The sequence below is a fragment of the Struthio camelus genome, chromosome 5 (assembly GCF_040807025.1).
Source record: "Struthio camelus isolate bStrCam1 chromosome 5, bStrCam1.hap1, whole genome shotgun sequence".
NCBI classification, from domain to species: domain Eukaryota; kingdom Metazoa; phylum Chordata; class Aves; order Struthioniformes; family Struthionidae; genus Struthio; species Struthio camelus.
In genome coordinates, this window is record NC_090946.1 from 72,153,876 (window position 1) to 72,224,957 (window position 71,082).

Consider the following 71,082-nt stretch of genomic DNA (forward strand, 5'->3'; position numbering starts at 1 on the left):
CACTGTCCATCACTGCCCAGGTGCGCAGGTCCCAGAGGAGCAGGAACACACTTTCCACCCGGAGTTACATTCACACTAGCGCAGAGCTGAATCCGAGCAGCTGGGAGAATAAGGCAGCATTAGGTTTGGCTAAACATGTGCTGTGTCTGGAAGGAAGTTCCATTCCTCTCCTACAGCAAACCTGTGCACTGAATAGCGTAGTCAGCCTAGCTTTGTGAGGAATATACTGACACTTTGAGAGTGACTCACTGTCCTTTGACAAGCCGATGAAGGCAATGAAGCTTGTGAGCCCAACTGCTGACTTGGCTGGGCTCTTCCATGCCTCTGCAGAGAGGCAAATATCACTCTCCCTCCTGTGCTGGCTGAGAGCTACAAGCCACCTTGCTAAGAGCAGTTTCCACTACTGGGGCAAATCTCTCCAGCACATGTTTTCAGGAAATAAGATGGGAATCCTTCTGGCAAAGAGTCGTGGTCTTCCAAAACTAGAGACTGTTATAGGACAGGCTGCTGTCTGTCTCAAAGGCCCCTGATGCTAGCCACCAGCACAGCGGTGGGGGAGATGCCAGAGGTGTCATTCTAGCCTTTGCTCTGGGGGTCTTCACAGCCTTTTGCATTTTCAGAAGCAAAAGGAAGCTGCACCATGATACAGCACGAGATGTTGTAACACTAAGAGAACAAAGCTCCCATTGACCCTCAGGGAATCTTTGCTAACAGGAAAAGAGTTATAAACAGACCTTCTCACAGCTTCAGCCAGAGCCCCCCCTCTTCAAGCAACAGCTGTTCTTAGAGGCAGGTCATGTGTGGCCAAAAGCACTTGTGCTGCTTAGTTACAGCCCCTGGGGCTGGCTTGGTCTGCAGCTGCTGCTTGATGAGCCATGCAGATGTGCAGCCTTGGCCAAGCCAAGGTGCCAACTGTGATCCTTTCTCTCTGCAGAAGAGTAAGGCAGGCTCTCCTGAATACAGGGCCTTCCCCGTACAGAGGGTTTGTCCTGGAAAAAGTGCAAAAGAGCCTGCCGGAAGATCACCAGGGGCTGTCAGCCTCCTGATGCTGAGGGGTGACTGGCGACCTCAACTCTACTAGGTGGATATTTTTTAGGATACAGCCATGAGGCCAGGTTCCCATATATGTGTCCACACCCTATGCATGCCTGCCTGTGGTACATACACAGCCAGTGCTACCGCCAGCTGCTTCCCTGGAGGGATGGAGCGTTTTTGGAATGTAAAGATATGGGCAACCCACAGGAGGAAAATAAAAATGGCTTGGGCAAGTCCCTACTGATTGAACTGTGTTTCAAGTTTACTCTGTCGAAAAATTTCCTCTTTACAGCACCAGGTGGCCCAGCGCCTCCGTGGGTGTCATAGCGGTGCTGCCCTGCCTATGCTGGCAGAGCCTGGCAGCACTGCTGGGAACCTGGGTCGGCAGAGGAGCATGTCCCTGGTCCTCACTTATGGCCAGAAGGGAGATACCTAGCTCCATCCTTTCTGAGGCTAAAGGTAATTCATCAGTGCTGAAACCTTGGGAGTCCAGCGTTGTGCAAAACTTTTGAGGCTCACATAAACATCTTTACATTTATGAACATGAAAATCAGATGGCATCTGAGTGAAACCAGAGTGCCATTCCCTCAAGGCATCTCCCTCTCATTTCTTCACAGACCAAAGGGGTTGCTCCCCTGGGAAGGGTACAGTTTTCCTACCAAAAGAATCATCCTGTGCTCTGCCTTTGGCTGTAGGACAGCTATGCTTTAACATGCTCTGTAAAGCATGCAAAATCTAAGCTTGCATCACATCTGGCAGCCTTAGCTGTTACCAAACGCTCAGAGAAACCACGTGTTTTCCTCGAATCCCTTCTTTTCCCGTATCCTTCCAGCCATGCCTTAAATAAAAGCCACTGCACTGTGCTGAGCTGGGAGGTGGAAAGCTCTAAACACACAGCTTAACCCCGGAGGGTTTGGCAGTACAGCCGGCAGTGCAGGCCGGGACACATGCTAGCTAGGCAAACGCCAGCTTGGGCTCACCTTCATGGCCTTGCAGCTCTTCTTACCCCCTGAGCCAGCTCTTCTGGAGATAGCCCCTTTCCCTCCCAGAGCTTCCCGTTCCCCAGCCCCAGCTCTGAACACCCTCTCGCTAAGACTTGTCACAGACCTATCCTGTGGCTGCTCCACTGGGTGGCTGGGATCAGGGACGTCTCCCGTAAGCACCCTCTTTGTGGGGTGGGAAGCAGGGAACCACCCCTGGGGCAGAGAACTGCAGAGGACACAGGAGCCACCTCTGTGTTGGATCAGCTGCAAGGGGCTGACTGCAAGTGGGAAGAAGAAAAGCAAATTAGGCAACAGGGATGGTGAAATAAAGACTGCGATCCTCAGGAGCTGGTAAAATGAACTCTGTGGAGGCAGATTTCAGAGACTCGGAAGTAATAGCAGAGACCCCAGGGTAGGTCACTCTAAAGGGAAAGTGGAATTTCGAGGAGCTGGCAGCTCCCCAGGAAATAGTATCAAGAGCATAAAGGAATATCCCAGTGCAGAAGGAGAATGTGGAGCAGGGTGGGAACTCAGCTGAATCATAAATGCCTTAATCCCCTGAAGATTAAGGGGGAATTGCAGGGAAAAACAAAAGTTGTTCAAATTCAAGTAGATTCACATAAAACTGTCACAAGCATCTGATGAGCAACTGAAAAGGCAAAGCACAGATGCAAGCACAAAGCACGGGATGAGAAGCAGCAGAGGAGCACAGCTGTAAGTGCTCGGCAGGTGATGGGAAGGACGGCCAAGAAGAGGGCCTTACGTGCAGCCGTACGTGCAGCCCTTTTCACCCCTGCCTTCGCAAGGAGGATGAACTGTGGCCACTAGCCTGTGAGACTAACCCCTGTGGCAGAGGGCTGGAATAGGACAAACCTCCTTGAAACTGCGGGACCTGGTTGGAGGCTCTTTTGCTCCAGGAGTAACTTCGGCTTAAGCAACCTCCGTTATTCCCCACCACCGCTGCTCCTACCCCCTCCCCAGGCCTCTTCATCCCGAGTGGTGCCATGCTGCGAACCTAATGGGGAACCTATTCTCATTAAACATTTGCTCTGCAAGCAGGTCCTATCCCTGAGCAGACGCTCAGTGTGGCTCGCGAGGCAGCTGCCCAAACAGCTGCATCAGCACAGGGCGGGGGGACAAGCAGGGGACCCACTCACGCCAACTACGCTGCCAAAAAATAAATGAAATAACACAATGTTAACAAACTGTGCGTCAAACTACAGGCTAAACAAACTAGAGGCTTTCGGGGATGGGTTTTGTCAGGCTGCCGTGTCCCAGCACAGTGGGTTTAGAAAACTGGTCAGAACCATCTTGCAAGCCACCCATTGATAGGTTTGAGAGGGATGTGGTTCTCCTAGGAAAGGGCAAGCAGTGCTGATCTTTAAGGAGGAGGGAGGAAAGAAGTCATGGAGTTATTTCTTGTAAAAAAATTGGTAGAAATAAACAGTTTTAAGCATGAGAAAGATAACAAGGCAACAAACCAAGACAGATGTACCCAGAACAAATTTGGTTCAAATAATTTGTTTTCCTTCCATGGCAGGAGTTTCCCCTCACTGTGAGCAGAACAGCTGCAGATGTTTTGAATCTTGACCTCAGTGAGGTTTTTGATACTGTCTCAAATATCACTCTTACAGGTGAGCTAGGGAACGTGGTCCTTCCTATTGCCAAGCACAGTCCCTGACAGTGGCAGCAGGCACTACAGTCAGCAGCAGCGAGGATGCGTTTCACTGCTGCCTGCAGCTTGGCACTGACCTGGCAAGTGCCAATACGTCTCTCGTGGTACACAGACCGCTGGCAGGGGTCTGCTGTTGAAAAGCTCCTGAAAGTAGATGCCAAACTAGTTGGTGATTCACAGGCAGAGAGCAAAACTGCACAGAGGCATTGAGCATGGCTCCACAGGAGTCTGTCATGGGCCCGTTATTATCCACTTGTTTCATTAATGATTTGGATGACCCCAAGAGCTTCAGGGACTGCAAGCACGGTGTGGGGGTGGGAGGGGACAAGATTTGATCTTGCAGTTATCTAGGGGAAAAAAGTCAACAGGATGCAATTCATCTAGAAGTTGTTCAGCATACTACAATGACACAGGAATAACCAACAGCAAAAATACAGGGAGGAAATGGCTAGTCCAGTAATAACTCCGCAAAAAATCCGAGCACTCTGCAGTAATAAAGGGTCACATGAACAGACTATGTCAGCCCATTTTTGTGAGAAAGGAAATCTCTTGCTGGGACCTGCAAAAAGGTGCACAACATGTAAAGTAGTAAAACCTGCTCCAGTTGTCATCATCAAAGGTCAGCTGCTGTGTAGTGTCGAGACTTGGCACGCTACCTCCAGAGTGTCGAAAAGACAATAGAAAGCATGACCGGCAGTGCAGAAAATATGACAGCTGAGGAAATATTGAAAGAATCAAGATTGCTTAACTTAGCAAAGACTGGGGAGATGAGATACTGTCCCTCAAACAGGCAAAGAATGCTTCTCAAAAGGAGGGAATTAAACACAGTAGACTGAGACTAAGCTATTTTCTGGGAAGAGAGGTAATAGGGTGGTGTAGGGTGGCATGGCATGGTATTGTATGGCATCTCTGGACATATTTAAGACCAGACTAGACAAATATTTTGCCAGAGAGATCTTAGGTAAGCACTGACACTGCCTTGGGAGAAGGAGAAACATCATTTCTGAAGGTCCCTTCCAAGTCTGCTTTTTGTGACCGACCCTGGTGTTACCCTCTGCCCTTCAGGCAACAGATCACCTCATCCTCAGACTTCAAAGCTACCCAGCACAGCACAGATGAGCAGGGACACCCTGCAGAGGGAGGGACAGACAGCACAGGTCCCAAGACACTACTTCTCTGTGAGACTGCGGGCTGTCCTGAGGACCCAAGGCAAGTCCATGCTGCAGGAGCTACTTGTTCTTCCCATGCCAGAGCCAATCACTCATGCTCCCCTGCTAGGGAGGCCAAACTCCACCTCTCTCTGTACAGAGACTACCTGGCACTTGTGAGGTGGGTGGTTTCCCTGGGCTGAAGAAAGCTGGTCAAGCGTTTAAGATGCCTCGATGCCCTTGAATTTTGGCCTTGCCAGAGCAAGCAGCCCCCTCCAGGCTGCTCCTGCCTCAGCAGTGGGGAAGAGGGACAGACTGACACCCCAGACACACAACCTGTCTCCTCCGCTCCCCTTTCCAACAGCAGCCCTACCACTGCTCGTAGTGCTCCTTTTTCCTTTGCCCAGTTTTCCTCAGCCACATCTTCCCTTCTGGGACAAGCCGGGCCTTGGCAGATTTTTGACAAGTCTGGTGTGCCCAGCTAGAGGCAGTGGCTGGGGCATTGCTGTGCAGGGTGGGTGCAAACTCGGGGATCTGTGGCACCCAAAGGGAAGGTGGCTGATGGCCAGAGCTCTGAGCCCCTGCCAGAGTGTGGCAGTGGGGAAGACGTAGGCCCAAGGAGCCCATTCGAGCACAGCAGGGAGCCCTTCCTCTCTCACAGTGTGGGCTCCCCACACCCCGTGGTCTTCTTCCATGCTCTGGAGCATGGGGGCTCCCGGGGAGCATGGAACAGTCTGAAAACAGGGGACTAAGCACAGCTGAGATACAGAGGAGCAGCTGAGGCATGCAGAAATGGGCTATCACTGGACGGAGGGCGAGCAGAGCGAGCTGTGGACACACGCAGGCACACACATCCTCACTTAGCATTGCTTACAGATACACTGCAGGTGGTTAAAACAAAGCAGCCACATGCTTCACACCAGGCTGCTAGGGCTACTCTCATGATTTTTTTAACCCTCAAGGTCAGCAATCCTGTTTAACTTCATAAAACAGTCAATATGAGCACATACACACATATTTCCAGGATCCCACATGTCAGATCTGCAGCCAAGAGTTGCAATGTTTTTGTTACTACCTTAACAGCGGTCACCTCCGCTCCCGTGACTTCTCTGGCACTGGGGGGGCCTGGCGTCACACCACACAGCTGCCCCAGAGCCGCACTTCCCGCCACCCTGCAGACACCCGGCCTGGCAGCCACCCGCCTCCACCGGGGTTTGGTCCGGGCCTGTCCTGCCCAGGAAGGGAAGTGTGGAGCCCTGCTTCCGCCTGGCATGGATGTCTTCTGAGAAATTCAGCTCTGGTCTGGCTTTGATCCCAACCCCTGGCTGCATGATGGCCGTTTTCCCACAAAGCTCTCAGGAAACTGCTGGCTGATGGCTTCCTTGTATATTGTGAATGCATAAGATTTACTGGCAGCTCTCTGCGTCTCCAGGGTCCTTGTTTTTGAGCAGCCAAAAGAGGAAACGCTGACAGAGTCCCACACCTCGAGCCTCCATTGGAGCAGCAGGTGCCTGGCATTTCGCTCTTCCACTCACCGTCTCCCAAACTCTCCTCTCTCCCCGCGACAAGTATCTCATACACAGAGGCAATTTCCATTGTGTTCACAAAATAATGCCAGCCCAAGTGATTAGCATGCAATCTTGGAGAAAACATCTGAATCACAGCTATTTTTAATTTCAGTCTCATAGCCTGAACTCCACCTGCCTTGGTTTCTGTTTCTTAAAAGTGAATCGAGATGGGGAGCTCCTGACAGGGGTGGTTATTAATGACCATATGGGGCACAGAAGGGAGCAGAAGGCTCCCCACTACAACCCCACTGGCCCAGACAGCTGTGCGATAAAGAAACTTTGACTTAATGCGTGTTTCTCATGGCGATGCCCCTCGTGCCGGACTCCCGCTGAGGGGCGCGCACAGCTGGAGCCCCAAGCGTCCCCAGGAGCCTGCGGCCGCCGAGCTGCTGGGCTGCAGGGAGGCACTGGGCACAGGCGCTCGTGTATGGAGCAGCCTTGGCACCCCAGCACGTTGGGCTGTCTGACAAACCCAAATGGCAGAAATGTGAAGCGGCTCTCATGCATGGATGTGTGGGCTGTGAGAAGGTCCAGGGCTTGTCTCCGGGGAAGGCAAAAGCAAAGCCCTCAGCTGCCTGCTGGAGCAGGGAGCTCGGCTGCACCAGCAGCAAATGCTGTGCACAGGGCATGGGGCTAAGCCGAGGCCAAGAGATAGAGGAGGGTGGTATGAAACATCACAGACCATGTGTTCAGAAAGCCACACGTCCACTGCATGCAGCTCACTACATGGGGTACAGTACATGGACAGCCAGATATGGCCCCCTTCTTTTTGTAGCAGAGAAGAGCAAGGAGGAAATGGGTTGTAGGTCACCTCCTGCTCCCTCCAACCGCAGTACTGCAGGGCCACGGGAGGAAGCACAGTGTTGCAATAGCCGCAAGCTGGCTGAGGCTCTGCCTTGAGTGAACCACTGGCATAGTGAAAATCCCGTCCTTCAAGGGTCACAGCCCTCCTGCAAATACTCCCTGCCCCTGGGCAGGGAGGAGGGGCCCAGCCCTGTGGCAAACAAGGGGCTTTTCCACCTTGCTATTTTAGTCTCTGCTTGCATCCTCCCTTGTGGGAATGAGGCTTTTTCGGCTGCAGATTATCTCTGGCCAACAAAGAGAAAGAATTAAAGCACAACAGCCTGGTTTGAGGAAAATCCAGAGCGAGAGAGGGGTAAATCCCGGCGGCTGCTCTTGTTTATGGCAGGCAAAGGCACGCTGCTCCTGCTGAGCTCCCCTGGCACTGCCTGCTTTGAAGGGGGCATTTTACAGGCACATGCCTGCTCCCCGCTGGGCAAGGGCTGGCCCCAAGGGATGGGGCCAGATGTGGCCTGGCACCAGGCAGTTCAGTGAGCACCCAGTTCCTCTCCTCAGCCACATGGGCAACGCAAAGCTCTCTGCACAGCTCTCAGAGCTCTTCCCATCACCCAGTCCCATGGCAGCGGCCAGGAGGACTTTTGAGCAATACCTGAGGCTGCACAGTTCTGGCGTAGATAGTAGTTCAACCCGCAGGAATTGGAGGCCCAGCACTGACGTTCGCCCCTGCCAGGACCCCCGTCCCACAGGTACCTCTCCAGGAAAAGACTTGCCTCCTCCTGTGCTTTAAACCAGGGGTTTCCTACTTGGAAAGCACAGTGCTGCCCAGCAATGATGGTAACACCTCACATGGAGAGCATTGTATTTAAAATCTGAGAATATCACTTTATTTTAGAGAAATAAGTAAATAAAAGCCATTTTTCTCTCCCTTCACTGCAGCAGCAAAGGATGAGGGCCTGAGCGGTTGGGCCACCAAGCAAGCACCAGCGGTGCAGAGCTCCGTGTGTTTTACCAGATTTTATCCCCATCTAGTGGCTGATTCCAATTTCACATCACAAGCAAATGCTCCATCACTTTGCCGGCTGCGCCAGCGACCTGCCCAGGTGGCAGAGTTTATTTTGAACGGCACGTGGGGCTCTTCCCTTCCCTAGGTGAGGAACGTGCCAGGGCAAGACATGAAATGGCTCCATAGTCTATAGGAGAATGCAATAATTATGAGAGAGGAAATGCATATAAGGGGGAATCACAGCTCAGCTTCAGGCTGCTGGACAGTAAGGCTCTTTGAAGGTCAAGGTTACTGTCCTCAGGGACATGTTGGGGGTATGCCCAGGAGAGCAGACAGTGGTGAGCAGGCCCCGAAGGAAGAGTCAAACAGCACCTTCTGCCAGGGAAATCACTGATACAGCGTTTATGAGGAAAAACAAGGTCTTCTTAACAGCTCAGCCCCGCTGAAAATGCATTATAGGCACGTGGAAGTGCAGTGCCCACGGCCCAAAGTCTTACCTTCACAGATACAACCTGCTTATCTGTAGGCAAGAGGTCTCTTTCTCGCAATTCCTTGTGTGCCGCTGCTCATAAGGGTTGGCAGAGCCTGTCACCCGCGTGTCCCAGCAGCTGACCTCGGTGGCGTCCCAAGTGTCCAGACAATCCCTGGAAGACAGTTCATCCAAACTGAGCTTTACATGAAACTTTCATGATTGCAATAAGGTCTCCAAGTCCATCACCATGCTGGGTGTTGCTCAGGTGAGGGAAGAGAGGAGAGGGCTGAATGGGCCCAGGAAAGGGTTCTGCATCCTTACAGGATACCTGGGGCAGACAAGGGTGCCCTGGGGTGGCCACACAGATGGGTGCTGCCAACTAAGCCAGGCCAGTCCTGCCATTTGTTGCCCGTGTTGCAATGCCAAAGAAAGTGAAATGCAGAGCAGGGGTTGCAGGGCTTTGGGCACTTGCCCTCCAAAAGACCTTGCGTGACTGGTACCCTCTCTGAACTACCCTGATAAGAGCAAACCCTTGAGCACAGGGAGGAACAAGCAGTTACTCTAGTGCAGCCACCTCCTGCTCTATAAATAGTTGGTAGGAAACATGCTGATGGGTGACCCTCAAGGCCACTGACACATGTGGCAGGATTGCAAAACGCAGTTGTGTGCAGTGCTCTCCTGCTCTCCGCCAAGCCTTTCAATAAGAGCTCACCTTTAGGGAAGCCGGCAGCTAGGCAAGCGCCTTTCCAGCGGGAGTGTTTCTAGGCTGCCGTGCTCTAGCGAGGGCTCGTTTGCGACACTGTTAGCCACGTGCCACCCTCAGCATGGCCACAGCACACTGGGCCCAGCAGGCTGGGGAGCTGCCCGGAAAGAAACCCCCAACCCGCTCTGGCAGCAGAGAGCAGCCTCGCTAGCCATCACCTACTCACCAGCGTTTGTTCCCCCCAAAACAAGAAGTGCAACTAGTATCTGGAAATGGAGATTCGAGTGTTTCTCAACACGGGGCAGTCCTGAGGGGATGGAAATGACATCAGTCAGCATAGCACAAGCTGGTTTTGTTGGAAACACAAAAGACCAGCGTGGAGAAGTTAGGAGGATAAAAACCAGTGAAGGAAAACATCTGATACTCATTTGCAAGAAACGACTTTATTTTTTACAAAGCCTTGCAAGGGTCCATGCTATAGCATACCATTGCAGTTGATCTTTGCTGCTTTGGCTCCTTGCAAATACTGCATTCCTAAAATGTTCGGTTTTCCCAACAGCTACTATAAACCCAGCCAAGTTAATTTAATTGCTTGCAACTTGACATCCATTTTGCAGCAGCTCTTCTGGGCAGAGGTCCTTGTGCAGGGTGTGCACACTGAGGTAGAGAAGGACAGATGTGCACGGAGGATTTAGCAGCTGTGCATCCTCTGTAATACCCTGGGCAGCAGCAAACCAACCTCCCGGTGAGGGGAACTGCTCCATCCAGAGCGAGGGAGGCAGCTGGAGAGCTGTCTGGAGACACCGACTGGGAACAGGCTGGAAATCACAACTCCTGACAAACTTTTGGGTGGAAATAGGACAGAGCTCAGCACTGCTATATGCAAAGCTTTACACCCGGGCCAGCACGAGGAGCATGGAAAGGGAGTCCTGTGGGGACAGGCAGCTCTGGGTTTCAGCCGGCTGCTGAAAGCAGACAGGCTTCTGGGTTCACAGTCTCTGATTTGGTTCTCACAAAATGAAAGCTAAATACAGCTTGAATAAAATTGTTCTCAGTTTATTTGTTTCATCTTCAGTAAGTAGACCGCTTGAGAGAAAAGGAGAGTTAGCAGGTGTGGAGCTGATGGGTAGGAGAGAGGAAAGAGGCCCAGAGCCCCAGGAGGGAAGCGGAAGATGTGAACCAACACAGAACTTTAAATTTTTGCTGTTGAGTAAATTTCCCCGCATGGAAGTGGCTTTGGCCCCTGGAGCCGAAGCGATGGAGGCAGTGGGAGCGCACTCACCCTTCAGGGTGCAACCCAAACCCCCCCACCCCGGCCGGCTGCCCTCGCTGCTGCCTTGCTCCAGCCACTGCCTCTGCTTTGGAGCAGAAGAGCTGAGCCGTGAGATCCCAGGCAATTTCACGAGATCATTTGGGGCCGAGTGGGAGCAGCCGGGTGAAGCTTTACATGAGACTTTGGGCCTCATGTCCAAAGGTGCCAGTGGCACTGGGTTTCGTGCTCCCCTCCGTGCTGTCTGCTCCCAGCCCGCAAACACATCCTAATAATTTTTCTCATTACTCTCTTTTGCAGTCTTCTTGCAAAATGGTCCATTATTTGACTGGCAGAAATATCTACGTGCTCAGCGCACCCTAGCTCACACCGAGGTGCACAACCTTTCCTCTTCCTGCAAACCCCGTGTCCCTGTGAGAGGCAGCAAGTGCAGCAGGAGGCTGGTTGGCACGTGCAACCCCAGGGCTCGGTACCTGCAGCTGCTCGCAGCACTACAGTATGAAGCACCCCAAAGACGCCCTAAAAAACACATTACATGATGCACAAAAGCACCCTCTGAGCTGTCGGATGCTGGGCGTGGAAAGCAAACGGCAGCCGATAAGCGGGACTGCAGGGGTCCGAGGCGAGGGAGGAAGGGCTTCCCCTGCACGGCAAGGATGGGGGCACCATCCGACACAGCGGTCACCCCAGGCTGAGCGCTGCCCCGCGCTGAACCCGGAGCAGCGGCTCCCCGGGCCTCCCCTCATTGCGGGGATGCTCAGCCAGCCCCGCAGCTGCCGTCCCCTTTCTGCCCTTTCGCTGCTCATTCGGGCTCCGGGAGGTGCTCCCCGGAGGCTGCGCTGGGCTCTGCCGGGCAGCGATACCCCTGCCATACCCTGTAACAATACAAATAATACAGTTGGAAGAGCCACGGCCCTTCCAGCTGTCCCAGTTCCACTAGATGGCACCAGCAGTGTGTCCTTCCCCTGCCTCGGCTGTCCCCAGGCCTGGCTGTGGGCTGCACTGGGTGCTGTGGGACATGCTGGGAGATGCAGGCCACACTGGGAGTTGCGGGATGCACTGGGAGCTGTGGGCTGCACTGGGAGCAGTGAGACGCACTGGGAGTTGTGGCTGTTGCTGCTTAGCATGCACCCATCCCCGCAGCTGGGTCCGGCCTTGCTTCCCAGCTGGGTCCTGGCAAGGCTCAGGGCTGGAGCTGACAAGGACGTTTCCATGCCCACAGGCTCTTCTGGTCAATATTGCAGGGTGCTTAGTTTCCCAGCATTGTAAGTCTCCTCATGGAAGGAAGGGAGGAAAGGGAATAAAAACCAATTTACTATAAAATATTGCAATTCACAAGCGACTTGCCCTGGGGTCTCATAGTTTTAGGGATTTATTCTCCTCGTGTACATTTTACATCCCACACAAGTTAATTTGTTCCACTTTCTCTGTACTATTACGTCAAGTCTTTCCTCACACCTTGCAGCATAATTCAGGAGGGTTGGTTTTCCCTTGCATTAAGCAGCAAGACCTGAAGGTCACCCTCGGGTGGGATCTTTGGGAGCTCCCTGCTAACACAGTGCCTTCCCTAGGCTCTGCTTCCTGCTCGGACGTGCCTGGAGGGACAGAGCATGCCCCGGGATTGCTCCTCTCTGCGGCCTTGGTCAGACACCTCCAGACAGATGCCCAGGTTTGTGCTTCTAGAGTTTTGGTCTGGTGGACTCATGGCCAGCAAGTCAAAGCCTGAAGCAACCCCAGAGGCAGCGAGCAGATGTTGTGGGCTGACACCACAGCCTACCCCTCCTCTGGTTAGCATGGTTCGATGACCATGTCCTTTCCCAGCCTGTCCCAGAAACCCATGTGCTGTAGAAAAGCAGCATGAAGCTTTATGGTGCTGTGGATCCCTCCCGGGCAGCCTCCTCCCAGGCCACAAGAGGCAGGAGCAGAGGGGGCACAGGGAACGCAGGGGCCAGAGGGGAAATGCCTCTTTCTTAGCCTCGCAGTTGCTTGGCCAAAGACATGTCTACTTTGCTGTAACGATTTTCCCACCTCCAGGGTGCTGCAGACACCGTGTTCCCTGGCACGAAGGGGGTCCAGGCGAGATCGCGGGCGCAGGGGGTGGGTGAGAGGCTCTGTGCCAGGAGCCCCCCAGGCGCAAAGGCAGCAGCAGCCCTCTCCTGCCCACTGCAGAGTCACACAAACCCCATCCAAACCCATTAGCTGTGGCCTGAGATCCAGGCTAGAAAGGAGGAATCTGGGACATTTGGGAAGGTCAGGGCCCACAGTAAAGGGAAGTGTGCTGAGATCCCCCCCCAAACAAGGGAAATTGCATCCCTGACCACCCCACAGAGCCCCGTAGCCCTTGATCCCCGCTGGCACACGCCATCCTCCCTCTTCTCCCCCCTCCTTACCCAGGGAGCAAGCTGGGATCCCCCTCGCACCGGGAGCCACCTCGCCGCCTCCCACGCACCATCTGTTCCCCCAGATGACTTGCAGGCGGTCAAGGCCTGTCCCCTGACGCCATCCACCTCCAAGTGATGCGGCCGTTCTGCCCCCATCCCCATTCCCTGTCCTGGCAAACAGCCGGGGATCCTCCTGCTCTGGAAAACCTCCCACGAGCCACTGGCACTAAACCCCACGGACAAAGCTCCTGACCTGAGGTTTCCTTCCTGAAGTCAAGTCTTTATTTGCCCTTTCCGTGGCTTGATGCTCCACACAGGGTGGAGGAATTTGCAATTTAGAAACACCACCAAAAGCAGATATTTCTGCCACGCACACCCGGAGCAGCAGCAGTGGAGCCGGGAGCTCGGCGTGGGCTGGCTCTGAGCTGCCAGGGTCGCCTGTGGAAAGCCACGCATCCCCGAAGGCTTCCTCGGCTGGCGAGTGGCGTACGCCCTTCCCCGAAAGTGAACATCAAACGGAAGAGAGGCATGTAGCAGTCAGAACACGTTGGGAAGGAATGGTCCAAGTGCTGAGGAATTATCTTTAGAACAACCGTGATCAAAATGTCAGACGGGTTTTTATAACCCTGACCCGCACCCAACCCGGCAGGCTGCGGGCTCACCCACTGGTGCCGGCAGCCGCGGGTCCCCGCACCCCTCCAAGCCCTGGTAAGGGTTTACCTGAGGCAGAAAGGGACAGTTATGAGATACAAAGCTCAGGCTTTTGAAGCGGATTTGCAATCAGGAAGGCCGAGCAGGCTGCCGGCATTTATGGGAACGCTCTTCCTCCCCTTTTCTGATCCGAGCGATGGATTTTGGCGATGCCGAAGCCTCCTGAGGAGCCCAAAGCCCGCAGAGTGCTTCCTGGTGATTAAAAACAGCCCGCTGGCTCCCGGCTCGGGGTGACTCAGGCACGTGCCCAGCATCGCGCCGGAAGTGCAAATAATGGCAATTGTCAACCCGTTCCTGCCCCTGCCCAGCTTTCCCCGGGTCTCAGGACTGGCCGTGCCCACAGCCTGGCGCACTTACAGGTTCTTCACAAATTTTCCCTTTTCTTGTTCAGTAAGAGTCTGTTTAAGCGCCAGGAGATGAGGTGCGGAGAGCACGTCCGAGCAGGGGTGGCTGCTCGGGAAAACCTGAGCGCCGGAGGCAGCAGTGCTTTTCCGCGCCGTTAGCTTGTTTACACAGCAGAGAGGAGCCGAACAGTAACGACTTATATCAGTGCAATTGCAAACCAGGGCCTTGAACCAAATCCAGCTCGGAGGCTGCGACCAAGCCGTAGATAGCTGGGAAGAAAGGTTAGTGTTTTCTCCAGAGGAACTGCCTACTTACATCCGAAAACAGCGCCGGCCTTGCCCGGAGGCTGGGGCCAACAGCACCTTTCACTGCCTCCTTCCCACTGTCCCCGCTCCCGCTCGGGGGGCTCGCGGCCTCAATGCGACATCGGGAGCAGCTCATTTCTGCGCTGCAGGCTGCCCCCGCCGCCGGCCGCTGCCTCTGGGTGTGGGGAGCGAGGCAAGGGGGCAGCTCTCTGCACGGCTCCCGGGCGGGCACCAGGAGTGAGGTGACGGGGCCGGACCCAGGCCAGCGGGGGACACGGAGGTGCAGTCCCTAGTGACATCCGAAGTTGCGTGTGGAACAAGGGAGGGAAACAGTGGGACATCTGGGGGCTTCCCCCTCCACACAGCACTATGCCACATCATCCTGGGAATGACCACCGGGACTCAGCAGTCTCTAGGAAATTTTGCAGGAATGTCTCTCTGCCATGACCTAGTCATGCACCACCCAGCCTCTGCATGGACGACTCGGATTTGGGCCTCACGAGTTTCTTGAAAAAATGTGGGAATTTTGTCTTCTGCGGCTGGCCAGCTTCTTCGTGCCTCTGACTGCACCGGTCCCGGACACTCGCAAGGAGCTGTGATTGCCACGGGGCAGACAGCCCTCGTCTTTCTCACAGCAGACCTGAGTGAAAGGAAGAAAAAATTTGCATAAGTAAATAGCACTAATCAGCACACGTGCAAGAGTCAAGCAGCAGAAATATCCCTCCTACACAGAGCTTCTTGAATGAAGCTGTACCAACATTTCTCTGCGGTAAGGAGTTTGTGGGCTGCTCGGGGTTATGCGGTGCACGGGCTCAGGGCCATCTGCAGCATCCAGGCTACTCTCTGCCCACGCTAGTCAAACCTGCTCACTCCTCATCTGGGAGGTCAGTTGGTGCTGACGCTTACAACAACCAGAGGTAACACTTTTCCGAAGATCTCCCGCCTCTGCATACAGAAGGGACACAGCATCGCACAAAACTGAGCGGGTGGGATGGCAAGAGGAAGGTGACCTTCCCATGAGCATGTGCTATAACTGATTTCACTGTTCGTGCTACCTGGGAGCCTGGTTAAAATTACCGATCTGGGCTGCACAGATGCTTTCGCTGCAGCGGAGACCCAGCCAGGACTTCTGAGACCTGGGAAGCCCGTTTGCCCAAGGGGATTTCAGCAGCTCGGAGGCTAAGTGACTTACGTTCTTTTAAAAACATTTTCCTGAATATTTTTCCTAAAGCAAAGGTGGTGCCATAGGTAATTTCTTTAAAGGAGGGTATGAAAGTGGGTAACTGATAGCCAGTTCATTACATCAGAATCTGTTCTCATTAAGCAGGGAAAGTTTACTTGCTCATTAATTGTTTCTCTAATTGCTTTCTCTCCCTGCTAACAGGGTAACCTGCTGCCTGCTTGTGCCTGGAGGCCCCAGGTCACACCTCTGCGTAACTCATCTCTGATCTGCGAACATGGGGAACTATAAATAAATGGTGACACTGGAGAGCAGAGGAGGAGGAGGAAAGGGACTATGATTTTTAACCTGAGATGCTCAGTCTACTCAGTGTATCCAACAAAAGTTAAGAGGTGGCTGATGTCAGTCTGTAAACATTAACAGAGATATTTTGATAGCAGAGGGCTCTGGCCTAGCAAAGATAAAACAAAATTATCTGGCTATGAACGGGGGCTGGAGAAATTCAGACTAAAAAGAAGCTGCAGATTATTTCAAGTGAGGCAAACAGCTATATGTTCTCCACCAAGAGGTATTTTTAAACCATGAGGCCCTGCTTAGTTTCAAGATCTGCTGCAGCTTAAATTAAAAAAAAAAAAAAAAAGCAATTTGTGAACGTGAAGGAATCACCTGGGAAACTCAATGGACTGACGTAACAGCCTACAAAGGCGCCCCGTGATTCGGAGGCCTACGAATCTGTGAACTGGGCTGTAATATGCCATGGTATGAAGGAGGTAGGAAAAGACCAGCTAGAAGAGATTACAGGTGCCCCAGATGAGCCCTGGCAATTCACACTGAGGCAATTTAAGACATCAGTGTGGTGGTCATCCCTCTTCTCCCTCTTGTGCCTCTGGCTGCTGCTCCCGGACTGGAGGTGGCACGTTTGGCTGTGGGGCCTGCAGCATGGCACAGTCACCTGGCCCCAGTTTAATTAATCCAGCTCTCAGGGACAGGGGCAGCAGCAGGGCAGGCATACCCTGCGCCAGGGACACGAGCAGGGGAACCACCAGGGAGAAACCCCCTGGCTGGAAGCACCCACGCTCATCGAGGAGACCTGGCACATGAGTGCAGAGGCCAACGCACCGGGAGGAAGGAGGAGCATGGAAAGGCCTTGCTGCTGCAGTCCCCAAAAGGGCGAAGAACAGGAAGGATGAGCCCGGTCTGTCCTGTGTTCCTGCTGTTCCCTGCCTGGCACATGTCACCATGCGGTGCCTGCGCTGCCTCCAACGTGGTGCTTCATGATGTGGAAACTTGCAGGCAGAGAGAGCAAATTATAACCAGCGCGTATTGCTATGATGGATTCCGGGAGGTGATGTTGCAGTCATGTCACCCCAGCTCCCTCTCACCAGGAATGCCTGTGCCTCCCTGTGCACGTACATGTGTTGCACACAGGCACACGCGCCCACACACCTACCTTTGCTAACAGCAGAAGCAGCCACAGAGTCCATATGTCCTAGGCTTTACTTCTATATCTCCAAAAAGCAAGTTTGTCTCTGTTTCCCCACAATTATCATGAAATATATTCAAGAGAGCCGCTCTGTCTTCTCGGCTGAGCGAGTCTTTGAGGTCCAGTACAACGCTCAGATGTTCTTTCCTTTCCAAAAGGATCAGACGGTACATCAGTGGAAGAGTGGAAGAAAAAAAGCTTGCTTTCTAGGACCCAGTTTTGCTGGGCCAAACCAAAGTCTGGAAGCTGTCGAACTGCTTTTCGACACCCTTTGGCCACCTAACAACAAGGAGGCTGTATCCAAGGGCTGTGTGTACAGTGTGTGATATAACCAAACTAATGGGCCCCAGTGCACACAGCATCCCAGTAAAGCCATGGAAATCTTCAGCTCTCCAAGTTCTCTCCTAGAAAAAGATCTGCATCTCTCATGCTGGTTTTTGGGAGGACTCTACCTTTAATCGTTTGACAGCATTTTTGGTATCTTTTCTGCCCTCAGATGGAGTTACTTCTTGCTTATCTGGAAGGTTACAAGCTTTTAGCTCTACATAGCATTGCTTTGCTGAGTAGGGCCATGGCTTATTAGTCTGTTTGACAAAGAGGGCAAATGTATCCAAGCCAAACATAGCTTTAAGCATTTGGGAATCTATTGAAATCAAAACTGGTGCATCCACTCAAATCTCCTCTGAGATCTACATCAAAATGACATTTTTCTGAGTATTTCCCTTGCACGTATATATATGCAAAGTAAGAGCATACGAACTGCTACACCGTATCAGATAAACATCTTTTTAGCTCAGTACTGTGTCTTCAGAAGTACCAAATGCTTAGGGAAAGCACATAGGAACTAGGGCAGGCATAACATGATCTTCCTTTGTCTTTTTTTTTTTTGGCTTCTGGTAGTCTGCAGTTTAGTGACTTCCTTAGCTGGAGGTTATATCAGAACTGTCATGTTGAACAGCCACTGAGACAATTATCTACCACAAATGATCTGGTCCCCATTTGAAGCTATTCATGCTTTTGGCCTTCACAACATCCTGTGACAGAGAGGTCTACAGTGTAATCATGTTAACTTGAAAAAATACAGTCACTAGCACAAGACTTCAGAGCAAAGATGGCAGTAATAAACAGCAGATTCTGGAACAAATGTAGCTGGCTAAAATATCATTTTCCTAAATAATAGTTGACTTCCATTTCGGTTAACAGCTTCCTGTGAGAAATAGAAGTGTGTATGTCTTCCTGAATATACCTAGGGTTATATGGAAACACTTATACTGGGAAGAGCTACATTCAAAGGACTGGTGAAGTATTAAAGCCAAGAGCCAAGTGCTTGCAAGTTAAGAAATGCCTAAACTAAGGATGCTCTTGAAAGCTCCATTTGGCCCCCCTGTGCCTGGGCTGTAAAATGCACCAGTGCAGCCTGTAAACTGCCCATTCAGGTAGTATTTTTCCATAGCATCCCTACTTTCTTGACAGATATTTCTTCCATCCTCCACCTTTATGGACGGGACATCTCAATTTCACTGGTTAAAGTCTGGCAAAGCTATAACCATGTAAATCCACATCTGCTAATAGGAAGATTCAGTACATTGAACAGTAAGCATTTTGCCTCACTCAGCTTGGGCCAGCACCGTGCAAAGAGAAAATGTCACAGGACTAATACTGCTATGGGCATTCTGATAGCAAGTAATCATGTAAGAAACTACATAAATCAAATGAGTAAAACATCTTACCTTAGATCAGGGAACTCTCTGAGAATGGGCAGAAGGGCTATTTTCATTCCCTCAGCATCAGAAGTTTGAATAAGTCCTAGAATTGCTTTTGTTATATCCTTGAGGGAATCTATTTTAGGACCCTGGGGATAGAAGAAAAGATGTATTCAGGGTAAGGGAAGCAGAATATAAGGTTAAGAGATGGCACCCTCACTGTGTGGGGTAGCAGCTTTGCAGGACTGTGTGAGCACGTAAAGGAGCATGTTTTCTCTGCAGGGTAAGAGAAAAGAAACTGGAGTGTAATCAGCCTGCTTCCAGTGCTGCTCAGCAGCTACCCTCCGCAGTGCAGCCTTCCTTCCTGTGTTTCTTTTGTAAAGCAGGCCTTTCCCTACACTTCCCCTCTTCTGAAAGGCCATTTTGCTCTTTGAGAAGTGGTTTCCCTTGCCATGCAAGCAACAGCCCCGTGCCTATGTGAAAAAAAGCCCTGCCGGCCAGCACAAGGCAACGTTTCTGCAGCCATGGAAGAAGGCCAGGGACTGACAAATGACCTTGGAGAGAGAGTGGAGGACACAAATCCTGTAGCTGAAAAACAAGGAGAAGCAGGGCTGGACCCTGTAAGAATACGAGTATGGCTGGTAGATGCTGCGTACGATTAGCTCCCTCTCAACTAAAGCACATCACAGGATAAAGGCTCATAAAGCTAGCAAGAAATCCGCAGAATTTTTAACAAGGCTGGAGAAAGAAGAATGTGGATGAACTGCCAAGAGAGAGCTCCAGATCTTGCTCACATTTTCGTTGGTGTGGTAATGCGGTTAAATTGCTAGTCTGAATTATTGATGAAATCACGTCAACAGAGATTCTGTGACAAAGCAAACCCGGAGAACAGGCTGCCAAACTAGGTCGGGAGAAGCCCAGGTTCCCCTGATCTCCACAGGGTGTTAGAAACAGCAGGCTGGTTTCTCAGTACAGCTCATCTCCGCATTGAACATAAATTAAAAATAATAGTAATACTTGAAGACAGCCTTCTCTCTCTTCCTCCGCACTGCAGACACATAGCATGTCTAGCTCTGCACAGTGAGCAAGCTGTACTCTGCTCCCAGTGCGTTAATACTGTAAGACTTCATACTTGGCAAGCTCACAAAGTAAATGTTAATTAATTAGAAGGTGCCAGATTTAGTTAAGCGCTATATAGACAGGAAAGGTCTAAGGTAAATGGTCTGCAATCTAAAGGGACAAACAAGAGTTGTTTTGTCAGCAGTGCTTACTGCCTTTGACATTTACTGCTTTTAGGAAAGAAGCAAGGTGTTTCCAATGTGTTTTGAGGACAGAGTGACAGGAAGAGAGCCTGGACAGAGGGCAGAGCAGGGCAGGGAGCAGGTGCAGCCGGTGCAACAACTGCACAATAAATTCAGTCTGCAGTAGAGTACATATTTTGCATGCGTAACCATGTACCTCATTTGAGGCTGTCCCCTGCAAACTGCTTATGCACGCTCTCCCCAAGGTTTTCAGTGCTCACACATCAAGTAAGTATGAGAACAGAGCAGAGGCACAAGGGCAACGGGACTGACTATATGCAGACTTTCTTCACCAAAGTAGAATGTGGGGTTTTAGTAGATAATAAGATTTCCCGTACATCATTTACATTGTAAAATCAGCTTTCCTTGCACATTTCATCCAAAGCTGACACTGAGCACAGCATTACTGGTAAACTCAAAAGTTAAATATTAGAGAATCCTCCTGCTATTCCTGATGGCCTGATTTCTCAAAGCATCAAGTTGTCTGTGATTGATCACCCTAGGAAAGGTGAGCATTCACCTAAAAGCACTGGGAACTTCCAGCTTTCCACCATGAAACTAGCAGGTGAGTTGTAACAGGTCTGAGAGATTTAGGAGGAGCCTACAAATCACACCTCCCATAGGAGGTCTCGCCTGGGAGAAATAGATTTCTAATCCCAAGCACTTAAATTGACAAGACATGAGAATGACTCAAAATCCACAAAATTATTAAAACCAATAAAGCTAAGGCTTTCTATCTGCTGTGTCATATGAGAGTGTCTTGTTTGACTGTCCAGACAATCTTTGCAATCGCTACTGCGATGCTTAGTTCAGCTTGCTCACAGGGCGCTGTGCCCGGGCGCTCACAGCCTGTATTTGCAAAAGCAGCCCTGCCAGGGGGCCATTGTGTGGCAGCCGAATCTCATGCTGGAGCAGCCACAGGATGGGCTGTTCACATGGCAGTCCTCGCCCTTGGATAACCAAGGAAACCGTACAACAGCGCAGTGCCATCCACACACACCATTTGTGGAATTGCCAATTACATGGGATTATGAATTAAGTAAAGAGGCTTTTCTAAGCTTCCAAAATTGCTTTCACAAATCAGATCTAGAATTTTTCCTCAAGTTTTCTTCACTGGTGTGGGTCTCCTTTCACACTCAATCTATTCCTTTTGCATCACATCCTCAACTATAGTCATGTGTGGTGTTTACCTCCTCATGAAGACTCACTCCTCCACACAAGCATGACCAACCACAATAGCATCAATGTGCTTCCGCCCTTGTGGCAACCATCATAGTGCACAGAAATGGCTCTGACTCACAGCCCAGCTGGGCTCTCTAAGAGGCTGGGATGGTGGCAGCCACCAGCCTGTAGCTGAGGAAGGGCCTGCAGGGACAGTGCAGAGAGAAGCTGGAGAGGCTGATTTGGTTCGTCACCCCAGAAGCTGTCCTGTAGCCAAGAGTCCAACAGAGGCTCAAGGAAAAACACTGGAGGCAACATCAGCTGCTGGAATGGTCCTTCCTCATCCTCACTGCCATGCAAAAGTACAAAAGGCCCTGTCTAGGGGAGCTGACAGCTTTAGAGCTGTCGTCCAAGCTTAGAAGAGTGTACCTTATTCTTATTTCAGTGGCAGGAGTGTGAATCTTGCCTCCTCCATTCACACATTTCACAAATATAAACTAACAGCTTCTGGCAGATTTGAAGGGCTGTCTTCCAGCACATCTGATTTTCATTTCTGTGAAGCTGGATACCACTGTGGTAAGACAACTTAAGTCTTTTCTATTGTTTTCAGGGTCTTTTTCTCTTTTAGCACTGCTCGTAATAACGGAGAGCACAGGCATAACCACACCAAAGACTTACTAAGCACTCTTTAAAGATGGTTTGCAGCATCCTATGATCTTCTTCTATCCTGCTGACAATCCTCCTCCTCTGCCCAGAAGATGATTTCCTGGAAATGGCCAGGAGGGCCTGCACATATTCTGTGATAATGATGGCGTTGACATCCTTGACAAGAACCTGTTCCAGAGCAAAGACGCCCAAATTACCTTCCCTGTAAAGAGCAGGACACTGAATAAGGACCAGGCCATAGCTTTAGGACTCTGGCCAGCATAGGCAGTGGAACTAGGCCCATTCAGATGGGTGTCCCCCTTCTCTGCCCCTTTAAAATGCTTGGTGTAACACACAGAGTACCTCCAAGCCGAATGTGGATGACATAAACATTGATAATAACCGTGGAGACATCCAACCAAAAAAATAGGACCGGTTAGCTGCGCCATGGGTCACTCACTCTCCCGAGCAGCAAAATGAGACTTGGCTTAGCCCCAGAGTAACAACCATGAAGCTTTGGGACAGCTTTGACTACAGACAAAGCAAGATCCAGCCTCCCTGGGACATACCCTCTAGACACCTCCCAGGGCCACCCCTTGGCCACGTGGTTGTGCCTGGGCCTAGAGGGTCATCTGGGCATTTACAAGCCATCCACAATCTCCTGAGAGACCTCAGTGCTGAGACCATGCAGTGCCTGAGGGGGAGGGAGAGAGGGAGCAAGCCTCCCTAAGGGAAGACAGGCCACTGCACAGAAAACACATTTTCACCAGCAATTGAAATCAGACCAGTTTTAGGCTGCAGTCCAAAGGTACAGGCAATCCCCAGCCCTGTCCAAAACAGATAAAGCATGAGACAGACAGTTCTGGTGTAGCACTCCACCACTAAGCTGCTGCTTGCCCCAGCACTAATGTGACATGATGTCCAGTGACAGGCTCCAAACAGCAGCAGAATAGCTCGTAATTTTTCTGTTCCATTACTTTTTCCACATTTCAAATCGTTAATTAAAATCAGCACTGACAAAGTGCTTGCGGACCTATGAGGGTAAGAGAAAGGGAGTCCAGTGTTTAGGGGGACATGTATAGCACAGGTAGCAGCAACACATCCAACCTGAGGTGGAAGCACATTAGAAGCTGAGAGAATTTCCAGTATCATGGTACTGGAGCCAGGGCAGTATCACAGACAGCCCGATGTTCCCCCTCAGTATTTGGGAGATTCGTTCAGTTTCCCTGTTCCTTCATTTCTTAGATTCTCTGCTGAGATTACAGCAAAGGTCCTAGATGTCCAAGTGAAGTAGATATCCAACTCTGTGGAACTTGACTGAGATGATTAGATCTTTACAAGCCCTTTAAATGATAGACAAAATGGTAGTTTGCATTAACGCTGAAATACGGTATAATCCAGAGATTCAAAGACTTGTTTTAGCGATTTCCTGAATACTATCTTGTTTCTTACCTTCTTACTGATTTCTTACCTCATATATGCCTGTATTTTTCTTTCCAAATGCCAAAAAACTTTGCTTTAAGGATTCTAGGATGAGGTCTAAACCACTGTCACATTTTTTGAAGTGATCCTTCAGTGTTCTCTGAGGAAAAGGGACAGACAGAGTCAAATGATGCACATCTGCAGACATCACGCAGGCTGCAGACATCGATTATGGAGCATTTGCTCTTTTTGCTTTCGGAAAGAGATTCCTTCACCAGCTGCAGCCTCCTGTGCTTTTATTCAAAGAATGGTATTGCCAGTGTTTCCTCTGTCATTTTTCCTTTCCTGACTTCACCATATTTGAGTGAACTCGTGCAACGAGCCCTGGGGATGCTCTGGGGCGCTCCCTGAGGGAACGCACAACGTTATACACTATTAGCAGCCCGCAATTCTTTGTTATCTGCACGTGGAGCCCAGGATAGGAAGGTAGGCATCTGGGCTAAACATCTAACATCACAAAGTGTGAAAGGAAGGGAATTTATCCCAAGAGAGGGATAAATCCCTGGTCTACCTTCTCTGAATCCTGACTACCCATCACGGCCTTGGTCTCTGCAAGTTATCACCACCCTGGAAAGATGCCCAGGTGTTGGACAGCAGCAGGTACAAGCTGCTGTTCAGCCCTTGGGGTCTGGCTCTGCAGGGGCAGCACAGGGTGCTCATTTTTAGCACAAGAGCAGACAGTGGAGTTGCGGTTCCAAAAACTGGAAAAGATGAAGCTGTCAAGATGCAGCTTCAGACAAGGTAGAGGGATATATTTGGCCTGAAGATAAAACTATGGTTTTATCCTTTCCATATCAGGACATGAGAATGATGTGGATGCCTGCCCAACAGTATAAAAACATTCAGTGTTAAAATGGGTCTCCCATACCTTGACTTTAGAAGTGATTGTCTGCAGAAGACGTTCTACAATCTCGCCTTCCGTCCTGTCTAGAAATCCTTTTACCTTAACATCCTGATCAGTGCTGGCACTGCACATGTATGTTAGTTTATGCCAGGCAGCTCTGAACAAAAAAAGGAAAGGAAATGGAAAAAAAATATCAACTCAAATCAGGCTATGCTTTCAGATCAAAATATTTCCCACTGCAACCAACATGACTGCCTGGGTACTTGAAGGGACACATGCTCAGGTGCAGGACTAGCACAGGGCCTCAGGGACCCACACTTGCGCACCTATCTTTAGGAGAGTTCACACTAAGGTGCTACCATAAAGACAGGAAAGCGAAAATGCACATAAATGGCTCTTGTACCAAGCACCAGTGGGTTTAGATGAATGAAAATCCTGGCATTTTCATAAATGAGAAAGCATGAAGTGGCCTGCCACAGGGATATGGATATGCAAATAAGTCTCCTGAAAAATGGAGGCTGGTTGAAGCCTCCTATGTGCCTTTGACACCCCATAAATACAAGATGAACAGTTGTATTGCATCAGAACAAGGCTGCAAGTCTGCAGATTCTAGCTAACAAACACGTTCACCAGCGTGAAACCAGACATTTCACTCTCTGGAAAAGCTCAGTGCGCAACTTCATTCCCAGTAAAATTGTAGAGAACTACATAAAAGAGCATCATAAATTCTCAGTCTACGGTCCAGCGTTAGCAACATGCACATACCATAAACAAAATAGCTATCCAGGCCCAAAGCAGAGCTCCAATGTCAAGTAAATACGGTGCGCATGATTGATTTGGGCGTTTTGCTGACTCCAGAGATCCTCAGATAATCTTGCACAGGAAGAACAGAAGCAACCTTGTTGTCTCCATCACTGCGAGCACTACTGCAGTTAGCTCACAGGTGCAAACAGCCTCCCCCACCGCTCTGTGCTTCATCGCTTGCTTCCTTCCTTCTTAACAACCCCACGGAAAGCCTGGCATGTTTGATACGGTTTCCTACAGCAAAGCCCTTAAGCCTGAAGTGCGCAAGAGAATGCATCTCAGCGCTACATTTATCAGGATTTCCCAATGGGGGAGAATCAGGGCAGGGAAGGAAGCCCCATTGCATCACGCGGTAGGGTTGGCTGTGGCAGTAAGGTGTCCCCCGCTTTATCGCGGTGAACATGGGAGCTCAGGGCCCTGCCTGCAGGAGAGCTGCTGCCACCTGCCCTTCCGCTCACTAGTTGAGACGGGGCAGCTCCGAAGGGGCTCGCCGACTGCAGCCGGGCTCCCTCCATGCATCAAGTTAACCGGGAAGTGTGCGTGGGACCGGATGATCAGACCCAGCTCGAGGCAAGGCTGACCACACAGCAAAGTTAGATAAAGATCACACAGCAGAAAACCCATTTCATTTCATGTGCCACAAGGGTCTCTTCGCTAACCTGAGAAGGCAGCAGTTCTCAAGGATTCGTAAGCCGCTGCAGATCCCAGGGCAGCCGTCGAGCTGTAGAAAGCTTCTTACTTCATTTTCATAGCTAAATTAAAACAGGAAGACATATTCTCAAGCTGGTGTGCTTGGTAACACATCTGACAGTAGCAGCCTGGCAGCAAATGGGAGAAATATTCTGTGATTATTTGCCTTTTTATTGTGTGGAGTTTCACTCCAGGAGAGGGCTTCAAGACGAGGACAAAGACGGTCTCTGTCTTGCCCTGCTGGGGAGGAAGGACAGCACGGTCACAGGATGGGACATCCCTCACATTGCATAGATCAGGAGGCAGGAGGTTCATTTAATCACTGCTGTTGCTATAACATTTCCTTCCTGGAAGCAACTGAGGCTTTGCTTATAAAGCTGCGGAAGACTAAAAGCCTCAGCGTGCGTGAATAACCCATGAAGCCTATCAGCAGCTTCAGTCTCACAAATGGCTCCTGGACAATTCTGTTTTACAGGGGTTTCCTCCTCCTTATAACGTGAAGGGCAAAGGAGAAGTACAACAGGCCAGAGCTCCTGGCCCTCGGGGAGCCTGGAAGAAGCACTGCATTCAGGAAGTGCAGGTAGGGAAAGAAGAGGGAATGTCTTTACTTTTGGGGAAAATAATCTTAAAACGTTCCTGCGGTCCTTATTCAGGGCCTGATACAAACCCTGCTGAACTCAGGAGGGGTCTGTGTGGCTGCTCCTGCCGTGCAGTCCTCCTGCCTCCCAGGAGCCAGGCTGGGCACCAGCCAGATGGTGGTGACTCTTTCTGGATGTTTTTAAGGTTTGAACCTCTCCAGAATAAACATCCCCCAAGGTTTAACCCATCCGGTGCACTTTGCCCCCCTCAGCTTTAGTACAGTAGCAAATGCTGAGAACATAAACAGCAGCGAAGAGCTGCTCCTGCATCAACAGCTAGATGGGGAACAGCTCCGCAAGGAAAGAGGGGCAACAGTGGATCCAGGCAAACACAGAATCACCAAGCACTTCACCAGGATTTCTGTTTTTGAGCACTGCTGATGTGCCAGGGAGGAAACCAGCATCTCTCTTACCTCTCGAGGAAGCTCAGGCACTCCTCCAGGCACACGGCTCCCACTCTCTCCCTCAGGCTCTCACTGATGCGCTGGGCAGCCTCTGCCTTCTCCATTAAAACCTGTGCGTTTCGAGACATGAGAGGAGAATGGGCTGAAGCCATTTTTTCTTCCTGCAGTGAGCAGGAACACGTTCCATCCTTCACCCTGCTGCAAATCCCTCTTCCTTCTTAGGGGAGCGGGTATGTTTTGGTTTGGAAAGCCCTTGCACAGAAAAAGTTATTCAGTAGGAGCCCGACTTGCACATCCAATCTGCACCTTTGCTACTGCTGCTTCCACTGCAGTGAGCGGGGTGCAGAAGTCGGGGAAAAGTCTATCCCTACAAACGCTCATTGCTCGCAATGTCCAGCAGTGCTGCCCAGATCCTGCAAAGATTTTGCTGCCTGTGGGAACGCCTGCACTTCCGTGTGACTCCCCCTTGCAGATATATTTGGATGCAGCCATTAAAAACAGTTAGGCAGCTCTCAGCTGTGCACCCTGCACCTTGCCAGGGTCTCTATCAGGGATGCCTGAACAAGATAGGTGTCTAGTTCCTGGCTCCCGCAGCTCCCGCCTGACACAGCAATGTATATTAAATCCCCCGATACTTGTCTCACCCCACTGACCCCGTTTGGCGCCTGCAGTAGGTGGGCCACATCAGACAGCTAAAAATCCATCCAGTATTGGACAGGACCGAGCAGGTGGCAACTTAATGCTGTCCATTAGTTGCTCTGTGGAAACAAAAGCTTGCAAGGGGAGGAAAGCCAGATGGATAAAAGGAGCCAGATGGACAGACTCCTGTGCTGGGCTCTCCCAGCGCTCCAGGAAGCGTCAGCAAGACAAAGGGTGACTCACATCACGAATGGGTTTTTCCGCTGCTCACAAGAAATATAAAAGCTTACCAAAAGGGACAGCAGAAAACACGCTTCCCCAAGGTGTCAGGAAACCATGGCTGATGAGTTTTCATGACGCCTGTTCCTCGTCTAACTGATCTTTAGGTGTCAGTCTGAGAAAACTGAGGAGGCAGTATTTTTGTAAGGATTGCCTATTTATACAGCCAAGGCCTGGGGGGTCGCTGCGGGGGGAGCACTTGCAGCGCTGCCCACACACTGCAGCCGGCACAAGACAAGCCGACGGAGCAGTCGCCTCTGTGAGCCTGGGTCTGCCACTGTGCTGCAAAAGCCACTTTTTTGCCTGCTGAAGGCACATCTTTGCAAGGGAGGCTAGCTGCTGTTGACCTGCAAGGTGTAGCGCTGGTCCCGGCAGCGTGTCCGGGGCAGTTTGCCATCCTCCAGGACCATGGGGCTACTTCCCTCTCTCCTAACCCAAAACAGGGCTGCCACTCTGGGTAGTGGCCGTGGAGAGGGGAGGAGAAAGATACAGTCAGAGAAGCTCCTGAGCTGCCCCTGGTCCCTAGCATCACTGAATCCACATGGAAACCCCAGGATTTATTTTAAGCCTTCTGCGGATCTTGATCCAAACACCCTCTGGCAATTGCTCACAGATCAGCAGAGCATGCTTCAGCGGGGCCCTTCGAGGGCTCAGCTTGGCCGCAGTCCCTCGCGCTGCCCGGGCAGCCGGGGCAGCAGTCGCAGCTGCGCGCACCGCACGGAGCGGGCGAGCAAGCCGCCTGCCTCTTGCACGGCCAGCGGAGAGGATCTGCCGGGGTTTGGTAACTCCCGCTCGCTCTGTGAGCCTTCTCTGCGGCGATGCAGAGCGCGCGCAGAGCAAGATGGTTAAAAATACACTGACTTTCCAAAGAGCTATATGACATTCCAAGTGTGAATGCAACTGCAGCTTGAATCAGCTAATCTTGAGCTCATCTTTTTTTCGGTTAGTTTAGTTTTCCTTATATATGCCCAAGAGGAAAAACAGGTCTGGGGGCAAACAGGTGCATTTTAAGTACGTCAGCTAACTTGCAAGCTCATAACATGCAGAGCTTAGCCCAAGACGTGCAGAACTGCGTCCTCCCAAAACCCACACATTTGTGTGTAATGACATGACTACCCCAAAGGACATTAGCTTTTCAATTCCTCCCCAGTTTACCTGAATGACTGCAGCACTGGAACAAGGGTTTTTCCTAATGTCAAAGGCTTCTTTCAGGGCTTCCCCTACCTCCTTCTAAATAGTGTAAAAAAAAAAATAAAAGGAAAAAGAACAGTTGAGATAGATTACGACAGCATTTGCAATGGGTTAGCTTTCCCTGACTCTCATTTTGCTTTTGGACCAGACAAATTTCTGCCTCTATTTTCTGACCATCTCATTTAACCCAAAGCCTGGCTATTTTCCAGCTGAACTAATAACATTGTTCTGTTTCGTTCTACATGATTTGTTTGAGTTTAAAAGATTTGGAGCTTGCTTTCACCCCAGCGTCAGCTCGGGTTATGTGCAGTCTTCCTGAGTTAGCTTAACTCAAATGAAGGTGCGCACACAGCAAAACAATGCTTAGACCCAGCTATTGCCATTGTAGTTGAGATCTCCCACCCTTCCCAGCTCCAGCCAGCACCCACATAAACCAGCGAGTGTTAACTAAAAGTACTCCTTAACTTGAGCCAGGGGCTTCTGAGCGCAAATAGAAGTTGGGTTAGTGTTTAGAGCTACTGTGGCAGCAAGATGAGCCCCATGAGGCTGCATGATGGGAAGTTTCCCAAGACTTGGCTGGCTTGTGTTATTTTGAATGCACTGTAAAAACAAAACTAACACTGCAAAGGGCTCATTGTTTAAAACATCATCTGACCTTTATAGAGGCTTTAAACTCAGAAGCCTGGCTTAGTTATTTATTCATTTATTTCTCCATCTTTCTCCTGAGTAATGGAAAGTATGTAAAGTCGGATCTTCCATTTTTACCTTTGTTCTTGTCTTGCTGATGACTTAGTAAATTTATGGTTGTCACTTAAGAATTTCATCAAAGGTATATTCAAAATAACTGCTCTGCCATACTCATCACAAAGTGTTAATCAAACACAAATCAGCAGGTGTAAACAACCCAGCAAAAATTCCTTTCTTCCAGAGTGCTGTCACCTGACAGCACAATTGTATTAACATGATGTGCTGAGCTAACCCATATGAGCCGGGCTGCACAAACACTCTTAGCCTGCCCCAATTGCAAGCTAAAATGCATGGGCTTAAACCAACACGAAGGTCTTGCTCCACAATGGGATAGAGCTTGTGTTTAGTTAGTAACTGCAGGGCAATAACTCGTTGAGCCAGAGTACTTAGTTGCTTTGGATTAGATGATGTGCCTGAACAAGCGCGAGCTTACCCATTTGTAGCCCTTGTGGTGACACCGGGCCCCAGGCTCCAGACCTCCGGTCTGGAGAGGACCAGGATTTCTGCTGCAACAAGCAGGCTCATAAGTAACCTCCAGCTACCTCCTTGTCCCTCCCTGTGTCACCAAGACGTGGCACCCCATGCAGGGAAAGCTTCAGATGTAAGCATGGTCAGTTCGCCAGTGCTGACTGCCCTTTTGACTGCTGCCTCTCAGGAAACACAAGGGGCCAAGTTATAACCAACACCGACTCAGGTGTCTCACATTTGTTCAACTGCTGTTTTAAAATACGCAAGAATTTAACAACCTTGAGGCATCAGCCTCTTTGTCATATATGGTCAAAATTGGCTACGATGTTCAACACGGGTGGGAGGGCACAGCTGACGCACAGGCAGGTAGGCAGAACGACTGCACGGCCTTATTCGTTTTGGAAGCAGCAGGTCCTCAGCCCAAATTCTCCAAAGCATACGCACTTCTCAGCTCTCCTGGTGTCCCATTGAGAAAATAGAGGGAGGAAGGGAGAAGACGCAGACCCAAGTGACCCCTTTGCAGATCACTCTAAACCCTCCTCAACTTTTGGTCCAGGTGTGAATGCCCTGGCCCTGCCATGTGCACTGTTGCACAAACAGCCCATTACGAGCTGGGGCTGCAGGAACAGGGGATAGAAAGTTCATTTTCCACCTCTCGGTGTTTGAATGAAGCTTGACAACATTTTTGAATATTTGCCTTGCACAAGTGTCTAATTTCCTGCCGCTGCAAGGACAGGGTGACTCATCAACAACCCAACAAACTGCACCATAATTTCTTGTTCACCAATTTTGCAACTCCTTTAACTTCAAAAGGAGCAAAGCCCCCTCGCCTCATCATTTCAGAGCTGGGGTAAAGCAGCCTGACTGCAGAGCTGGCCAAGTTACCCACAGCAGTGCTGGAAACTCGCATTAGATCCCGCGTGGTGTTTGAGTGCTCAGCATCCTTTGATGTGGTCACAGCTCTCCTCACTCACTACTGTTGAAAGCGCATGCAAATGCTTTTAGTTTCCTCAGACAGCTGCCTGGCACTCCTGGTGACTAAGCAAGGTATTCATAGGCAAAACAGAATATTGCCCATTCTCTGCTCAGTTTCTTTTCATGTAGAAAAATTCAGTCATCCATTGAAGTGGCAAAACTAGCACCATGTGACTTACAGTTACAATTATATATTGTGATCAGGCATGGAACGTTTGCTCAATGTACATGTCATCTCCCTATGTATATGAAATAACAGAGGGCTGGAGTACGCTAGAAAAAAAGAAATAATGGGATAGAGAAGGTTTTATAAGCTATGCCAGTGAGCCAGGTGAAGAGACATTCATAACTTTTCCGTGTGGAGCCAGTTCACGTCCACTTAATCTCGTTAGACTGAATTTGGGGCTGGTCCTACCAGACGTGAACCTAGCTGGGACGCTGCCGTATCACGCTCCCCAACAACCCACACTCTGCTCACTGATGCGCAATGCAGCACCATGTAGCACTGCAATGTTTCCAGAGCCAAAGTGGCCTGAAAAAATACAGCCAACTTGGGGCAGCACTGCACAAGTGCTAGCAATGACTGCCAGACCTGGGCAAGCCTGCTCCATGCAAAGTGCCCATGAATAAAGGAAAGTTTCCTCCAGTCAATATGTCAGAGGAAAAAAAGGTTAAATTTACTACTGATACTATTCCGCATCTTTAAGGGTTTGTCGATGACTCAGTGGCATGCTCTAAGACGACCTCACTAGCACTGCCCTGAGTACAGTCATTTCCTTCACTGAAATATGTGCTAAAGTCAGACCTTAAGAACAGGTGGTCTTCCTCAAGGTAGTGATTTGAAACAGCCCATAAGGATGCTTAATGTCAATCAGTACATGAAATCTGTAAGTTTTAAGCACATTGTTACCAGCTGGTGCCTGTACTCCCACGTCTGTGACTACCTTCGAGTTCTCCTGCAGAGAACAGGGCCTGAGAAGAATCGCTGTAACTCAGAGCACTTTCCTGTGGGTGATGCAGCAGTTTGCCGGGGAATTTCCCAAACTCTGCTCCCAGGGACGAATTGAAATGGAAATTGAGAGAGAAGATGAGTGTGGTAATTCCTGCTGTTGCAGTTTGGCTTTAGCTGAATCTAGGAGGCCCTGCTGAATTTTCCAGACAGTGCGGTTTCCTTTGGTCCTCCCTGTTGCTGTAAGGCATCTCCCTTGTTTTGTTTGTATTCCACACGCCTAGACAGCATCCTTCAAAGGAGGAGCTTTGCTGGAAAAAGAAAGACATCTTGCAGCCTGGGAGCTGAGGTCATCTTTGGGACTGCAAAGCAGGACATCCTGCTCTGGCCTTGCAGAAGAGCTATGCTGGGTGTGCATTGGCTATCTGCTTTCTTGTGCTGGGCTCTGGGAATAATCTTTGCCATAACCTCACCTGTGCCTGTTTAGCAGGCTGGAGAGGGCTGCGAGAGGGTCCACAGACAGGCAAGTCCAGCAGCCCCAGCATCCTGCATAGCTAATGCAAAGGTGCTACAAAAAACTGTCCTACACTGTAGATTCATTAACAGCCAGAGAAGATGAACAGCTGATGGAAATGGCCCTCAGCTAAGGGAGCGGGTTTCACCTATAGCCTCACTTTATTCCAGACATATTGGTTTCTGAACAGTTTTCAGCACTATGAAGATGCAGCAACAGGATGAAAAGAGACCGTGCAAATGTTCCAGCATCCCCTTGCTAAGGAGCATCCATTTGGCAGGAGACAGCCATGGATCTTCACACCAGGGCTTCTCAACGAAATTGCTGATAGCTCGGTGTGAAGTGAGGGCCACAAGTCGGTCACAAACCACTGCTACCTTCACCAGCACATGTGAGACTCTGGGGTGCATAGCCAAGGTAGAGCCTTTGGGACCCCCCCAGAGCCCCAGTGGAGCTGGGGGCAGCCAGTAAGGGGGCAGGTAGCCTAAAAAGAGCATTCTTAATTTTAAAACTTTGGGAATAAAACAGGTAGATTGAGGTAAAACTCCTGAGTTCTTACCTGGGTGACTGCAAGTAACTTTTCCTCTGTCTTCAAAATAATCCACACGAGGCACTGTGCGTCAAGGGAAAGGCTGTGGTGTGGGGTCTGCCTGGGTCCCAGCAATGTCCTGTTGCCACTGCGTATAGAAAAAAAGAGCTCAGCCAGAGGGGTGATTCGTGGACCTTCTCCCACCTCAGCACCAGCACCTCTGCTTTTTGCCATTGGCTCATGCTACGCAAATAGGATGACCAGCAAACACCCAGCAGTGTTGGCAGTGCCGGAGTAGCCCCAGGAAGACTGATGACATTCATTCAGCCCTTTTGCCAGTTACTCTTTTTTGCTGTTCTTCTCTTCCTCCTTCCTATATTTTCTGCCCTAATTACACCTTCTGCTCTCCAGTTCCCCCCCCCCCCGCCCCCTTCCCTCATTCCTGCCATCAAATTCCTTCTTAGGCTTTGGTGCAGTTACCCACACACTGCTCCCTACATGGACCATCTTACAAGTCTCATATACTATCTCTGTATTGAAAGGGAACTATGATAAAACGCTTTTAGGTACTGGGACCACTGCATCTACACTTGAGCATCTACTAAGGTTGTAATTGTATTCAGAGAGGAAAATCCAAATAGTCAAACTTTTTTCCCTAAAGTCAGTCTGGTATCTCTCCTCTTCTCATTTCCACTTTCTTCACGGTCTTTTCCCTCCAACCACAGTCACTGGTCCGCTCTTGCGTTTTTTTTTCTTGAACAAATTTAGCATTGGCATAACATGTATATTTTTTCCTATCTTTGTGCTTTTCTTTATATATTTAAATGAAGTGATTATTCACCCCCAATGTCATATAAGTTTTTGATATGTCATCAATCCATTACTCATACCTAAAAACAAAGCTTTGCTGTTTTAAACCTATAAAAGTACCAGTAGAATAGTACTGTCCACATTTTTCCTGTACGTCTGAGGACAAAAGGGCACGCACCAAAGGGTCCCCATCACTCTGCCTTCTCGGGGAGGAGGGGAGAGAGCCCATCTGATGGACTGTTTACAAGCTGGTCAAGTGTTTATGAGTGCAATTAATATAAGGAAGAGAAGCTCCAGGCCAGAATGGAAGCAAATAACCCAAATAGGCTGAAAACCATTAGGACAAAAATGGATAAGAGCTGTCAAGCAACAAAGTAACCATGGATATGGAGACTCATACATCTCCCTCATGTTGTCCTACAGAAAAGAAATCACAAGAAAGCAAAGCAGATTGAGGTTTTGATAACACCTGCTGGCATTCTCAGTGAAAGCCTTTGAGTTCATATGGGGCCAAGAGGTCCCAAATGCGCTGATCTTCTGAACACGGGGTAAACCATATCTGTTTTATCAAGCTTGTTAGGAATTTAGTGATTTGCTGTATTTTTTCCTGTGGTCTGAACACTAACACAGGAAATATGGAAAAAAACTGGCAGAACTACAAGCCAGATAAGACTGCAAGAAAGCCTAGGAGAAAAGAGAGGTCCAGATAGCATAATGCTTACATAAAGACAAGAGAAAATTATTCTAGAGTAAAATACTTGCTAAAAAGAGGCTCATAATTATGAGCAAATGAACTCCTGGCAGCTTGTTCAGGGAAGCAGGATTCTGTGCATGTCCAACAGGAGTCCAGCAGGGAAATATCTGCATACCTCAGATAAGCCCCTGAGCATAATACAAAGGATTTAGAAAAGGCAATAATGCAAAGAAAAAAGATCCAGGTTCTCTCAGAAGATAAAACAGGCAATGGGCAAGCCTAAACCCAGCAATAGCTGTTTGTTTTCATGTTTTCAGAGCTGCTGTAATAACAGGAAACAGGGATTGCGCTCAGAACTGAGGAAAAGGGACAATGACAAGCGTAGAGAAAAGGAAATCCTTTCAACATACCTTTTGTACACTTTAAGGCACCATTCGTAAACTAAAAGACATTGGCTGAAGCTAACATGGTCATTGTCAGTAAGGGTAGAAAGGTGAGAAGACAAGCAGGCATGACAGCACCGGCTGTACATGACAAGCAGTCCTGCTTCCTTGAAGAAACCACTTTTGTGCTCCAGGCTGGGCAGAAACATCATTTCCAGTTGACTCAGATGCTGTTTTAATGCAGTCTCGTCTGTGTTACTAGCAGAATCGAAGGGGGGAAGCTGGGCTGTCATGTACTTTATTAGCTTTTCCTCCAGGTCTTTCTTCCAAAACCTGGGACTCCAGGTGGAAACAGGTTCCATCCTTTGGCTGCTGCCAAACCACTCCTCTTCCTTCTGCTTCTCCCACTTCAGCGACTCGCCTACTGACTGCAATGGCTCCAGTAACATCCTGTCGCTTCCACTGAACACTTGTCCCACAACGGACCACATCCGTTCAGCCAGTAGCGTGTAAAGTGATTCAGACTTTCTCACACCATCGCTTCCAGAACACTCCAGATTATAAATATGATTACAAGCTTGAAAAAATTGCCCTTGCTCAATGAATCCACAGATGGTTTCCTCTGCAATAGAGAGAGTAACAACACAACTCGATGTTTGTTCACTCCTCTATAGGGCCTATCACTTTAATATCTGAGTACTGATGGGTGTAGTCCACCTGTACCCCAAACCCTCTCGGTATCTTTTCAAGGTCACCTCACTCGCTGAAGGCCTACCACTACCACCTCTGAGTTTTCTCAGGACAAATACTTTCTTTCTCCTTTCTACTTTCTTCCTATCTCTTCCAGAGTAAGCCAGCAGACCAGACTTGCAGTTTTGTGTGATCATCTCAGTAGATCTGCTTTTGTGGGCAATACAGGTTTATTAATGACACTCTTTCATTAAGAAAAGTACCATTTGTCCAAACAAAAGCATTACAGAGAGGACATCTTGTGAAAGAGCAAAGAGCTGAAAGTCAAGCTTGGTAGGAGATGGCCAGTAGGAACAAAGCATTGCAAACTCCCTTCTAGGCTCCTGCTCCTGCTGCCAGTCCCCAGTGCCCTGTGGAGAGTGCTGCCTGCCAGGGAGCTTGCACCCTATTTCAGGGCTGCTGCTTTGTGCAGCCCAAGGCCTGCTGTTCTTCAGGGGTCCTGTGCTAGGCCAAATGACCACACCTGCTATTTCATTCAAAGGTGGAAATCACAAGGTGGGCTATCCACACTGTCAGCAATGGGAACTCATGTTACTCCCCATGACTCCCATTTCTGCAAGAAGTGTGGACAGTTTCTGACCGAGTCACTGCTCTAGCTACCAGACACCCTGTTGAAACAGTTATGAAATATTTGAAGTTGAGAAGTTGAAAGGAGAAGTTTTTTACTGCTGCTTCCCAAGTTTCTTATCTGTCTCACTCAGCACACCACTAAGAGTTAATTATATTCTCACAACAGCTGCATAAAGCAATGTGTTTTTTTCCTGTGCATTTTATGGATGAGGAAACTGAATTACAAAGGTTGAACATGATTTGCACAGAGGTATCTGGATCAGAGCCCAGAAGAGAAATTAAACTTGATGAGAATCCAGAGAAAGTTAAGCTGGGACATAAGGAATGAGACTCTGGAATCAATTTAACGTACAGGTTTGGGGTGTGACGTAGAGCCAAAAATGAATGATCATTATCTTTCATAAATATCACATGTATCCTACTTTTCCTGTGTGAAAATATCTCTGCTATGTAGTTAGAATTAAATCAAACAAGATCGGTGGGAGGAACGTGACACGAAACGGAGAGGGGCTGATGCAAGGATCTTCAGTAAAGCAATGGGCAAGCTGCTCAGCGGCAGGTCTAGCAAGCTGCACTCTCCCTCACTCAGCGTATGCAGCATATAGGAAATGTTAGTTGGTACAACTAACCTGTGCACAACCTACCTCCCCCTCCACATTCATAGAAGAAGCACAGTCACAGCCTACACAGTGTAGGTCATGCATGCATCACCTTTTTGTACAAGACGTGTCAGGAGTCTTTGCAGCGATAAAGATAAGAACAGGGAAATATTCCTGAGGCAAAGGGAAAACGAAATGTGAATGTTTCAGGGGAATCAGTGTACCGTTCAGAAAAGACATGAAATTCAGCGAAAGATAGTGAGAAGGAAAGCTTAAAGCACCTATTCCAGAAGCAAGTGGAAACAAGAGTCTCCAGGGCTGGAAGAGGCAGAGAAGGTCCAGAATTGGTCAGAGAGAGTAACAGATAGATATCACTTTCTGTAGCATATTTACCTGCAGACTTCTTTCCTTCTACTTCCTTCCTACATATTGCAATCTTCAGGCAATTCCCTGCCATACTCTCATTTTCAGGCTTCTTTTCAGCTGCTTCTTTCCCACTAGCCATAGCCTTTAGCAATTTGCCTCCCACTTTTTTCAGTTTCCCTCTCTTCTTTGCTTCCTGCTCCTTTCCCTCCTCCCGAGCAGTCTTGGGAAGCATCCTTGCATTTTCACCAGCCGCTTTCTCCCCCTTGCTGCTGCTTCTCCTGAAGAGTCCCCAGGAACACTTCATCTTCCTCATCATCCAAGCAGATCCAGGTATTTTCTGCCTGACTGGGGAAGAGAAATGTTAGAAACACTTTTACGCAAGGTGATGCCTCCGGTGCAAGTTTAGCAGCTATTTGCCAGAGAAGCCGTTTTTGCCCAGATGTCGTTTCTGTGCTACTACAAGCTCCTAACTGCCTTCTAAGAAATGTAACCTGTTTCCTGCCCATGTTGAGGCAGGAAATTTTTATAGGCTGCCAACTCTGTTATGTAATCTGTCTCTTTTAGGAAACAAAGTCAAAAATCTCATACACAATCTAACCACAAGGCGCTGGGGGAAAGCCAGTGGAATTTTCAGCATTTTCTAAATGACTAAACCATCCTTGAGTGCTGCCAATTACTTCAGTGACAATCCTATCAGTTTAAGAAAGTTTATTGCTAATAGCTTCTATGAAACACACCTCACGCTTGCACACATGCCACGTGCCCTGATTGCACCTGAGTTCTGCAGGGAGGAACATATTCCTCGTTTTGGAGCCAAGTTTTCCTCCACCTCTCCGGAAATCTAATGCTAGACAACAGGGAAGTAAAATGTCAGAAGACGGGTGTTGGTTCATGTTTTAACAGCACCATTCAGAGGAGAGGAGAGTGATCTCAAGCTTCTGGATTGAACAATTTTGCAGCAGTTTTATATATTATTATAAACTATTTATATAGCTATAGAAAATAAATGTCATAAAATTACAGCAACCCATCATAAAAGTGTATTATGCATGCACGTATGTATATAGGTATATTCACTAGCCAAACTCCACCGTGCAAACAAAGGGGATTTATGCCTACTCAGTACAAGGATCATATTTTTGAGCCCTGAACTATTAAGAGTTCTGATCCATAATCCTCCAAACAAGTTCCTAAACAGAAAATGTCATTTAACTTCAGGAGCACGTGTTTAAAACAGATTTTTGGAAGTGTCTGCACTGCTGTAAGCAAGGCAATACACTTAGAGATAAGCTAAAATGCTATCCATACTATGCTTTATCTTGCTAGGTAGTTGCAATCTGGTTTTATTTTTCCATTCCATTAATATAAAACTGGAATCAGGAACTGGAGGATTTTCATCAGCTGAGGACAGAGTCTTGTGTCAGCTATCAGCCATTATAAGCCATATTTATTAAAAATCGTGTACTATTCAAGAACGATTTCTCTGGATATGAATTTAAGGTTAATTATTCCACCCAGCATCTAGATTAAGGAGATGTGAAGTCATCTTTCTGGGTATAATGCCTGCAATCTCCTTCCAAGATTTTCTACATTTTCATGACAGTAAAATTCCACTAGTTCACTACTTGGAAACAAAGTAAATATTGTGTTGTTCTTTGTTGATATACTACTATCTCAGATTTCATACCCTCTAACTCTCTTATTCAATGGTTAATTCCAACAGCACGTTATCGTACAGCAGTCTGATTCATTAGTAACAAGAGGAAGAAGCAGGAAATAAACACAGTTCATTTGGAAAGAAAAATATAAATTCCAGCAGTGGTCATAGAACTGAATTGTTGCCAATAGGAAATAATGAGATTGCAAAATATGGTGTTACCCCAGATTGTGAAAAAAGTCAGAAACACAGTTTCTATGTATGTTCCATTTTGATCCTCCTTTTTATTTGCCTAAAGTTAAAATGTTTCCTTTGGAATATTCTAGCTGTAACATATATTAATACATGACAAAGTCAGAGCATTAGAACTGAAGAGAAGCATTCCAAGCATAGTGAAATAGTTCAATAACAGTTTCCCATGAAAATCCCAACACAATGTGTTTATGTTTCACTTCATCAGCATTTTCCACTAAGACTAGCTCTAACAAGAATAATGTCCAGAATTTTGCTGGACTTCTTTGTAAAACAAAATGCGATTTCATGCTACCAATCCTACAGGCAAGACACTTTGCAGTATACAAACTCTGAATACAGGAGAATAGCAGAATCAAGCCCTAAATCAAGGCAAAGTGGTATATGGGAATTGCTGTATTTTCCCAGAAAGCTTCTTTCAGGGGAATGAAATAAGGACCTCTGGAAAGTGGGCAGTGTCTGAGCAGAGATGGATAGACTTCCTGAGGCTAGGACCGTCTCATATGCCATGGCCACCTCAATCCACTCAATCAAAGCCATCATAGAGACCCCCCAGGATAAGAGTACCATCAGGGCATACCCCATCTGAGCAGGGCAGCACCAACAACCCAGATGGCTCATCTGCTCTTCACAAACCTTCACAAACCTTCACACACCAGCAGCAATACGTGTCTATAGGCGAAGTACACACTCGCCACAGCAACTGCTGTGTAGGAGCAGATAGCTACGGGCACCCTGCAAAGGGACAGCGGTTTGCAGGTGGCCTCTCTGACTGCCGGGCTGAGCCCTACTTAGCGGCATGAGGTGATGACCCATGCCTCCTGCTGCCTTCTTGGGAGCAGCCACCCATCTTTACCCACTCAGGATATCTGTGCCCACAGTTCCCTATTTCTGAGGGCAAGAGTTGAAGCGTGGTGTCACTGTCCACTGTGCCAGGAGAGAGGACACTGCAAAGGAGCTGCCAAGATGCCCACCAGCAGCTTGCTTTCCCGGGTTTGCGTGCCTTAGCAGCCCTTTATTTCTCCTGCTACTTTACAGGTCAGGCTAAAGTTCTGCAGCTTTCTTTGGGATTTGAATCCCCCTTTAGGAACATCCTCTACCACAGCGCTCCTATGAAACGGTTTTGTGCCCAGACAACCAAAGCCCCCAGAGAGGCTGTGTCTTTACAACGGAGGAGCTGAAAAGTGCCAAGATCAATCTAGAATAAAGGTCTTTCATCAGCTGTTAACATAATGCCAAGGAATTGTTTGCCATCTAAAACTGTCACTTCAGATGGGAATCAGAGCACTGTTGCATTTCACCTGCCCCCTTCCATGGGCACCCAAGCCGTCCACCTGAGAAGATCCCTTCAAAGCATACAGAAAGGTAGCAGGAAGCCACATGAACATGGCACTGTAACAAGTACAGTCCTGTTTCTAAACAATCTCCTTTGTCAGGTGTACCAAATGACCTTCTTCTTCCTCAAAAGCCACTTCTTAGAAGCCTAGCCTCCCAACACCGACTGCATGCTACGGCTCCTTGTTCCTGACATTTCAATGACTCTATTAGTCTGCAGTATGACACTCTCTACAGGAGTAATTCTCCTTTCTGCCCTGACCCTTACTCTGCTCACTGTGAAAGAGGAGGACATTGTCGTCTTGGGAACATCCCCAGTGTTCAGGAGTTTCTCCTATTGCCTGGAGCTACTGGAAAAGCCCACGGCCTCCCCATGTCACGTAGACTCTGTACTTCCTTCTTGGAAAAACTGTAACTCCTTTGTCTTTAGGAGCTTTCATTGAACAAGAGAATATCTCAGATAGATAAATTTTTACACTGTTTCTTTTGTCAGCTTAACTCCTTATCTTACTGCTTCCCATTTCCTTTGCCCATATACATAAAACCTCTTCATAATAAGTGGATTGTGTGCCTCATTTGAACAACAGGCGTTTGGTCGGAATGCTAATGGGATGAAGTCAGACTATTAGCGCTTCTCTTCAAATGAAATGACTTTGCAAGAGTCCAGTTACACTAATATTCCAATTCCAGTAACGTAATGATGCCCCTTCTTGCTTGGCAGAGACTCCACGTGAACCCAGTGAAGCGTATACAATGGGAACTTTGTGCTCAGTAGCATCTGTTATATGAAATACACTTGAGTGCTAATAGGAGAGCTGGATCTGCAGTATCTGGAGAGAGAGGTCTTACTGTTTTTTTCACCTCCTTTGTTTCCAGAACATGCTTTTATCTCTCCACCATTCTGAACCAAAGGCATGAAAGCTGGCAGAAATGAACATTAATTGTGATATATAGAGTATAGCACTGAAAATATGGTGGTTCCCTAGGATATGAATTTATGTAAAAGCATTTCTGGAAACTATTCTCTAGTCTGACAATGTGTTCCTCCACCTACACACAGCATCTCTGATTTCATCAGCAGTCAAAGAACAGCCAGCCTGTATTATAAGCAAGGTATGCTTTAAAAAAAAAAAAAGCACAGCATAGCTGGCATTGCCATGATGGACATATGCAAGAGATGATTTTGTTAGCTGTGCAGAACTAGCTGTTTATCATCCTATAGAAAGCATATATTTATATTTATTTTCTAAGGATATCCTCTTCCTAAAGGCATGAGATTATGTAGTCACAGGGTGCATGCACCTCTGTCCTCATCTGATGTCCTGTCCTACTGCATTTGAATGAGTAGGTCAATTTTAAATCAAAGTGACAGGGTAGCTGGCACAAACTAGTACATCCCTAAATGCTTCATGAAAATGCACAGCTTAGGACAGAAGAGAGACCCTTACTGCTCCTGCTGAGGAACAAACCACTGCATGGACTCAGGCTTTTTCAGAGTCTCCACCCAGCAGCTCAACTTTAAGTACGCTGGCATGGTTTCCCTGGCTCTGTTACTCACCAAATTCCCTGTTTGCTCTCCAGCTAACCTATATATGTGCTACAGTACATAAAGCAACGCAAACATTAATACAAGCAACGTTTTCCATAGCAACAGCTGAGCTGGAGCTGCTTCCCTACAGCGCCTGCCTCCCCGCTGGGCTCTGCCCCCTCTGCTCCCTCACCTCGCTGTCGCCCAAAGAGGCAAAAGAGCTGCTGCGAAATCGGAGCCACCATCACTGCCCGGCTGGCTCAGGGCAGCGCTCGCCGACTGCACGGCCACAGTCGGACCGAGAGGGGAACAGCGACCTTTCCTCCTTTCTCTTGCCAAGGGCGCGAACTTGAATACCTCTTCCCTGCTCAGCCACTGCTTTTTCATCACATTTTTCAGAAGTTAATCTGAGACTTCGCTCCTGCTCCAGGTTTATCTGAAACTGGATGAATTCAAGTTATTAGGAGGGGCAGAAAACAGACTGACAGGCGAACAGGCTGCACGCTCACATCAGCTCTGTGCTCCTAAGAAACCAAGCTAAAGTCCTGAAAATAAGCTCATTGGGGAATTGAGTCCTGCCCCTTCCTCTGCCCTGAATACTGAAACATGACAAGTTTAGACTTGCTGTACCGCTTGCACTGCCTGTGTTTTCCTCATCATTGTGAGGACCTGACTCTAAGCTGACCTCAATTTTCACTTAATTAGTAACCTAGTTTACTGTTCCTTTAAAATATTTTTAGCTAATTCCTGGGGATTTTGCCTAATTCTGGTTTTGTTCAGAATGAAACAAGCATTGTTTTAAGATGCTTCCTCCTTTGAAAACAGTAAGAGTCACACACACACACACACACACACACACACACACACACACACAGTTTTAAGGATGAACTGTAAAAAGTGCAGCAGTAGGGATGTTCCAAGTGACTGCAAAAATCCCTGCATTACAAATATCTTATCCATACAGTAAAAGAAGAATAAAGCAATCCTTCTAGAAGTAGCAGTTTCATCTTCAGTAAAGAAGCTGGTACCAAGCCGAGAATTCCCTTTCCCTGATGTTTCCCTGCAGGCCTCCAGCAAGGACAAAAGAATATTGCAGCAATGCAACTTCTTTCTGTTTTTCTTCAACGTCTATGAAAGGGAGAAAGATTTATCCATGAGAAAGAATGCATGGCGTATCATACACTCCGGGTAAGGACTGTGTCTCCAGACCACAAAAATGAGCTGCTAGGCTCAACCAAATGCTGGGCATAATAAGATATTTCAAAGCAAGCGTGTTAAGTTTTATATATTTAACAGATCTCAAGGTCCTGTTTGGGGTTAGGTTATATTTAGCTGTGGAGAGGCGCAGAAATAGCAGATACAGGGAGGAGCGTGAGGCGGTTTCCAAGTCCCCCCACACCTCTGCACAGAGGCCAGCAGCCAGCCTGGTTTTGCATTACTAGTGGGGAAGGACGGAGAGCTTTCGCCCTTCGAGTGGCACTAGCACCTGCAGAGGACACGGGGAGAAGAGAGAAATGTCACCGTGCTCTGCTGCGCGGGCCAGCAGAGCTGAGTCAGCTCAAAGGGCAGCAGGCTGGATGTGCCCCCTGCATGCTCAGGAACACTCCTCCTCCCGCATGGCCAGCACATCCAGGGCACTCAATGTGTGTTTAAAGACACATGAATAAAAACAGTTAGCTGAGAAGGGCAAGTCTCCTCCTTGCCTTTGAGCTTCCACTTCCCTCCGTACGCCCCCGGGATAGGTTGGCAGCACCCTGAGGCACGTTACAGCCCCGCGAAACCCTCCGCAGTCCTTGATGTCTAAAGGTGTCGGGGCAGAGATGGGGAGCTGCAGGGCTGGAGTGCTCCTCTCCTTGCCACGTGCACCCGACGGGGACGGCAGCTGGGCATAGGCCCCTCCGAGCAGCCCAGCTGAATAAAAGCCCCCCATTGCTTGCACAGCTTGGGCTGGGCACAGTGACAAATTTCTGCAGAGCTTTGAGGGTTAGCTCACAGCTTCTGCATAGGTGAGGGGTCATCAGAGAAAGCAGCAGTCATGGAAAACGTCAGGGCTACAAAGCAAGTCAAACCAATGTCAGGCCAGCTGAAAGCTGTGTTTCCCAGTGCCTCTACACACCTGCATAGGCAGTAGGTGAGGATGACACACTGTCTGCCTTGTGCGCTATCACACCTACCGCATATACCTCTGGATATACAATGTATACAACATAAACCCCCTAGCAAACTGTGCAGTCAGTACTTATATTGTGCTCAGGAGGGGTTCAAAGGCAACCGAGCCCCTCTCCCTGCCTAAGAAGGGATCGGGACAACGTGCAGGAAGAGTGCCCACTGAAGCAGTTTCTCACCCTGTCTCTCCTGTTCCCCAGGGTTCATCTGCGTTACCTCAGCGCTCAGAAGGCCCATGTCTTGCATGGTCTCCTAATGCCAGTTTAGGGACAGCAGAATTTCTGCAGCAGAAACCACAGCAGTGCTAAAGGCTGTCAGTCTGATCATATCCCTCGAAGACAAGCCACCCGGCAGCTTGGTTGCTGTACCACAGCATTTCTAGCCCCAGCCCCAAAAAAGTGTAATCCTAAGAGCTGTCCTAAGAGTTATCTTAAGGAGAGCTCCAGCTGCAGGTCTGCCAGAGGAAAACTACAACTTAAATGCTGCTTGCTGTCCCTGGAGTGGAAAGGCTTTCTCTTCAATAAATTACAGGTATTGTGTGCTAGTGCAGTACAGAATGCATTCGCTCAACTGCCTTGTCTCTTTTCAAGCTATTCCATGATTTTACCCAGGGGATTTTAATAAGCATGTGTTATGAACACTCCATCTCCACTTGTGCAGAGATAAGCCTAAAATCGCTGTATTTGAGTCTTTTTATTCAGCTTAGATTGACAAGATTCTGCTGTGCATTTTTTCATAGATCTTCTCCTGCAGTAAATAATTCAGGTTCAATTTTGCAGGAAACTTCCTACACACATCTGTACCCATAGCCCTACATGGCGCAGCATATGTAGAGATTTTGGATTGAAAATGCGCATTTACATATTCCAAAACCATTTGCATTTTTTTTCTGCTGCCACAAGAGGCCAGTGATTCTATAATTTTTAATCACCAATGTTTCACTGACACTGCACTGACATGTCTCCATAGGCACATCTGTTAGACACCATCTGGAGGCTAAAAATCATAACTACAGACTGGTTTCCAGGACAGCTCGAAAATTCTCATACAGGGGCTGTATGCAACCAAATACTAACAGAAGATCAAACCCCAACTATTTCTAGCCCTTGGAGACAGAGAAAATCATTAATGGCAGGTATCTCTGGCTGCAAAGACAAGCTGAAGAGCTAAAGGCATGAACTCCCCACCCGGCTGAGCTGCTTGCAGAACATGGGAATCTCTGTCTTCCCAAAATAGTTGTTATATGTCGGGATGGGGAATATTTACAAAATGATTCAGGGCCATCATCTTCATTGCTGAATACCTTGACACTGCAGACAGGTTATTAGAGAAAGGAGGTGAGAGAAAAGAGATCAGCTCTCATAAAGATACTTAAATAAGCTGCATTTTCAGAAACGCTCAACATCTAGCATCTTACAGCTCCCATTTTCGTTTCTGAACAGACCGAAAATGAGCTCCATTCCCATCCCATGGTGAGCATGGAGTTGCTTTCAAGATTTATCTGCTAGCCCTGGAAGAGCTCAAGATTTCAAACAAGATGTCATGATGTCACGCTGCAAAAAAGATAATTTTAAAATGATTTTTGCAAATTCTGTTTTCCTCCTTCTCTCAGCTTTGAACAACTGGGCTTAAGCTAGCTTCAGCGACGGGCTTGCTGCAGCAAGAGTAACCCAAACGGGTCATAAGAGAGAGCTAATCGTCCCCTGAACCTGTTTCAGTAAAAAATACGGTGGAGGAAATCTGCATGATCACAAAGAAAAGCATTAAATTTTAATCAACGTGAGTTCAGGCTGAATAAAGCAGGGCTCCTAAACACGTGGATGATGAAACATTTACGCTGCACCATCGTGTTTTCTTCCAAACACAGCAAAGCATTCATAGGAGACTTGGCATTAGAATATACAACACCATTACATGACGAGGAAGCCCTGGGAGAGCCTTCAACTTTTTCCAACCCCTTCTTCTAGGTAAGAAAGAAATCTAGACAAAAGAAAAGGCGGGCAAAATTTCAGAGGAAGCACATCAGATATAGGCAAGGCAAAGGTAGGGAACAGTATTTGTAGCACCTTCATCTGCTGCCAGTGTCAGAACGTATCTTATCTTTCTGTTGATTCCTACTTCTCAGTGAAGTGGAGCAAGCACTATATAAAGATCCACAAAGGCTAACGTGGCTCCCGAGGACGGCAGAGCATCGCCAGCACAGTAGCTGTGCTCCTCGGCACACGCATTGCCACGACTCTGCTGGCAGGCATCGCTCACGGTGAGCCCTCCTCCACAAATGAGAAGGATGTGGTCCTTGAGCAAACAAAATTAGATAACTTGTAAGGATGTTTCTAAATTACCAAACAAATTAAAAAAGGAACCAATATTTCTTCCTCTCCTGAACAGGCATGTTATCCGTACTGTTGTGGCCTCAGAGCTCCAGCACATGTTACTTACTGGCTTTCAAGAGCAGAGACTCTTGAAACTTGATTAATAAAACAGCATTAAGGCCACATTTCAACAAAGCATTTAAGTACATGGCTATTTCCTTCAGTCTCGGAGAGAATATTCATCCTCTTAGATTTATATATCTGTTTCGGGGAGCAGGAAGTGAGGCTGGAGTGGTGTTTGTACACTCCATGGCTACGAGACAGTAAACAACTTGGAGTCAATAACATCTGAAAATGGCACAAGATATAAACCAGCTCAACGCAACTGATCTTGGCTTACCACGGAGTCTTTGTATTTTAAGGCAGTTGCCTGCAGCTTTTTTGTTGGAGTGAATGTGTTTCTAATGGTATTTTTCACATGAATTTTTGACATGAGGTTTCCAAGCCCAAAAATGGTTACACATTCAAATAAGGCCTCTTTGGCTGTTAGCACACTGTTCACAGTTATATATATTTTACGTAGGCAAAATGGGTAAAACGTCAGCAAAATGTAAGCTTTCGTACCCAAAACCTGTTTTACATCAGGAAAAAGAAGACTGCACTGCTTTTATAGACGAGGACAAGAAAATGAACAGGGCACTCCCTCGATCTGATTCCTACTGACCTCGCTCTGTGTAATCATCTAGACCTATGCAAAAGGAAAGCTAAAGAGCTGTAAAGTACCTTCTGGATCAAAACGGCTATGGATCACACTTTGCACAGAGGCAACTGGGACCTGAGTCCTTCATGTCTGTAATTGCCCCCCCTTCACATATGTAAACATGACTGAGGAAAAGCATATTAACATTTTCTCTCATATCGCTTCACAGTCTCGGGGGATCATCACACACAGATGTATCAGGAATTCCAGGCTAGGCTGTCATCTTATATAAAACGTATAGCACAACAGATCTGCCTGGGTACCATCAGTTCTAGGAAGCAGATGTACATCGTGATATTAATTTATCCTAACATTATACGGAGACAAGAGATGGGGAGGGATATTGGTATGTATAGCAGGTATTGGCTGATATTTAAAACCTTTGGCATTACCATATGTGCCTGGAAATAATTGTCAGTGCAATTAGTTGCTGTCTTTGAGGACAGCATGTAAATGACTATCTAATCTGCATATACAATTAAATAATTAGATGCCATATGTAAGAGCAGTTATTTATAGGCATGGAATCAGAGACAAAATTTAAGCCCCATCCCCATAACGTATCATCTTATGAAACAGATCCTCTTAAACATATGTACAGACTTTCGTTACCGAAAAAGAGTGCTCCATCTTAGGTAAAAATCAAAATGAATATTTCATATTATTGATTTTCCACTGTGGTGCATCGAATCTGCAATGCCTCCATCTAGCCTGCTGGCAGGAAGCTAGAGCTGCTGTCCACAAAATGGCTGTCAATTTTAGGAGCTCATTATGAACAAAACAAGTCAGGAAAAAGCGTCCTACTGAAGGCCTGTGCATTCTGGTCAATGAAGGCTGGATCTGTTCTGCTGAACAGCTGACCTAGATTCTCTGCCTGAACGAGAACATTTCCCGGCACTGAGGCTGTTCAGAAAGTCAAAAGGTCATATATGACTTATCACGAGAGAGAAAAAAAAAATGAGGATATAATCTTAAGGCAAAGCAATGGCTTCCGTTAGTCATAAAAGAGCTTTATCCATATCTGCACGAAGCACAATCCTACAAGCTTCTGTTCTCATTTTGGAGTCTGGAAAGGACTACAGCCCTCATTGCCACACACGCAGCAGCCTAGGCAGCCACCAGCTCCTTGGAGAGGCTGAGACCTGCCAAAGCCGTAGGGGCCACGACTGCACAGCGAGATGGCCAGTTTGCGGCTCCTGAGCCACGCACAGCTTTCCGGCAGCTCGGCTGCAGCTCCTGTCCCCAGGCTGCCTGCAGCAAGGCTGTGCTGGCTCAAGGATTGCTGGCTAAAGTTATGCCAAGAAGAAATAAGCCAGCCAGGTCTGCTGAACCCAGCATTGCAAGGTCGCAGTGGGATCGGCCGCACACACAACACACATCCTTCCCCCTAGGAAGCCTTGAAGGGGCAATGTCATGTGCACTTCCCCACCTCTCGGCTATCCAAGGGATGGGAAGTGCATCTTGTGGCCCTCAGTAACATGAAGACAGCGATATGTGGCTCAGAGGGACAGGAAAGCTGGTCAACCCTGAAGTAAGGATCTCTGAGTCCTTTTTATCCTGCTTCTACTCCTGATCCATCTTGTCTGCAATCATATTCCTCGTCTCCTCAAGGCCCCAGTGGCCCCTCCATAAGCTGGTACAGTAACCTTTCATATTAACCAGTAATACCCACCCGACCAGAATTCAGGTGACCCAGAGGGTGTCTGTCCCAAGTATCTCTGTACGAGGGATACCAGCTTGAGGCCAGCCCTTGACCTCTGCTGTCACTGATGCTGTGCTGCCCACGGAGAGCAGCTGCAGGTCCAGGCCAGCATGGAGAGCAGGATGCCCTAGGGTGGGAGGATGTTGGGAAGAAGAGCCAGTGGGTAGGGTCTAGCACAAGCTGTTCTCAGGCCACCAAGGCACAGGTACGCAGTGCTGGCCACAAGACAGGGACTGCTAGGCAGTCTGAGTCCTCCAGAGCTGGGAGGAGCTGGGCAGCCAGAGAAGGCCTCCGTCGATAGCAAAATGTCTTGATCTAGCTCTGCCTTACGGATGGAGACAGGAAGCTAAATTCCTGTACGTGGTGTCCTCTGATCTGCCTTCTCTCCAGATGTGAACATGCTGGACCAAATCTAGAGAAGAGGATTCCTGCTCTGCAGACCCTCTTTGACCGCAGGGTACAGCGCTCTGCTGCACGATTGCAGATAGTGGCAATACACATACCTGAGTCCCTGCAGAAAGGAAGTAACCGCTCCGGGCTGTCTTATCAGCAAGCATTCCCCTTTCCCACTTCACTGCAACCTCCGGAACGGCAGCAGAGATGAGAATATACAATCTAATTAGCCATTTCTCAATACAGATCTGGTTCAATGAATGCATATATCACATCAAACAACTGGGTTTTCCTCACCATCTTATTTTTGTATGTGGGTAACATGCAAACTAGGTCAGTTTTATTCCTACTGAAACACTCACCATGGGTGTTATTTTTAGAAAAACATGTGATCGTCTGACTTTTATTTATGAGAGCACAGAAAGATCCACTGTGTATCTTCCTGTCTGCCTTGTTTCAAGTGGTTTGCTTTTCTAGTTCTTTGGATTGGTTACTGAAATCTCTAGTCTGTTTTGAAAAGGCAGAGTTAGGCTAAATCAAGAGACCTTGTAGTTCACATGCCTTAGCAGTCTGTGAAACAGAGCACATGTAGCAGTGAGCAAACCAAAACAGCCAAGAGCATGGAGAGGCTATGAAAAGGCAGTATAGGGATGTAAGTAACAACGATATGAGAGGAAAAGTTGTCAGGGAACTGTGGGGGCTGGGGGGGGGGGGGGGGGAATCACACAGAGTTTGAGAAACAGCAGAAAATATTGCAATTAGATCTTCACAACTCCTGCAAGGTTAGACCCAGGATCTCAGCAGCTGGACAAAAGTCAGCCAGAGATCCAAGTTTAGCAACAGAAACCTCGTCCGGAGTTTCAGGTTTATTTTCCGATACCTTTTTTTATCTCCTTGGCACAAACAAAACAGCTCAAGGTAACAAAATCCTGCACCATGTATTCATTCAGCAGTTTAGTGGTCACAACCCAAAGCGATATGCGTCAGAGAGCCGAAACGGCAGATGTCTTCCTTGAGAGATTCGTGTCCTGCACTCTGAGGTCCTAAGCCTAACCGGGGCCCTACATACCTAGTTTTCTACCTGCCTGCTGTGCATCTGGCTCATCTGGGGAATCCAGAGCCTTTGACTAGTGTATGAGTTATCATGTGGTTCAGATACTGGGGATGCAAGTTGTTTTATCTAACCTCAAGGTGGCTACTCTGAAGTCTACATCTCTGCTGATCATCTAGACTCCTTTCACAGCCAGCAAAGAGGCATAGGCAGTGCCCTTCCTCTCAGACCAACGTGGACATCTGAAACAGGCAAGCCTTGCGTGGAAACCTTGCTTGCCCAGCTGCCCTGGGACAGCACTGCTAGCTAGGGCTTCTGCCTGACTGGCAGGCACAGTGGGCAGCTGTGCGGGCGATGTTGGATTTTGCCACTCAGAGGACAAAAGCGTGAGGGCAGCTGCCCCTGCCCAGAAACTGCTGCCCCGCTAACCTAGATCCTTTCAGGGAGCAGTTCCCAGTCGTTGCAATGCACCTAACAGGCTGAGGCCCCAAGGCAACTGCATCTTTAGCACATGCCCTAGGTCACCCTGCTGCGGGCCACAGCCCAGGGACCACCAAAGGACCTATACACTCTCACCAAACCAGAAGAGATCCAGGAACTGAAATCACAATAATGAAAATACAGCTCTTCCCACAGAGAGAAACGCAGAGAGGAAACGCGCCCTGCAAAATGCTGCCGTGAGATGTCATGCTTGAAAACCACACGGTCATGTCCGAGCCTAAATAATCATTGTCAAAGAAGCACTCTTCAAAGCAAAATCAAAAGGTGCCATAAGCCCATCATTTTGACATCTTAAAAGTTAATGGCATTGCTAGTCAAGGAGTTACGGGACGACAGTAGGATCAAGATTTTAGCAGTACTAATATTATTTACCAGTTTGCTCAGGTATTGCGGAGATTGAGAGACTGGCATGCTGGACAGGACTGTTGTGATCAAGCATGCATTGTCCTACAGAATGCAAATGAGGAGGCTACCCAGAATTAATTCTTGTTTGAATGTGAACATATCCTTGAGAAAAAAGCACCAATCTTTATTTGAGCTATTCTAGAATTATTCAAAGGAAGTTATGCCAGTAGCTATTAACCTTCTGTGGTTGAAAAAAAGATGCCTTTTTTGTAGTTTGGCTTTCTCTTGTTTTATCTTCCAGGCACTGGATCTTATTTTATCTTGATCGGTTTGATCAAAGACACTTATATTACCACATTTCTACTATTGGGTAGAAAATCAAACCTCCCTCTTGATAAGCTAATGAGACTGACTTCCTCAAGCTCATTGTCAAGCCTTTTAGTTCCTGGAGGATCCCCCTAGAAACATGTTTTCTTAATGCTGCTTCCCAATTTCTAATTGAATTTTGGGATGCAGTAGCCTGGCTTTATTCTATTTCATATATGCCATGACGATTTTAATAATTCAACTTTCTTAATCGAAGTCAAATGCACCATGGAAAGTCTGTTGCGCCAAACTACTTATTACTTTCCAAATGATTTATCAGTTCATCAGCTAGACTTGGAATCTCATACTGATGAGTACTGTTCTACCATTCTCTCTCTAACTCTTTATTAAACAAGACTATATCAGCCACCCAACTATGTATGGGATGAAACACCAAATTAGCCCAGTGACCTGTTAATACTTTAAAAATAATTCTTCCAGCTCTCCAGAATTTCCCAGGTTTCTCAAGACATTTAAAGAATCTGGCTCAACCACTGAGAACCTCAGCTAGCCTTCTTAAACCGATTGATGCAATCTACTGAGTACTCCTGATCTAATGCATCTGGCTTTAGCAGGTATTATTTAGTGTCTCCTAAATTACTATTGGATGGAAAGGACTTATATGTACTATTATATGACAGTGTCATCTGGCTTTTTCCCCATTAAGAAATAGTGGTGTTTATGGAATACTTCTGGTCTTCCAGCACTATCAAAATTTCTATTGACAATTTCCATCTGGCAATGGACTGATACCATTTCTCAAATTCTTTGTCATCGCATATACTGTTAACATTATCCTTGTTGTTTTTAACTCTGCTGACCAAAGACTTCTCTGTGAGTCCTTTGGTTTGCCTTACTGACTTTTTACTAGAGTTCCTAAGCACTGATTTACATTAATTACTACCAGCTTTCTCCTTTCTTCCATTTGTTATGTGCAGGGATTTGCCTTTGTTTTATTTTTTATAACTGCTTTCACTTCACCTAGCTTGACTGGATTTAAATTAGCACAGCCCTCTCTGTGCGTTGCTGCTTTTGGATCACATACTAAAATATTCTTAGTCAGCTCTCACTTTTCACTCCTATTTTACTCTTCAAGGTCTTCCTCCCACCTGAATCATCTCATACTGGTTTTCATCTTTATGAAAACAGCTTATTAAAATATCAGGACTATGTAGTCCTGTCCACTCGTCTGGACTTGAATAACTGGTCGTGGAGTAACCATATTAAGCATCCACATCTAAGCAATCATCCATTTTAGTCCAGCGATCAGCACCTCTCTATCTGCCAGAAGGCTGTCTAATACAGAACAGTTTACAACACATTTTGAATCAGGAAATTCCTGTGTAATTTTCAGACCATTTTAACATCAGCAGCCACTGAGATAGGAACCCTCCATGGCAGTGAAACCTGGGTTTTATCTACCTGCCATGGACAAACGACACTTTGGGAGCTGGTGTCTTGCTCTGCAATGACTTGCAGACTGCAGCAGGTATCAGTCAGTTTAACCTTTTGCATTGTGTGTTAGACCATTCATCCACGAGCATTCAAAATTACTTTCTTCCAAGTGTCTCGGAAACAAGGGTCATGCTGTTTTTTAAAGTGTCTTTCTCATGCCTCCCTAAGGTTATCGCCGGTGACTTCTGCATTCTGATCAGACACATCCTCCCACCAGACTCCAAGAGTACAACAAGTCGGAATGAGGAATTCTAGCTCCTCCTGATTCTTTCCTGTTTGTGAGCCAGACTCTTTGAATAAGTTTATAGCTAAAGAAATGACACCCCTGTGATGTGCCTATCAACTCCCTTTCTGGGTCCTCAGTTCATTTTGTCCTCACCCCATTGAATTTTGCTCTGAAGAAGCGCTCATCATTTGTTACCTCTTTTCAATCTTCCTTTGACTAATAGTACAAGAGGAATCAAAAGTGCCAGATATTTCCTGCTAGTAGATTCCACCAAACAACATCAAATGTCATAATTCACCCATTTCTTCCCCAAACAGCAACCTCAGCCCTTTCTCTGCACTATCAAGAAAACTGGGGCTTTGTAAGAAACTGTGTCCTGTTCAGAGTAAAAGTGAAGGGAGGCCAGGTAGCTATTACTTTTACCAGGTTGTCTCCAACACTGGGTGCAAACTCAGAGCTCTCTTCACAGAGCTCTGAAACTAAACTTACTCCACCTTCTCTAAGCGAGGAATCATCATGCTACAACCAGTCATTACACACTGCTGCAAAGCAGAAATCAAAGAACTACGAGCATAGCCAAGAGAGCACTGCAAGCCCCCAAGTTAAGACACTTCCCTCAACATACTGTGCATCCTCAAATTTGTAAAATTTGTTTTCATCTGTCCTTTCTAACTGATCTGCAGCTCCGGTACTGGGGAGCCTGTCTCCTTGAGCTAACTGTCGGTACCCTCTAGGGGACTTTCCCCAAAAGAAACAAGAACAACGTGGAAAGGAACAACATAGCAGAGCCAAAGGAGACTGGACCAGATCCAGCTCAACTTCCAATCTACAATAACATTTCTTTCTGCAAGCAAAGACCACGCTGTCACAGAGCATTAGGCATGCACTGTGGATGGAGCTACAAAAGCTATGTCCTCCATTCAGGGCTGGCAACTGCAGGTTTTCCTGCAAACAGGGGTGACACAAAGGAACGGGGAGATGCAGCAATCCGGCTCTGCCGTCTTACCCACTGCGCAGCCTGGGAACTCAGCTCGGTGTTTTGGAGCTGGTGAGAGTGAATCACATGCAGGGGAGCTCGGGGTGCTTTAAGTACTTTGGATATGCCCTGCAAACTTGCTGAAATGGCCTGGCTAACATAGGATGGCTCGATGGGTTAGCCATGCATTGCTATGTTATCATCTAATGCCTCTGTGCCACAGGATTCTCATAAGGCTCCCAGGAAAATAAGTCGTTTTGAACAACCAGAATCATAAAGATGGCTTCTTTTACCCTAAATGATTCATCCTTTTTCCCTATGCCATCACATGCAACTGCCACACAGGTCATTTCTGCCTACCACCTGCAGCACATTGCATGTGCTATGGAGCTACCGGAGTGCTGAATGGCTAAGCAGAACGGGAGGACTGGCTGGCCACTGCCCTCAGACTTGGGTATTTCCTAAGTCAGGGCAGTAAATTGTGTCTCTCTCCTCCAGCAGCTGATTTTGACAAAATCTGTCACACCTTTCATACCTTCAAGATCTTTACTTGTCTGCAAAATCTGGTTGAAACTGGCCAAAACACTGGGAGAGACTGACTGGCTGGAGAGCACAGATGTCATTTCTTCAGGCCATATGCCTAGCTGCCTGACTCAGAGCAACTGTGCTATTCGGGGAATAACCTTATAGGAGACAAACATGAGTTGCACCGAATTTCTTGGTAACTATATCCTTTTGGAATCAATTCATATAAAAATAAAATGTATTTTATTCGTTTCATCAATCCGTTCATTTTCTATCTTCTTCTTTCTGTTAAACAGCAGCGCCTTGAAAAAGAATTGAAGGCAACAATTACTTTCTGCGCTCATTAGTACCAAAAGCTGCTTTCCAGTCTTTTCAGTTACCCTCCTGAAATTATCTAGCTAGTTGCTGGTGCCAGATTCCCATTCATCTCAAGAGTCTTTTGTAACAACAAAAAACAATAGCTTCTTCTTAATTTATCAGGCTTTCTATAAAAGGAAGAACTCATGTTACAAAGGAAGGGCCACATAATTGTGCCTTACTATCTCAAAGGACACGGGACTTTCACAAGTCCCTTAGAAATTTCTGTAAACACAATACCTAGGCAAGTTATAAGCGCCACGAGGAAAACAGTCTAATCTTAGTAACAGAAGAAACACTAATGAGCACAGGACAATAGGTGCAGTCAGGTAAGCCAACAAAAAGCAGAAGCAGAAGTGTAATGTGAGCCACGTTATCAGCTGTCCCATAACAAGAGAGCGGGTCCAGCTCTGCTCTGTCATCAACTAGCATCATGCAGTATAACACTGAAGTCCTTGGAGCCACCCCTGATGCTGAAGTAAAGAGGAGAGGTAAGAAATGCAGCTCCTCTTCTTCTGCTGTTCAAAAGGGGTGAGTCCTCTCCTCCTTTTAGCCCAAGTAATCATGTTCACCTCGCTGCCACATTTCCTCACAGGCAACATGCATGGGTCACCCCAGTGCAAAACTGGTGCGAGAGCAGATTCTGGCACACACATCAGACTGGCACACGCAAGACAGTCCTGAATTTCCTCATTCTCTAAACACCCTTTCTTTGGTTGTTACAAGCATGAAGTTAAGACTTTGTGTCTTTCTCAGGGAGGGTAATGTTTTATTTAAGATGGCCTGCTGGCACCATGAATTTTACATGACAGAAGTGCCATTCCACAACACTCTTAAACCTCTCCTTATTAGTCAGCAGGACTCCGATCCTGCAGCTACGTGACGTGGTATTTCCCGCCGGGAGCCTTGCCATGGGCTCTGAGTCATGCTGCTCACGAGCGTTGTCCCTTCTCACCACCGACCACCAACTGAAACACACCCTCCCTGAAGCATGGCATAGAGACCTTTCCGGGAGACAGCTCTGCTGCAGTTCCTTCCTCTCCCAATGATTCCCGCAAATACGCCCTGCGCCGGCTGTGAGAAGCACAGACATGGGTGAAGGGTGGGCAGGCCAAGCAGGGCACCCTATCTGCTGCAAGGCCTCTGGCAACCACAGGCAAGGGCAATGCTAAGGGCATGGACACATAACCAAGACCACGCAGCGGATCAAATGTACCTTCCCACAATTTGGGGGCTAGCACAGGGCTCTGTTAATGTCTGTGGAGCTGTGCCTGGTAATAAGAAAGGCCAGCTTTTACATTAATGCAACCATATTCAACTCCCTATTAGCCATGGAAGATTAGCTGGGTTTGGGATTAACTGGACACTTCCTCACCATAGCAACTGCCACTACGACACCGTGCCTTGGCACACGTAACGCCAGGCACGCATAGTCTCTGGGCCATGACCCACTCAAAACTCCAGCAGGTTAAAACTGTCCCTGCTCAGCACAGAAACCTACAGGCTTGTAACAAGCCTTTCAAAGGTAAAAGACCTGAATATGTTCTTATCCCATAACTAATGTATAGTCTGTACTCACCAGGATTTGCTTTCATCTAGGTTATCCCATCCCACATTGCCCTTGATGGCTGAAAGCTGACGGTATCTAAGTGAACCAGCCAACAACACTATGCTGAAACAGGAACATACTGCATAGCCTGCAAAAACTTCCCAAAGTGTTAGACAGCTGGTGCGCTGACACCTTTGCCTGTGTGCTGACTAATGATGTCTCACTGTTTCTTTGTGCTCCCTTCTCTATCTCTTTCCATCTGTTCTTCCTTGTCTTCTACTTGGACTGGATGCTGTTCAAATCAGGACTTTCTTCTAGCACTTAGCACAACAGGAGCTGATCTGCGACAAGACACCACAAATCGGGCCTGAGCAGCTCGCATAAGTAAGTAATTAGTGAAGGGGAGTCGACATCATTGAGGAATGTGCATATGAATGGGTGAAGCATGGTGTGCCTGGGTGAAAAACATGACTCAGAAGTGCTACTAACATTATTCTTTTTCATGTCCATAAGTCAAAGAAATGGAGAAAATGGGGGAGGGGGTAGAAAAAGACAGGCAAAGAGACAGCAGGCTGGCAGGAAAGCATCTCTCAAATACAAATGCACTAAATGACTGGAACACAGATCAGATGCTGAGAAGAGCTGAGCATTTGCAACTCCTACGCACATTTTCATTTCTTCTTTTATAGTTATTAACTTTGTATGCTTCTCTGTTTTGTTTTTGCTTAATTTTTCAGATACTTAGGTCCAGATTGGATCTTATCTTCACGTATCCAAGTGACTTAATAGCATATCATGCGCACACACAGCTACACCCACAGGTCAAGGCACCTCTTCTGCTGCCTTCTGTATGTAATGATAGCGCAACTACCGTGGTCACCAGGACAACAGTTACAGCCTGTCAAACCGATAAGAAGTTGGTCGGCTGGGTTAATGCTCTGAAAACAGCAAGACTCGGGAAATAAATGCACATGCATGCAGAAATACAGAGCACTGGCCTGCAAACTGCACTTGTTTTCCCCCTTAGGGAGCTGGAATGACAATGCACAAGACAGCAACAAAGAAAGAGTAGGGCCTAGACAGGCTCGCTGGGTACAGGGCATGAAGAAAATATTAAGTGAATTCTTCATATTCATTCTAAAAGAGTATATTTAGTAGGGGAAGAAATAAGGAAATGCTAAGATAGCTGCGCACATCAGTGTCAGGTGCACAGACCTGTCGTCCTCTCCATGGCTGCGCCTGGCTCTTTCACAAATACAGGCATATCCACGAAATTTGTCAGCGCTTTTAGAGCTCCACCATTATGTCAACGGGGAATGGAAAAAATTCAATCAAGACACAGGACTGGAGCTAAACATGGGAGTTATCTCAGCCTTCCCATGGGAAAGGAGAGGTTTTATATGTAGGCCCACAATTTCAGAAGTGACCAAAGCTACTGTCCTACCAGTAGGTTCAGAGCTTGTTCCTGCTAGGCGCTGAGGTAAGGGGTAAATAAAGGAAAAGAGCATTATGCTCGAGGCACTCCCTATTGCTAGAACTGCCTCTTGCTGACAGCAGCCAGGACTGCTAAAGGACTGTACGAATGGATGCCAAGAGCCAAGCTGCCTCCTGGCTGGGCCCTGGATTCACTGTAGGGGAAGGAAGCTGCCTCTTCCCCCAAAAGAGCCACACCAGACAGTGCTGAACTGAATCAAGAATCAGAGAGCCTGTCACTCTAGAAAATTACTTTGCCAAACAGACCCTTGGTAGATATGGAGGTCAAGCTGTAAATCCAGTCTTTTGAATGCTGCCAAAGTTCAGGGAAATGCAGAACTAGTATCTCTAACGTTAGGTCTTTGAGCGTCAAGGCCCACAGTCCAATCATTCTTGCCAGTGCAGAGACAGATATAAAAGATAGCCTGAAAAGAAAGGCAGTTGTAACTGGAAGTCAAGTTCATTTTATCAGGTCATCTATAGCCCATGGGTGTGTTTTCTTAATAGATGGAATTTATCAATGTGGCAAAGACCTGTCAGAACAAGAAAGGATTGTGCACATCCACTTCAAGAACTCTGACGAGACCATTCCCTGTAAAACAGATAAGAAACACTGTCCTGTCTCCTTGAGGCATACTCACGGATACAGAAGGGTTTCTGCCAGAGCAAGGCTTGCATCAGCTATGTTCAAAACAAGGTCTGGAAACGCAGGTCACATCGGTCAAGCTCTAATCTAAATCACTAACCAGGGAGCAATGCAAACAGGGTCATGCTATCTGGCTGGTGCTGGTGATGGTTAAAGGTCTCCTCCCCGCCTCTACTTCCCACTTCTTCCTAGACACAGAGGAAGAACTTCAGCCTCTTTATTCTGTCTCCCAGCCATGACTAAGCAGTGAATTCTCTTTTTAGAGAGGTGCCACAGCATTCAAGCGCTCTCTCTACCCCCTAGCCTGCACGTTATGGAGAGGGCACCTACAAAGCCAGCTGTACAAATATTTCTGCTTGGCTCGGGCAGATATGTACACAATAGCCCAACACATTCAAGACCTCTGAGCCCAGTAAAGCAACTCCCAGAAACAGAAAAATGTCACCAAGGCCATATACGTGGGCTTCTTGCATTTGTTCTGCACCTCAGGCAAAATAGGCAGGGTTAACGCGCGGAGACAATGGGGCCTTTCTCAGTATGCAGTGTCGCATGCTCACGCGGGTCACATAAGGCGGCTGTGTGTCTGCCCGGTCCCCCCTCCCTGTTTTGATTGTAGCTGCATCCTTTCTCTGTTGAGATGTGGATACTTCAGGGCATTCTCACCTTTGCCCTCAGCTACAGGCTGCTTCTGCTTAGCTAATGCTTTTCTTGGCAGGCTGAGCTAGGCAAGCCAGAGTTCAGTTTGCACCCTGATCAGCTGAAGCACAAATGACTGGGTCGGGGAAACGCTGCAGAGATATGGCTAAAACGAACCGAAGTCACCTACATGTAGCCGCAAATTGCTGTGTTGGTATTCGGTCAGTGAAGTTCCAGCCCATGACCAGGCGTCCAGGCACAGCCAAAGGTCAGATCAAAATAAATAAAATGGGAGTTTCTTCCAGGGACATATTATGGGGAGATTCTCAAAGCAGGATTTAAGAACAGAATCCTGCCTGTCCTTATATGCCTTAGCATGGACTATGGACAATGAAAACACTGCCAGACCTCTAAAAATCTTTAAATATAGTTAATGTAAGTAGGAAATGGGGAAGATTTAACTAAGATACAGGACAAGAATTAAGGTGTGGGGCTTTTCACAGCTCTGGCACAGGTCTCCCTCGCAACTGATGCAGGCCAAGTTTTCAAAAGTGGTCAGAGCTAATGGCTGACGCTTTAGCTGGTTCTGAGTAACAGCTTAAGAATTTGGCTTCATTGTAACTCATATTTTCACCTAGTCATTGAGAAGCAGCCATCAGTCAGTGGTCCATGAGAGAGACTGCCACGGGAAATCCATGACTCTCTTTTGTTCCACTTGCTCAGGTAAACAGGTTTTTGGAAGAGTATGTTGTGCAGTCTCTTGTGCAACAGTCCTGTCCAGAGTCCGTGCATGCAGGGAGACTGACCTCCCCAGTACTGAGCATGCTTTCCACAGATCTCTTATCAGGAATGCGTAGGTTGGAATCACTATGGTAAACACAACGCTGTTTGCAGAGCGGGAGCACAATGAGTAAACAGGCAAAAATCAGGCAAATCTGCCATAACCTGAAGTAAACTACGGAGCTGCCTCTTAAGACCTTTTCTAAGGGAAAGAGAAAATGTCACTGAGCAGTTTAGCCTATAGCAAGGGATATAGGGGTTTGTGCTGGCTTTCAAGCAATCTAGCTAGCAGATTGTGATTTGGCAGCTCGCTGCTACTTTGCCCGTTTCCCTGCTGCTCCAGGAATTGAGTAAACTGTGAGCTATCTGTTCGCACACGTCATAGCATATGCCTCCCCATGCACCAGAATTAGCACCCTGTTGGACAAGCTGCGTGGGCCAAGTCGTTCACCCCTCCTGCCCGCCTCAGCGTTTCCTAGGGTGCAGGAGCTCAGGGCTCTGCAGAGACTGCAAGGGAGGATATTTAAAGCTTCATCTGTATGAACCAGCTTCACTGCAGGCCTCTGTGGGAGCAGCAGTGGCACTGAGATTCAAAAAGAGCTGTCTAAAACAAGAAGTTTTATCAAATGTGCATCACTAAACATTCTGCAGAGTATATAGACTGTCACAGAGGTTTAGCCCTGCAGCAGACAGGTCAGACTCCTTGTCACAGCGCTCCTTGTCTCAATGCACCAGGAAAAAAGGCAAAGCAGGGAAAATAGGACCCTTATTTAGCCACAGCAGGTGCTAATAACCAAAAGGACTGTTTACCTACAAACTAAAAATAACCACTTATAAACATATGCATCTCTAAAAAGTATTATATCTACATGATATAATCAGGGATAAGTGCACAAAGCGACTATCAGGCAGGACTTACTAGAAGTGAAATCTCTGAGTTAAACACATATAAATCAATGCATCTCCACGGCCTTGAACGAGCTCACAAGAAATGACATGTGACCTTAGAGATCCCACCTACATCCACACACTCTCCCATTACAGAATCACAGAGTGGTTGAGGTTGGCAGGGACCTCTAGAGATCATCTCGTCCAGCCTCCTGCTCAAGCAGGGTCACCTAGAGGAGGTTGCCCAGGGCTGGGTCTAGTCAGGTTTTGAATACCTCCAAGGATGGAGACTCCACAGCCTCTCTGGGCAACCTGTTCCAGTGCTCAGCCACCCTCACAGTGAAGTGTTTTCTTGTGTTCCAGTTTGTGCCCATTTCCTCTCATCCTGTCACGGGGCACTGCTGAGGATAGTCTGGCTCTGTCTTCTTTGCACCCTCCTATCAGATATATATGCACACTGATTAGATCCCTCCTGAGCCTTTTCTTCTCCAGACTGAACAGTTTCAACTCCCTCAGCCTCTCCTCGTATAAGAGGTGCTCTAGTCCTTAACCATCTTTGCAGTCCTTCGCTGGACTCGCTCCAGTATGTCCATGTCCTTTTTGTACTGGGGAGCGCAAAACTGGAACCGCCACTCCCTCCACCTTCTGGCAACGCTCACCCGAGTGCAGCTCAGGATATCTTTGGCCTTCTTTGTCGCAAGGGCACAGTGCTGGCTCATGTTCAACTTGGTGTCTACCAGCACCCCAGGTCCTTCTCTGTAAAGCTGCTCTCCAGCTGGTTGGTTCCCAGCCTGTACTGGTGCGTGGAGTTATTCCTCCTCAGGTGCAGGATTCAACAGCATCTATAACTTAGACTAGAATAGAGAAATATTCTGAGATGAGTCTTTACTCATCACTCAGTTATCCATTAATGTCTGCTGTGTAAACAATCAGAAACAAGAGGAGCTGTGTATGTATTACACATTTCTGAACAAGTCATGCCTTATTTCTAGGACAAGCAATATATTAAACCCTAAAGAACCCTTTGAGAAGTGCCTGCCGGAGGTAACAACGAAAAAGTAACGATAGAAAATGAATACAAATCATTCATGAGAACGATTAAAAACAAACCACGGGTGAGGTGCAGCAAAACAACACTGAAAACAGCCAGTATTCTTGAGTATCTCTTCATTTACAGAGGGTGGAATGGTTGTCTGCAACTTTATGAAGTACTTTTTTGTGTTCTTCAGTGCACGGAAGACATACTGGATAGAAAATCAAGTGAGACCTGCCCAACTGCAAATCTCAGTTTATTCTGATGCCCCATGACTACAGCAGCCACTGAAGCAGAAATGCTACGGTGCTTAAAAAGACCAGGCTTAACCGATACATTAAGGACACCAGTGAAAGAAGGATAAATTAGACTCCCAAGGGCTAAATAATGCCGTGTCTCTTACATGGCAATGTCTCTTACATTCCCATGACCATTTTGGAACCCTAAAATCAAGTCTTGAAAGAGTTATAGCACCAAAATGTTCACAGTTTGTACCTACTCTAATACCTTAGTTGATAACCTAGCTTCTCAGACAAGCATGGACTTGCATACTACTTGCAAATCACTTTATGAGCATTTATTTTAGATGCCTTCAACTGTATGAAAATGCCAGTTTCAGGAAATGTTTTCAAAGCTTGTTTCCTAAAACTGCTTCAACGACCAACGTGGCCGAAGCTTTTTTTTTTTTTTAGGACTCTTAAAATAACATCCTTGAGCTTCAATAACTGATTTTCAAAAATCTAGCCTCCATCACATCGTTGACCCTTGACTGGCCCAAATCTGCATCTTAAGACCTTTCAAGAGCTGATCTTGAAGACCATTTCAAGAAAGTAATATTCTTGTAAAAGATTTCGACCTTTGATGCGTCTCCTAGGTTGTTCTCATGAAGATAAATCTACATTTGGTCAATAAAATCATGCTAGACTCTACAATCAACACCATGTTTGACCTGGATTCATATTCAAGGGTATTTTTAGACTAGTTTCTTAAATAAGCAAGGTTTATGTGATTGTGTTCCTTTTATGTAAGTGCGCGCGCGCGCGCGTGTGTGTGTGTGTGTGTGTGCATGTGACTGCCTGTCTCTTAGGCCCCACCTACCTATTCTTGAACCTGTTGGATAATTTCAGATACACTGACATCTGGGTACACAGGGCATGGGTAGTTGGATAGAGCAAGACATTACCAGTGCTTCGACTGGTGGAAAATCAAATAAAGTCAGCTTTTTAAAGCCATTACAGAATTCACACAAGCCAAAATCAGGTGTTATTCATTGCAACCACTCCTAGAAACGATATATGCTATCAGTTATTTTAATATTGCTACCAGTTTATGTACCATCATAAGCCTATATGACACGTGGCATGTGCAAAGCACAGAACAAAGTTTCTGCCTCTATTTTCTTATTTTAAGTACTACTCCTTTCTTTTCAGTTTGGCAAATAATTTACTTTAGTAATATAAATATTTGAGCTGCAAAGCACTAGAGCATTGAAAGATTTTGGCACTGTGTCGCAGTCGTGTATTATTTGCTTCATTACCAAAGGTAATCTCGGTATTTTTATTAAGCAGCCTGCACCAGCTGTGCTCAAGCTGAGGGCAAGGCATACCAAACAAGCAGCAAATTCTGAATTACGAACTACAAATTCAGCATTACCCACTACAAAAACTACAGTGCTCTGCAAAACACCTTTGATGTTGCAGTAAAGGCAAGTCTGTAACGGATGTAAAATCGGACTTTGGAGACAGAAGGTGCTCTGCTCTATCTCTAGCTGCCTGTTTCCAAATACACAGCTCTGCCCTCCCAGCCGAACAGCCCCTTTGAAGGTTTAGTTCTGGAGAATGTACAAGATTCTCCTTTGCCTTCAAAACAGACCTTTCCTTTGCTTTTGCCACAGGCACGAGGGATACCTTCTCCCCTGCTAGGTCCGCCAGCAGAAGCATATATGTAACCACTAGCTGGGCCTCAGTAGTGTCTCCAAACTCCAGCTCTCTCAGCAATGCCCTCATACTATTTTAAAACAAGGAAACTCCTCCACGCTCACATGAGCACAACAGAACAGCAAAGCAAGATGTAACCTACAGTGCAGACCCCTAGAAACTAGTTCCGCAGCCACCTGTTTTCATACACAGGGGAAGGGCCTTAAGAGCACTGGACAGCTCCAAGGTTTCCCCAAATTAGGAAAAAGCTCTGAAGATGGGCTCTCAAAATTAGGGGCAACAACACCCTCCTCTTGGGAACAGTGGAAAGCAAATAGGGAACCCTAGGCACTGGCAACCCTCAGAGGCCAAAGAAAAGGCATGAGAGAGGACGTATTTGCAGAGGTGTTGCATGTGCCAGCTGCACAGGACCTGAGCAATTTCTTTAAGGAAACAGAAAAGAAAGTGTCAATCATTAAAACACTGCTGGAAGGGAGATTTAACTTAACTCACAGACAGATTTTGATGTCTGAAGCCTGACTATGACAAGCAGCATGGAAATGTAAATACAGTGGTTGCTAATGGGCATAATGAACAGGCAGGCAGCTCTGATAGCACGTTCTCAGCGGGAAGCTATATTCCCTAGAGACTCCTTATCTTCCCCATCCACTTCTCTCAGCAACCATATGAATGCAGCAGGCAGATTTGCGAACCACAAGCATGCGACTGCTGGATAAGGACAGTGCATGCCCGTCAGGCCCTTAGCCGAAGCTGCTACCTGGACAAACTGAGGGAAGCTGACTCCTCTGGTTCCTCTCACCCACACTTCCACCTACTGCCGAGACACACAGTGAAAAGACACCTCTTTTGCTGCCAGCCCCATTTGCACTCTTCGTTCACTTTTCTGAGCCTGCCTTTATTTGCTGCTTTAAAAGCGCACAAAGTCTGGTTTTATTTACTCAGAATGATGTTTTATTTTGTCCTATCATCCAAGCAACTGCTGTCTTGTAAATCCCCAACAGATTCTTCCTACAGACAAAGAACCAAGCAGGCGTGATGCCAAAGGTAAAGGCACACTACTGAGAAGTCACAAAAGCAGAAGAAACACATGCAAGGCAAATCACACACAGTTATGTGTTAAAAACTAAAGGACTACTATGATGAAAATACACGTTATCCTAGCAGACAGACAGTGAGACTACTCAGTATGGCTTTTGAGTATATGTAGCCTGATCCATTTTTCCAGTGCACTTAAAATTCAGAGTACGTAACGTGCCTAACATAGGAGAGCTGCAAATCCCCAAGGACTGTGTTATTGTATATGCTTCTTCCTCAAAAATTCACACCACGGTGAATTGCACTTAGCACTGCATGCAGTTGCTGGCTAGGTGAGGTGGGATTTGCAGGAGCCAGTATGTGGGTCTCACAGTGAGCAGTCCTAGCTGGACATCCGGGGAAGGGCCTGCATCTCCGTTGTGCTGCTGCCCTACCCAGTGCCTTGACAGGAAACGCGAGGATACGGAGAAAGCATCCTCTTCCCTAAAAAGCTATCAAACACTAGTTTATATTCTGCTGAGAAAGCTAGTTGCTTCTCTTGGCTGAGGCTCCTCCCTTTCATGCACAGACATACACTGGAAGAGGGAGGGAGGAAGGGCAGGAGGGAGCATCATGGGGTCTATTGAGATAACAAAAGATTTGGGGCAGAGCCTGCCTCATGCTGTCGACTGAACACTGAGCCTTTTAATGCACGCGGATCCACACGCTAACTGAGATATTTCAGCCCTTTTGTATAGTAATAAAAGCAACAATAACTACTAGAAAATAATGGCTGTATGTGTATCTAACACTGTAACCTTCCTCTCCTGCTCCATTTTTTTGTTTACTAATTCTTGAACTACTAAAGATAATAGCTAATAATAATGACAATGTTGCAGAGCATGGAAACGAGGGCATTTGACAGACAATACCTTCAAAGTGAACAATGAGCTGCATGACAGCAGTGGATGTGGAGCTCCTGAACAGTAAAAACAGAATAAAACTCTGACCTTGCTGCTCCTCAGTGTTTAACGCTGATTAAAAGCATGAATGATTACCAGACAGTAAACTTACAGCTATTCAATGTATCTGCCTTCAAAACACAAAGGAGTGTATTAGCCCTAATGGAATTTGGACTTACGCTTCCCTAGAGGTTACATATTCAAACCTGGCATGTAAATAATTAAACTTTCTCTACACGTTTCCAAGATAGGAAGAAGAAATGGTGTTATTACTTAGGCTCAGTGTAACTATGCATAATCTTGGCCCTCCTTCCATCTTCCAAAGCTACTACAGGCGCAGCTGTAGCCTGGTCTGAGTTGCATCCATGCAGCAGTTCTTTTCACAGTCAGAGATCAGCCATATTTGAGCATCGGTTCCTGCTAGCCTCCCTAACTGGTTGCATTTTGGTGCTTTCTGGCGACCTGCTTCAGGGCCGTGGAGTGCCCGGAGACATTGGGGCAGGCCCGAACGCACAGCAGATGCAGCACCTTGTTCCTGGGCGTCCTGCAACAGCGAAAGCCGTGAGGAATCACTTACTCAGGCTGCTGAGGGTTCCTGCCCACACTGGAGAAAAATAACTGCTCTGACCACTCACTGGAAGATAACACTTACAGCATAGAAAAACAGACCTCAAGGCCAAGGTTTCCAAGTGAGTATTGAAATAGGGTTATGTTTAGAGCCAGCCACATCACTGATAGATTACAAACTTGCCCAAGAATACACTGCAGATAGGACACAAGGCTATCTATCTGAGAATATAAACATATATTCTTAGAATGCCCATTTTTTTGCGGGATTACATTTTAAATACAGATAGGCATTAAGATCTTAAACAGAATTTTGATTTTCCTGCATTACATATCACAGACATTGATTCTTTGTTATTTTTACTAAAACCCAACTCAGGCAACCCAGGCAACAAAGAACAAACTTGCGTTGTTCAAGGCTGAACTGAACCACAATAAAGCATTCCTGTGATAAGGGATCACATCCTAAGATCCATTGCTGAAAACTTCTGATTCTCGGTGACTAAACCATTTCCAAAATCTGACTTGCGAATGCCAGACAAAATGTCTTAATTGCGAGAGAGGAAAATAGATAACAACCGCTTAGTTTATAACAGTGAAATGCAAAGTGCTCAAGCGTTCTGTATTTTGAAGGTCACACCAGCAATGTGAACTATGAACTTCAGGATTCATGAATCCATGACATTTCAAAGCGGGAGGAGAGGAAATATTTTTCTGTCTTGCCCAAACCGCTAGATACAGCAGTGAGCAAACTACAAGCATTTTGATTCAGTAAAAGTAGCTGGGATCCAACACTGAATTTTAATGAATGGTTCTGATGAGAAAAAAAGCAACAACTAGGCACCAACAAGACAATAATCCACAGTTTCAATCTATTTTGTATAATCAGAGAGTATTTTGTGACCTTATTTGTATGGGACCAGTACCTGCCTTTTGCAGTAGGAGCACTATTTTAAAAGGTACCTCTTAACTTAACGATGCAAATTTATATACTATAAAATAAAAATTTAATCTGTCTTTGTGCTACTAAATCATAACTCTTTGGAGTTATTCGTTATGTCAAGTAGCACCAAATCAAGGGTCTCCGTTTCCCTTTTGGGGTGGTGTTGGCAGCGGTATATTTTAACACTTGTAATTTATTAACCTCAGAGCTGTCGTAGCTTGAAACTAAAGCCACAGAAAGGAGGCATTTAGCAAATTATACATACTTCATATTTTCACAGCAGAGAAGTTCCTGCTGTGCTTTTCTCGCCTCCTACATTTTTATGATTTTTCCCCTCCCAACGATTGCCAAGTCTGATAAATTTTGGAGAGATCCTTCCTTATTTTGCACTAAACCTCTTTATCACGTTTTAAAAAGTGTTGCTGCGTAAGTGTCAAAGAGATATTTAACATATCCTGAAGAATTTTTAACTTCTTCACATGGAGACAGCGAAGTCCAAGAGAGTCAGTCGTGCATGACATTTCACAGGACAGCGTCCTGGCTACAAACACTTGCTATTCCACAGGCTGAGAAGAGATGTATAACTAGGGCAGCAGCCATGATGTAGGAGGGTCTGGTTAGAAGAAAGCGGTGTGAGAAACGCACGTTCATCTCTGGTATCTCCGTTCCTCTGCTGCTGTAGCTGAGGGAACCCATTTTTCCCTACAGTGTGTCACTGAACACGTTCGTAACGATAGCCCAGCTCTTCTTTTCCAGGAAAATCACATTTATCAGACAACTTTGTATTTTTATGCTGTTCTTTTACATATCAGGCGAAAAACGTTCAAGACGCACTTGAAGGTTTAACAGGAGGGGCGTTTCCTCTGACCACGTCAACATGATTGACCAGAGTGAGCGCAGAGACCTGTTTCAAAACTAACTTAGGGCAGGAAGAAAGTTAGAGTAGGTGGTGTTATTTGTCATTACTAGTTTTATCTTCATGCCTCCTCTTTCTCGCTACACACCCACGTGGCCATCAAGAGGCTTTAGAACATTGTTCAGTAAGACACGGTGACAGGAGCAGAGGAAACCGGTTTTGCCTGGGAGTATTTATAGGGGTAGGAGAGCTGTTTCAGCACTTGATGGATGGAGCCCGTGGGGGTGCTTTGCTGCTTGAACATTACTTGTGTTCTAAAATGTCCAAAATATGTAATTCCTGGGACACTGGAAGACTGAAGATCTTAATGACTGGGAAACAAGATGGAACATAGGGAAAGAAAAAAAAACCCACCGAGTTTTCTGCTTTTTAAAGAGAACGTAAATCCAAAGGCGTATTTCATCCCTGTTCCCAATCAGCCAAGGCGGGCCGGCAACACTTTGCAGTTGGACTAGAGGCTTTAAGCACGCAGGGATTTGCAGTTCTACGTAACGCACAGAGGTAGCCTAAGCACCCAGGGCTACCGAAAGCTGAGCCTCTACAACTGCACACTCAAAGAGGCTTTTCCCCTGCCCCCTGAGAGCAGGCTGTGCAGGAACCACACAGAACAGCCAACACTTTCGTTTTCAACGACCTGTAACGTAACGATTTGCTGTGATGTCGAGTGCGTGGTCGCTGCTGGTCCGCTTACAGGTGGCAACTCCCCCCCTCCCCCCCAAACCCTCCGTCCGGCAGCACCGCGGGCTCCGCTTCCCTCAAAACCGAGGCCCTCGGCGCCCCCCCCGGCAGCCCGCAGCGCGGGGGAGGGCGGTTAGCGACGGAGAGCAGCGCCCCGAGAGCAGGCAGAAGCGGGCGCCTCCGGCCTGCCCGCGGCTCGCCGGCCGCCGAGCATCGAGCGCTGCGCTGCCGGCCCGCGCCGCTCCGCGCTCCTCCGCGCCCGCCGCCTCCCCCCCCCTCCACACGCCTGGGCGGGAACAGCAGGCGCGGGAGGGCGCGCGCGCCCCCCTCCCCCCCCGCCCGCCCGCCTCAGCGCCGCTCGCCTCCCCGCAGGGAGGTGCCACAGCCGGGAGGGGAAGCCGAGGGGCCCCTCCCTGCCGCGGGACGCGGAGCAGCGCTGGCCGGCGCGGCGGAGAGGCAGGTCTCGCAGGACGCCGAACACGAGGGGAGGGGGCGCTCGGGGAACCGCGAAGCCGGGTGGGGAGTGGGGCGGCGGCGGCGGCGCTGAGGGGGCGGCGGGGCCGCGGCTGCCGCCCGCCGCGCTCAGCACCGGGCCCTGCCGCACTGACTCATCCCCCCGCCGCCTCCCCGCACAACCCCCCCCCCCCCCCGCTCTCGCGAGGGTTGGCCGAGGTAGACGCGATGTCCTTTGGGGCACTGGTGGGGGGGGAGGGAGTCGGGGGGAGGGAGGGGTGTCTTGATTGATAGCGGCCGCCGCCAGTGGGGTAGGGGCACGGCAAGCCCTGAGCCAATAGCTTCGTCTCGAGGCGCGCGACGAGCCAATGGTGGGGCTGGGGAGGTGGGGCGCGCCCCTGGCTGATTGATCCCAGCTTTGGCGTTGTTCAGTCAGAGCGAGAACATTCTAGAGGTGAGTACGGGGCAGCCATTGCCGGGGTCCCGTCAACCGCCCCCTTCTGCCTGAGCTGCGCGCCGGCCGCCGCCTCTCCCTCCCCCCTTCCCTTTCTCCCCCCTTCCTCCTCCCTCTCCTCACAGGTGTGGGCACTAACGATGCCCCTGATTGTGTCTTCCACGCAGATTGCCCGGCGCCGCTGTCCCTGCTGATCCCGCCCGCCCCAGGACGCTCGGACCCGGAGGCTGCGGCGTCCGCCTCCGCCTCCCTCTCCGTCTGGATATAAGCGCCCCCACGGCCTTGTTCTCCTCACACACTCGGCTTCGTCGCAGCCCGGGGCGAGCAGCGTTGGGTTTATGTCTTTATTGGACGAAAACGGTGAGTATCGCTACCGCACTAGAGCAGGTGGGTGAGTGAGGGGAACTAGAGGTTGAGAGGAGGGTTTGGGTCGGGAAGCGGGGGGAGGCGGTGGTAGCTTAATCTGGGCTGGGGTGTTGGACTGTCGATAAACGGCTGATGGCAGGAGAGGCTTCGTATAACGAAATAATCGGGACCTTGGGGAGGCAGGGAAGAGGGGCGGGGAAGAGAGGGGAAAAATAACGTCTCGATTACTTTCTTTTGCGTGTTTTTTTTTTCTTTTTTTTTTTTAATTTTGTCTCCCGCCCCCCCAACCATGCGACGAGACAAGATGGCGGCGGCTGGGGCCGCGCCTCCCCGTGCTGTGGGTGGGAAGGGAGGGGGCGCGAGGCGGGGGGAAGCTGTGGCGCAGTTACAAACCCGCAGCGTGGGGGAGGGGGCGCCTTCTCCGAGGGTTAGCCCCGCGGGGGGGGGGGCGGGGGTGAGCCGCGGAGCGTCCCCCCTTTCTCTGCTGGAGAGCGCATGCGTGGCTGGAGGTGACCTCCCCCCCTTCAAGGCTGACTCAGTGCTTAATTGCTGCATTTGTGAGTCATCACAGGCCTGAGTGGGGCGGGGAAACAGTGCGCTTAAGCAGGGAGTCTGTCTGCCCTCTTGCTTTTTCTCGTGCTGAACGGGGTTGGGGGGAAGGATGTTTGGGATGAGGTGTCCT

The 71,082-nt window shown here is 47.9% G+C and overlaps 2 protein-coding genes across 13 annotated transcripts in view; one reads left to right on the forward strand and one right to left on the reverse strand.

The window, feature by feature from the left end:
- Window positions 1-12,008: 12,008 nt before the first annotated feature.
- Window positions 12,009-58,936, reverse strand: LOC104144469 (exocyst complex component 3). 7 transcript variants are annotated; one of them, XM_068947145.1, is made up of 13 exons: window positions 58,769-58,933; window positions 37,226-37,543; window positions 34,941-35,535; window positions 33,057-33,174; window positions 28,809-28,883; window positions 26,745-26,845; window positions 25,663-25,755; window positions 24,224-24,356; window positions 23,345-23,455; window positions 21,907-22,062; window positions 18,794-18,915; window positions 17,031-17,210; window positions 12,021-15,040 (listed from the first exon to the last, which is right to left on the reverse strand). In XM_068947145.1, the coding sequence occupies exons 1-12, from the start codon at window positions 58,803-58,805 to the stop codon at window positions 17,036-17,038; spliced, it is 2,034 nt and encodes a 677-aa protein (XP_068803246.1). In that variant the 5' UTR covers window positions 58,806-58,933; the 3' UTR covers window positions 12,021-15,040; window positions 17,031-17,035. The 7 variants fall into 7 exon arrangements, 5 of the variants coding, with proteins under 5 accessions (XP_068803245.1, XP_068803249.1, XP_068803246.1 ...); XR_011141670.1 differs by lacking the exon at window positions 17,031-17,210 and having other exon boundaries at window positions 13,195-13,620; window positions 13,760-15,040; window positions 58,769-58,934; XR_011141671.1 differs by having other exon boundaries at window positions 14,919-15,040; window positions 16,700-17,210; window positions 58,769-58,935.
- A 10,522-nt stretch (window positions 58,937-69,458) lies between these two features.
- The window catches only part of EIF5 (eukaryotic translation initiation factor 5), an 8,430-nt gene continuing 6,806 nt past the window's right edge, over window positions 69,459-71,082 (forward strand). For 2 of the 6 annotated variants that reach the window (XM_068947151.1, XM_068947154.1), the window contains exons 1-2: window positions 69,462-69,583; window positions 70,202-70,394. The gene's annotated coding sequence lies outside the window, so the exon portion shown is untranslated. Of the gene's footprint in view, window positions 69,588-69,647; window positions 70,035-70,201; window positions 70,395-71,082 lie in introns of those variants that run through there. The other 4 variants (XM_068947155.1, XM_068947152.1, XM_068947149.1 and 1 more) reach the window with 4 other exon arrangements.

Coding starts and splice junctions, on each gene's coding strand:
- LOC104144469 (XM_068947144.1), bottom strand. CDS start 58,805: ATGCAAGCCTTGCTCTGGCAGAAACCCTTCTGTATCC. Junction 24,357..25,662: donor GAGAACTGCTGCCTTCTCAG/GTTAGCGAAGAG, acceptor TTTTTTGTTCAG/AGCTGCCTGGCATAAACTAA. Junction 23,456..24,223: donor CAATCACTTCTAAAGTCAAG/GTATGGGAGACC, acceptor CCTTTTCCTCAG/AGAACACTGAAGGATCACTT.